We start from the raw sequence: 72,089 nt of genomic DNA on the forward strand, positions 1-72,089 counted from the left end.
TTGACAACCATAACGAAATAATATTTTTCTTATTTCACATGCCCAATTTTGTTAGTCACGATCGATCTTTCTAACATTTCTTGGTAGCAAGATTGTAAATACAGTTATCTGTTTTCAATAATTTAAACCAATATCTATTCATTTTGCAATATATCTGTATGTACAACGGATATCTAACTAATTCACTATATACCATATAATTTACAGTAGTTGTTTTGACTTTCAATATACGTTTTAAAAAACTTAAGTGAACATTCTCAATATTTTCGGCTTTGTGATGTCCCCAGACTTCACAACTATAATTTAATATGCTAGATACATATGTGTCAAAAAGAGTTAACATAGTTTCATGGTTAAAACAATCATCATATATTTTACTATATAAACTAAATGATGATTTTCTACCCTGATTTGCTAACATTTTCTGTGTATGTACAAAGTAGACCAAGATATGTAAATTCATCACATAATTCAATATCAACACCATTCTAGTACCATTTTTCAGTAGCTTTAACAAGGCCTCTATTTCTAAACACAACAATTTTGGTTTTAGACAAGTTAATATGTCTTTTGTAAACCATCAATAGTTTCACTAAAAAGAACTGTATCATCTGCATACATTAGCAAATATAAATTGAGAATCTTTAACTCATATGACTGACAACCTTGACTTAAAAGTTCATTTTCATTGTCATTAATATACAAAGAATATGAAAAAAGGAGATAATGATTCTCCTTGCATCAAACCAATATTATTTTGGAAGAAATTTGAAAAATTTCCTTCCAGTTTAATACAACATTTAATTTTGGCATACATAGATTTAATAACAGTTAATAAGTTTCCACTTATACCACATCTGATTAATCTTAACCACAATTTGAAATGAGACACACTATCACATGCTTTTTTTATAGTCTAGACTATGAAACAGCAATAAAATCGTTTTCCACTACGCAAAGACTTAGAAATTAGAGAATGGAGTGCGAAGATGGCGTATGTTGTTCCATAACCTGGTTTTAATCTAAACTGTGCATCGGTTATTATATTGTGTTTTTCGCTCCATTTGGTAAGCCTGGTGTTAAAAATTGATGTGATACGAGAGAAATACCACGATAGTTGCCAGGGTTGTCTACTGGTCCTTTTTTTTAAACTGTTATTATAATGTTGTTTTCCCAAGAAACGAGAGACGAATAAACTATTTCTCAAATCAATTTTTATTACATCTCCATGCTACTGCACTAGCAGACGACACCTCAACGTAATGATAATAGCTAAAACATATTCCACGTTTTCTGACATAATAGTATAAACTGTATGAGGCAGTCCCGATAACCAGAAGACCCACAATAGGAATATAACAATAGTTTAATTTGTCAAAATAAGCGAAGGAATTAATGATTATGAATTATTCACTTGCAAATGAATAATTCGACCTTTTTGAATCTGTTATCAAGTGAACTGCAATTTAAGCCCTTTGAAAGAGATTAATAACACGTGAAATGTATGTACAAAGTTATTTAAAGGACAAAAATGTCATCATTGAAAGTGAAACAAAGGTATATCATTTGATTGACTGATTCAATCCAAAAAAATCATTCTTAAACAGGTAAAAAGATGATAAACATATATTTTTAATCTACAAGGCTACTTAGCATGTCGATTTATCACAAAGCATAAAATGAAAGAGCATACTATCTAAATAATAAATATAACCTATGTAAATAATTTCATAAAGTCAAATAAAAGTATGTATATTCATTTGCACTGTTGTTGAAATTGCAACAGAAACTGGTTGTGAAATTCAGTTTCATTAAAAGAAATATACTTTGATTGAAGGTAAGATCATACATTTGAAAATTGTTCAATTCACTCAATTAAAATGTTCATGTGATATTAAAGTTTAATGTTGAATTATAGCTGGTACATGACTGTTTCATTTAATAACACCAGTTAGTTGATATATTCATTTGGGAAGTTATTATAAACGTTCAAGTGTTTGAAAATGAAAAAGAAAAAAATCAGAAAAGTACCACTTTATCGCAATTTTACAAAAAAACTGACCAGACACAAAACTGCACCGTGGAAAAAAACTCTACGACAGGGCTAAAATGAAAGCATAACGTTTGCTTTAACTTCTAGTGAATTTTCAGCCATGGGGTATTTTTGTTTTAACACTTTAGATAAGTGACTTTTTTCTTGATTTGTCACTCCACTTAATATATATATGTACCATCACGATTCGGTTTATAATGCGCCGATAGTGATACATTCATTTGTATTCGTTCTCATTTAAAACATTGAACAATATGGATGTTGACGTGGATAACATTTTAACAACTTTGGGTCCATGGAAGAGGTACCAAATTCTCCAACTGTTTTATGTTGGTTTTATTCATATGTTTGGTGGAGCTTATACTGTACTTGTATATGTTTTCATAGGTAAGAGTCGTATTGTGTTATCATACTTATCATACGTCTATTTTGAATACTCAAACGCATTCAGACGATTAATTGGCGCCATCTTGAGATGTTTGGCCGCTATGGATTATCTGTGTCACAGATAACCACGTTTTCCATGTTTTGTATTCATCAACCAGTCGTCCTTTTTGTTTGATTTTGTCATCACCGAACGATTCTTAACATTGAATTTGTACATTCCTATAGCGCCTCGACGGGTGTCACATGTGAAGCAGAATAATTATGCTTACGTATTTTCGGGGTACATGATATCGTTTCCTTGTTTTTGCGGGGTTCGTGTTGCTAAGTCTTTAATTTTTGTGTGATTTTTGTAGACTGTAAATTGTTTGTCGTTTTTCGTTTTTGTTGTGATTTTGTCTTCTTTTTTAAAAGATTTTCGAGTTCTGATTCTAGCTTTGGTATCTGTTTTCTCTATAAAAAAAATCTTTTATACATGTAATGTCGTTATATTGGTACAGTCCTACTTCAGTATGCTCGGACCACATACATTAATATTTACTATCCCGAGGCACATAGTGTCTGGTTTTATATACAAGCAAACATCGCTAAGATTTATGAATTTTGATTATCAAACTTTCAGATTAATCCTTTTTGTTTAGATTATAATGACGTCTTACTCATTTTGCTACGACAAGCACTTCAAAAATGAGTCATAAAAAGGTAGATAGTGATGAAGAAGATGATGACGATTATGATAATGACTGTTATGACAAAAAAAAATGATTTAAAAGTTATTTATAGAATAATTGTTTCAAGATTTCAAATATCGAAAATTATCCCATTTTTCTTTATGAGTTGCTTTTCAAATTATTTCATATTTTGCAATGTCGGGGCCATTTATAGCCTGATTTGTGATATTGGTTTTGTTCATTGTTGAAGGCCGTACGGTAATCAATAGTTGCTATTGTCTACGTTATTTTGGGTTCTGGTGATCATTGCGCGACATTTTTCTATTCAAACCGGTAAATCTAGTTCCTGTCTTTACCAAAAATCAGCAAACAGTTGAGACATGTTTTTGATTTTATCTTTAAAGGGTTTTGTGCATATCTAATTGAGTTATGTTATATATGCCATATTTCAAAATGTCTGAGGGGGAGGGGGTGTGAATTTGCAAGATGGCTCTCATAGTATTGCAAAACTTTTAAAAGGGCCTTCAAATTAAATACTATTCATATGCTTCGTCATACTTTTTCAAACCTACAGCCATGGCAAATTGGTTGTTTTGTTTTAAATTGTTAATATTAAAAATTTCTCTTTCAACCTTTACATTTTGAAGCTTTCAAATGGGAAATCCCTCGCAAATCGTGACTGTTTGCAGGTATGATATATGCATGTGTTTATTTTTTTTATGAAGTGAGCTGTTTATATTTATTTAACTACATAGGTTACCAACCACCTCATCACTGCAGCAACCTTACACAAAGTATTCATACGTATGGTATTCCAAGCTATATAAATGAATCACAGGTCATAGTTCATTATGGTCAATGTGACATCACTGTTTATTCCAATGGAACTAACATGACGTCCGAGAAGTGGACGATACCATGTGTTAACGGATATACTTACGAAAATACTGCAAAAACATTTGTGTCTGAGGTGAGATAGTAATTCTAGTTTGCTTGATTCGAATAAATACTAATTGTGTTACATCAGTTTATTTAAAAAAAAAACACCTTTTGATTCCCAAATTGCTGGAAAGAGCCATACCCCCACCCCCGCTCTCCTTTGAGTTTAATTGTTGCTCCCTAGCTAGTCCCATATCTGTCTAGGCTTTCCTTAACAATTTATACGTTCTTTGCGCTTCTAGTTGCCGGCAACGATGACCTTCTTTGAACACATTTTGGATCGGTAATTTAACTTCTCATTATATTGGTGAATTGTAATTGTGTGATCCTGCATTCGCGCAAAACAATGTGCAGACGGTACATACATTAGTTTAAAATGTCTAAAACATTAATCATTCCCCAAGTGCATGAAACCTTAACACCATTTATCGTAGGCTATTACGGGTGTCATTTCTTGGACTAGCGGAGGGCATACCAAAAGTGTGATGAAAGATTGTTTTTTATGTACATTGCGATCTTCGAATTTTGTATCTAAAATATTTACTATGAAGATCAGTGGAGACCCCAATTGCACATGACATCTGTTCTGATGGAAAGCTCTGTAGCTATATATATAGCACTTTGAAGACCAAATTTGGTTTTGAAAACTATCTTAGATCATCTTAATTATTGTATTGCGATCCCCTGAGCGGAGAAGAAATTTTATTCGCTTAAGACGTATGATACGGTGCCTTTTGTCCGCAATTCGCTAAAAGCAAAACGGACAAAAAGCAACGGACAAAAAGCAAAAGTATCGGACAAAAAGCAAAATTATCGGACAAAAAGCAAAACGGACAAAAAGCAACGGACAAAAAGCAAAAGTATCGGACAAAAAGCAAAATAATCGGACAAAAAGCAAAAGCGGACAAAAAGCAAATTGCGTACAAAAAGCACCGTATCAGACGTATTTCCTCACATAGACTTAGAATTGAACAAGGTAGATACCATGGTATTTCTCGACAAAATAGTATATGTCTCAGGTGAACCTCAAATAAAATTGATGATGAAAAAACTTTTATTTTCATGGTCATCATCTTTTAATAACTAGTAGAAACTGTATGTCCTCCATGATCAACTCACTGTGTCCTAACATTAAGCACTTGATTCCTAGCTCAAAACTGATCTGGCTACGTAGAAAATGTTGATATATTGATATATGTTTCGTGATCTGATTGATGAAGGCAAAGTATAGATCAAGTGTATCTGCATTAGGCACGAGGATGGCATGATTTTTACCTAGACTCACTTATGATAATAGAAAAAAAATCATGTTTTGTTTTATAGGTAAATCAGTTACGAAGACAAATTTTGATATGAACTTGATACTATCCACTTCTCGTTCAGGTTGCGTCTTATCATCATATGTCTATTTTTCAGTGGAATTTAGTTTGTACAAGTGCCGGTTTGGGTGAATTGACACAAACATTTTTAGCAGCCGGACAGTGTGTTGGAGCTATGCTCTTTGCGTCGATGGCAGATAGATTCGGCAGAAAACCAATTTTAATGTCATCGCATTTAGGATTATTTACCATAAACACAGCTTCTTTTTTTATTCCATCTTATACAATATTTGCAATTTCAAGACTTCTTCTCGGCGCTTTGCAACAGGTAAGATAAACCTCATAGCCTCATAACTGTTAGATGTCATTAGTTACTGTTCATATGGTTTGTTAAAATGGTACGATACAATGATTGGCCACGTTTCATATTTTAACATAAAAAGATTAATATTCTGAAACATATGCATCGTATACAATTATGCATAAATATATGTGGAAGCCCTCTTTAGAATCTATATCTCTTTTAAAACAATGGAATTCGTTATTAATTTTCTAATTTGGAGTTAACAAATTTCTTTAGTGCGTTATTTCTGGACTTGAAATTGGCTATACAAAAGATGCGATAGATAGTAAAGGGTAGTTCACACTCATTTATATACATGTATGTTACAGTGAATTTGTATAATCAGTGATTATTTAGAATCCCTGAAATTTTCATGGATTATGTAGAACCATTGGCCAGTTTAGGGTTTATATATAATCACTAAAATTTTCAGGGATTATGCATAATCACTAGAAAAAAGTCAGGGATTATACATGATAACTGAAATAGTTTTATGTATAAAGAAAATGAATAAAAGTCAAATAATATACTATAAAATCATATCAAAACAGCATTAAACTGTAAACATAAATTGTAAAATGTTAAGCACAAAATGTCAAAATGATAACCTTAGCTTATTTTATTAAATATATTAAAATGTTAAACACAATATATTAAAATGTTAAACACAAAATATTAAAATGTTAAACACAATATATTTAAATGTTAAACACAATTTATTTAAATGTTAAACACAATATATTAAAATAATATGCTTCACATCTGTTTTTACCACAAATTCCACATCGTAGAAAACGGTTTCCTTCACATATCGAATCAGATTGTATGACCCACCTAAGAGAAATAAAGTGTTCAGTAAAAATATCTGTAGCCCCCCCAAAGGGAATTAGCAACCTCGAACTGCATGGTTCGAGCAAGATATCCTTTTTTAGGCCAGGCGTAATCCTTTTCATGACTTTTGGTGGACAATTACCATTATGTTTTTTTTTAGGGATCCCTTTCCTTTTTTTAGCCTGTGGAATTGTTATGAGAATATTACACCAAATGCCAGCTTCCTTCAATATTTTGTTCTAATTGTCAATCCTTAGTTTTTCTATACATTTTGATGCGTAAGTTCACAGTTTTTTTTTTTTTTTTTGGTGGTTTTTTTAAGGTATAACAAATTGGGCCATGGGGTTTATTTCACCCTTTATTTTTAACAATTTAAGTTTTAATTCTTTACTAAATGTTTCTATTTCTTTTATTCTTTCTAAACTATATAGAAAGTTCTTGATGTTTCGCACGTCTAACCAGGTGTCAAAACTTCTCTTGATGAAGTTGTACGTTTCTTCTCTCTGATCTTTATAGATAAAGTTATCCAGCTGAAGTGTATCGCTTCTTACTAATAGATATAAGTTCTGGTCAGGAATATCTATATCTAACACGTACATCTGTTGCGGTAGATCTAGACAGATTTTCTTTACTTTTAACCCTCTGGTATAGCTGCAAGCTTCAAGTTGTTTCTTTTTTCTTTCTCTTTTTTTTGTTCGTATCTTTTTCTTGTTCTTTTGTTGATCGACCCTCGGCACCCTCTCGGGTGGGATCTTCTTCCGAAGACTTCCTTATTTCCATTGGAAGTGTCGGTGTGTCAATCAAAGTTTCATCAGCCGAGTCCTGGTTTGCTGATGGATTGCTGTCTATAGACGTGTCTTGTGTACCTGTTTCCATATCAGTGATGATCGGAGGTATTTCCAAGATCTCGTCATTTGGGGGTGGTGCAGTTGTTTCCAGCTCCTCGGTGTTTAAAGTCGGGTCTCCTGACGGTTGTAGTTTTTTGCGAGAGAGAAAAGCTTGTCGTCGACGGTTATTCCTGTCTTGACGTGCTTTTGATGACCTCTTTTTCGTCACAGTTTTGTGTCTTTCAATTTTACGCCATTTAATCTTGATGGAGTAATTGCCATTCCGTTTGGTTAGTATCCAATCGGCGGTTTGACTCTCAACTAGAGAAATGACTGCTGTAATCTCCTCTGGTAGTTGATCGGAAGTTTCCATTCTCAACTCATCAGTTTATGATTTAAGTATTGACATTTTATTCACCTTGGTCTACAGGACATATAGTAAACACGTCCGTCCAGGTGAAAATCTACTCACTACTGTTTTAATTACTAAAAGTGATTCTACATATTCACTGAAAAATCAGGGATTCTACATAATCCCTGATAATACAAACTCACTGTAACGAAAATAAACTGACAACACCATGGCTAAAAAAAGGAAAAGGACCAACAGTAATCAAAACACAAGATAGAACATAAAAGAATGAGCAATAATAAAAAATCAAGGATTACTAAAATCAAAAATGGTAAAAATTTTGATTACAAAATTCTTGACATTGTTATTCCGAATTTTATTATGTAATAACTGATTTAATTTATGATACCAAATCTTAAATTTTTAATAACGAATTGAAGTTCGGAAACACGTATTTCATGATCAGTGCTGTTAATAAATTTTATTTCTTCTGGAATTACTAATTAAATGATCAAATTATGCTTAGAGATGCATACATGTGGCAGCTAGCAACACGTTATCAATATGCAAATTATTTTTTTGTATTCATTGTCCAATTTCATTTTATTCTTAGGGTGTTGCAATAGTTTTATCTACGATCCTTCTAGAAATGTTTCCAAAGCAATCCCGTGGTACAATAGGCGCACTTTTGTCTGTTTTTTGGACGGTGTCTGTGATGTCCATTACAGCATTTGGATACGGATTGCGTAATTACTCATGGAGATACATACAACTAGCGGCTGGTTTAATTTCTGTTCATAGTTTGTTTGGTTACTGGTAAGGAAATATATACATCATTTAAAAAAGAAATACGATACCCCCCGAAAAAAGGTGGGGACAATAAAAATAAACAACTGCGCCATGAACTCGTATATGTTCCCTGCAGTGGTTCCCTGTATTATAAAAAATCAATTTTTGTAATATTTTACACATTATTTCAGAATTCAACAACAGTTATCAAAGGATTATAATTTTTTTAAGATAAATCCCTCTATTGTTTTTGCGCATATACAAGCGCAACAGTACTATGCCGTCAGAGGTTTATGACGTCACGGTTTCCGCGAACCCGAAACGTTAATTAAGAAATAATTCATGGGGGCTCAGTTGAATATATCATGATTTTACCACGAGTTGGCCCTTTATGACAAATATTTTACCCTTAGCGATAGCGTCTGACGTCGTCGTTGTTCTATGACGTCGGGTAGCTCATTCATTAAAATACATATATATGACGTGGGAGTACAATAGGAACAGCCCTAGCAATATATTCACATTTTACCACGGGTGTGTACTCAAAGCGTTTGAAGGACGTCATGTTAGAATTAAGAAATAATTCTTTCATGCCATGCTCTATGCTCATTTTAACATGGGTAGGCATTATATTTGTTAATATCTTAATACCGAGCGATAGCGAGGTATTAAATGCTTACAAATATAATGCCTACCCATGTTAAAATGAGCATAGAGCATGGCATGATAGAATTATTTCGATTCTAATAGGAATATTTTGAACTTTTGTACTTCGACGCGAAATAGTACACGCTCGACATGTCGTCATTTTGTTTCATGAACAAAAACGTTATAGAAAAATCAACAGTTTATCAACAAAAAAAGAACAAAAACATTTAAACTTACTTTTAGAATGTTTTTATTTAATTTACTAGCGAGCAATACCATAAAAAATGTCCATTTTGATCTCTGGTGTTGATCAAAATTCATCTGACGTTGCAATTTCAATTGTGACGTCAATCACGTGCAGCACATGTTCTATTCGAATACACCTTATCGCTAATCCCGGTTGACCCTGCCGCTTGAACTTTTGACGTCAACAACAATCACTTTTCCATTGTGGCGTCAGATATTTTGTTTTATGACGTCAACATTTTACGGGAACCTGTGTGAAATCCAGCAATGGCGGATAAATAGCGAAACATGGCTTTGTACCCAAAGCTAAAGAAGAACGTCATATTAGAATGAGAGTTATTCCTCTTTGACCCGATGGAGAGAGTGACAATCGTTTTGCCAGGTAGATTTCCCGAGAAAGAAAATGAAAATTGTTATTATATAATAAAGTAACATATTCCAGAATTGGATATACACATTAAGTATGTGAATTAAGTGTAGCTGACACACACAACAAAACAGCAAATAATAAAATATATGAATAAAAAGAGAGTCAACTATACAGCAATCTAACAACAAAAAACATACAAAACGACTGTCAAGAAACGAAACAAAATCTGGATACTCGACAAATTTGAGCCAATTAAATTATAATATAATACTAATTTCTATAATTTGCTACGTGTATGATCTTATCTGTTCTTTAGGGTCAATCTTTTTGGTAGGTTTATAATTGTATTTATACTTCCACAAATCATTAAGAAAGTACGAAATGATCAATCATGTCACCAAAATTCAATGTATCTATAGCAATAGGTACATTTCGTACATATATACTTATATATGGATATGGCAAATTGCACATACTTATTTTGAATGTGTACGGCGATTACATTTTTACACGAATATAATTTCTAGATTTCTGATAAACACCAACAAAACAGTAACCATGGGCGCATACGTGTAAAATAAAGTCTATCTAGAGAAGTTAACATATATGCTTCAAGTTCTAACATAATGATTGTAGGTTTTTGTATTTGACGACTCCGAGTCTGATCCGATTTGCCAAGTTGTATATTTATGTACTAGGTGCACAATTATTATATAAAAAAAAAACATAATTGTGCCTGTGTTTAAAAGTTGTCGGAATTAAGAATAATAGAGAAGACTCATAAGTGACACTCAGATCAAAACAGTTATAAATCCAAACAAGTACAAAGCTGAAGAGCATTGAGGACCTACAATTTCAAAAGGTTTTGCCAAATACGGCTATGGTAATCTATGTCTGGGATAAGAAAATACTAAGTTTTGTAAACAGGAAATTTATTTAAAAAAAACCTATATAATTGATATTCATGTCAACACCGAAATATATAAACTTCTTATTTTGATAAAGCTATAGTGTTGCAACTGCAATATCGTTTCATCCGTTCATTTAAAACTGTTACAGGTTAATAGATGAATCCTTTCGTTGGTTAATCGCAAACAAGAAAACAGACGAAGCAATAAAGGTTGCAAAGAAAATCGCAAGGATTAACAAGGTCAATGTCAACCAAGTCCTGTCCGTTATCAGTTCCCAACAACCAATGCGTGAGCTGGCTGTACCTAGGTCCGAGCCCATAAATGAGTTTGACGATGTACCGGAAAATGAACCGTCTGAAGAAATAGAAAGTGCGGACCTAATAGAAAACACCACTGATTCCACACCATCAGTTGTACAGCAGTATACTCTTCTTGATATTCTGAAAAGCAGCATTTTACTTAGGAATTCTATAATTCTTTGGTTTGCATGGTGAGTCGAAAATCAAAGCCTTAAGCATGTAGCTAACATAGTTTTTTTGAAATGTATCCAGCAAAATATCTGACATATTTCCTCTAATAAGGAAATTTAAACCGTGTAGAATCGCAAAAGCCTGGTGAATAAGCTGGCATTTTCTATACTGCAAAAGACTCATCACTGACGCTCGAATCAAAAAGGTTAAAAAGACTAAATAAAGTAGGAAATTAAAGAGCATTGAACACTAATATTCTGAATGGTTTTCAAAATACAGCTAAGGGTAATTATTTCCAATAGAATATAAGTCTAAGGTGTTTCGTTTGTTTTTCTAAGGTGTGTGAACAGTTTGACATATTATGGACTCTTTTTGACGTCATCTTCAATGGCTGGCAGTCGCTATCTTAACTATTTCATCAATGCAACAGTGGAGTTACCTTCCAATATTATGTTTTGGTTAATGGTAAACAGGTATTTATTAAGATATTGGTCACTTAAAGTGTACATGACAGATTATAAGAGTATATTACATTGACCATTTGCCTGCAACATTCTAGTGAGCTATTTCATCTTTGATTTTGATAAGTATGAATTGGAGAGATCCACCTATTCATGTTATCTATGTTTTATGAAGAAAAGACGGTAATAACCTGTATAATATTGGCAGTGGTCCTTTATGTTGCTTCGAAAACATCGTCGAACCTAAAAAAAGGTATTTCAATTGAAAATAGATAACAAGATAAGATGAGATTTGTTAATATAACACATTATGTTTTTTGTAGATTAGCACAAGAGTATGATTTTGTGTTGATTACCCAGCAGAACCTCAACAGCTCCATAATTCTTTTATGGTTACTAAACATGTCTTTTTATGCACATAAGTTTATACTTCAAGTTAATGTATTTAATATTTTTTTATTGTTGTATTTAAGGAATGACTGAACTATTTTTTCTGTCTATAAAGAAATAGCATAAAAATGGGGTGCAGACTGAATTACCCGCGTAGCATCCAGTTATTTTAAAGAGAGCATCATTTTTTTTTTTCATTATTTCGAACAAACAAAAAAAATATTACAGTACTTCCTTATAAATAATTCTTAATTCCAGTTTACGCCTGGGTGAATCATGAAAAATCGTTGGTGACGTCAATTTTACATTACAAAATTACGTCTACGAGCTGATAGACAAAACACTGTCAGCCGATCAAAAGACGCGTTACATTCAAAATTAAATTATTCTGAAATAAAATCTTGATTTCTGAGATTTTATCAATGAAAAATAGTTTATGGTATTCAAAAAAAGTTTATTTGTAAAATGCTTCCATTACAGAACCTCTAGAAAAACACTGGTTGTTTTCTTCCATGCATTAGCTGGTCTTTCACTTATCATTTCTGTAGCACTTCTCACTTTAAAAGGTTAGTTAATTTGTACAATAAATAGGGATATTTTGACATTTAATACAAAAGGATACTAGGTAAAATTTGAGAACAACCCGACCAAAGAGCAAAAAACAACCGAAGTCCATCACGGGAACTACTAACAATATTGAAAGTACAACATACTGCACCAACCAACAACACAAATATTCCTCCATGAAAAAAGACGTACTACCATGAACAACACATCTTCTAGATATCTTGACTTGATTTAGGTACACAATTCAGTGGGTTAAGCCAGTTTTACCGTGAGCTCAAACCTCCTCTTTTTCCTATCGCGACCTATGTCGTAAAAATACAAGCACATCCCAAGGAAATCAAAGTCTGGAAGGAAATGTCAAATGATCTCTCCAATATATGCAGGTTTTTAAAATAAGACAATTGTTACATATACTTTCTTTCAAGAAACAAAGACAATTTGACAAAAAGACTCTTTGTAGGTTTTATGATGACTCGTATAAACATTTCGATTGAAATCGGCAGAATTTTTGACCGGCTAGTAATTTGCACATTTGATTGCATTAGTACATCACCCTTGTATATACGTGTATAATTACATTAGATGTAAGTTTCATTATAATACGTTATTCTGATTGGCTAACCTATTATTCCGTAAACAATTGCATCAGACAATAACATTTATCATGCATGATGACACGAGGTCCCACAAAAAAGTGCACTGGTGAATTAAATAAAACTGGATGAAAATCGTGTTTTCATGATTTTAGCTAAAAAAATGTAATTATAAGAATTGAATACTTCTTTTTGAAACTTTATAGGGTTGTAAAAGCGTTGACCGTGCGTACATTTTTAGAATGAAGCGCTTCCGCGCTTCATACAAAATGTACTTCGGTCAACGCTTTTACCACCCAATAAATTTACAAAAAGAAGCATTCAATTCTTAAAATGAACTTATATGTATACAATTGTCTGCTGCTCTCTTGTTAAAGAAGGTAAATAACAAGCTAAAAGTATCGCCGTAAAAAAACTTTAAAAAAAAATTCTAACTTAACATCTACCGTAAAGTTTACAGGGCGAAACTCAAAAGTGTTGGTTTAATATGGACGTAACAATGTAAATTGTATTACAGATGATGGCGGTAAAGGCGCTGTAGTGTCAACAGCGTTTGGCTTTCTTGGTAAACTTGCGATATCATCTTCTTTTAACTCAGTTTGGTTGTATACTCCTGAACTGTACCCTACCAATTTGAGGTAAGATAATAGAATTTGACATTGTGCTTGTGTAATTCGTTTGCTCTTAACGCAAAAAAACGCATAAAAAAGGCCCAGCAAATGCATATTCTGGTAACTCAGTTTATTACCGTTCTAAATAGCTGTTCAATATTGATTATTTTCTCCGATAGCACTCTAAAGCTGTTCGTCATTACCAGTCACAGTTATTATAAAATAGTATTACGTAACAAAAACAATATCATAGTATACAAGTTATATCTTTTTTTCTTCTAAGTATAAGTCAATAATATGTAACGGTAGGCAAAATAGAGTGCATGCAACAAGTAACTGCAGAATTTCTCACTTTCCATCTCTAAATTGATAAACACAAAACTTTATCTTCTTCTAAAGTCGGCATTGTGATTTATGCTGTATCTTTTGTTATATTTTGTAGATCGGCTGGCTTTGGTGTTGCGTCTACTATGGCAAGAGTTGGTGCGATGATTGCGCCCTTCTCTTCTTTGTTGGTGAGCAAATAAAAATTTAGATGATACATTTGAAATTGCATTTACGTATAACAAAGTAAGATATTACCCAGGAAGTGTGGAAATAACCCTCGGACAAGGAAACAAAATGGGTTACTCAGTTTGTAGTTTTCTTTCAGATTTTGTGTTTTGCTATTTTTTAATCTGTCTTTGTAACTTGTTGATTCATTTTCCCCTTGATATGCAATTATTTGATACTTATAATATTCTGTTGACGTTGTAAAATAGGATCCTAGTAAATTTACAAAGAATATTTCATTTGATAAAATATGCATACATACACGGAAATTGATGCTGTTTGTTTTTGAATAGTTTGGACATCCTTTTCCCTCATTATAACAATTAGACACGTTATAGTTATATTTTTGCTTGTAAAACGATTTCACCGGAATATTTGAAAATTTGTAAAGTGTAAACAATTTCTAGACCTTTACTATATAGCATAGGTATTGGTTTAGTTATATTGTTGAAGGCCGTACTGTGCCCTTCTTCCTAACTACTTTGTCATTGCTCATTGTCAATCATACAACACCATCTCATTTTTTATGTAAACAAAAAAGATGGTGTTTTAGTCAACTAAACATATAATACCACCTTGTGACTATGAAAAAATATTAGAATAGTAGAATCTATGGGGTAAGAGCAAGTTAACATAAAAGGGTTGAGAAATACATGAAAAACTGACAACGACATAGCAAAAAACGTTGAACAGAGCATCGCGAACTTCACCAAAAACCATAATTGATATCGGGTGTTCTAAATGGGTCAGAAAAGGCTTATCCACATGACAAGTCATGAAGTGTGACACCCGTGCTACTCCTATATATAAAATACGTTTCTTTTCTTATCATATCAAGTGAATAAAAGCGGATTGGTAATGAACTTTTCTCTAACTTTAAGACATCCGTGAAATTCGTGAACCATCGGCAATAGAAATTTTCTAACCATAAAACTTGACCAATCCATCGGCCATGGAAATTTTCTACCCTAAAACTGTTCCAAATGTGAAATTCGAAAATAAAACACATTTTTTTAAGACAAAGGGTAGACAAGAATATTATCGGAAAAAACAACACATTATTAAATATTAAAAAAATTTAGTGGCTATTCGTCCGGCTAGCCGGACAAATAGTCAAAAATGTCTCATTCATCCGGCAAGCCGGTCAAATAGCATTTTTATGGTATTTTGCTATTTGTCTGGCCAAAGATATTATGGTGAAGATATAACATCGTAAATTAAGGAGATAAATAAACGCCGAGTATAGTTATGAGAAATATTGTCTAAAATCGTATATCAACATCTATGCAGCAAATACATTCAAGTTTGAATTACTTTAGTAGTTACTTATAGTCAGTGCAAAGAATTGTGCAAATTATATTCATTCATTCACAATAAAACAAATCAAAATGCAAATGAATATTCTACAAAGTACACATTTTATTCATATTTTTTTATTCTAAACCGGGGAGTTTGGTAATCTTTTTATTTGTTCTACCTATGCATTCCATGTAAGATAAAGAGTCTGGGCCCGTATGCATAAAGCTACTTAAGTTAAGATTTTCCTTAGTAAACACTGAAGTTAAGGAAACTCCGCCCTTTTTATCTAAGTGCATGGTATGCATAAAAAATCTTAAACTAAGTATTTCCTAAGTAAAATCTTAGTTGTTTTAGGTCACGCCCACAAAACTTAAGTGGTATGCATAAAACTCCTTACACTAAGAAAACGCCTTAGATAACACTTCAGTCTAAGGTACCTATAGAGCTACCTTAAATTTTAAAAAATAGTTAAGAATCAGTCGGAAGTTTGCGTTTTTGGTAGGACATTAATATGTTACCTACAGTTTGATTGATTAATATATAATATATATATGTAATAAAGTACTAATAATTCGTTTATTTATTGCTAAATAATCATTAAATATGAAAGATCATCGTTATTTTCTTCTAATCACGTAAAATCAATAAATCAAGAGATAACAGTGGGTTTATATATATTATGTTTCCCAATCTCGATGTTATGTATACCGAAAAGTACTCAGTTTTTACACACATGTAAATCATGGTACTATTTTTCTTTTGTTTACTATGTACGTGCACGTTTTTTTTAAATTTTTAAAATACACCGCGCGGTATCAGTTGTAACCGTTAGTTAAAACCGAAAGAAGGAATGAAGAGAGCTTGCAAAACCACAATTTAGATATTTGTGGGGGTGTCTTTTTTTTTTGGGGGGGGGGGGGCGTCATTTGAATTTCCAATTCAGTTTTATTCTAAAGATGTAGGGCATATCATAAAAAAAATCACTTACAGGGACAAAATCGAAAAGTTTTAAGACCTACCCAGAGGTGAATATCTTTCATAAGGGGAGGGGGAGCATGGACTTCCATTTTGTTGAGACAATCATTTTGATTGTTTAGAATCACTGTTACGGCAGTGAGAAGTCCCCATGGAATTCGTCGGTTATATAATAAGGTATTTATGATACCTTACTCGTATTAACTTTTTTTTATTTTACTTTATATATTCAGTGAGATATATTGCGGTTTCGAAAATATTTCTAAGTACGTTAAGATGTGGAAAATATACTTATTGTAATAATTTGTTTTAGTTAAGATTGTAGGACTTTTGAAAAATACTCTAGTTTATATATGGAATTTTGGAAATATTTCCACCCTCCCCCTTTTTTTGTTGTTAAAGGGAAGTGATAAAAATGTTAATTTCACATCAAAATAGATTTGTTTTAAACCACAAGCAAATGTTAGCAAGGGGTCTGGAAAGGGAGAAGGCAGCGCATACTAAGCTGAACGATAAATGAACATTTTATTGAAAACAGTGATTTGTATAATAAAGTGTATGCTACACTCAGTCTTGTTCTACGCCACTGAAACCTTGATTATGTTTTGTTAGAGTTTAAAACATATTGTTGTCTCCAGAAAATATCACAACCATGAAAGATAACTATAGATAAAATAGAGGAAAGTTTTGGATTACCAAAATATTTTTCTTCCAATGCTCATCCGTCAAAACATCAATCATAAAAAGCGTTGTCTTGTATGCGCCAATTGTTCATCATTAAACTATGTTACGTTCTATTGAATTGTTTAACATACCTTTATTAAACAATTCAATAGAATTTTCTACCTTAAATTTCGACCATAAAGTCTTTTGTTTTAGACCCCTCCTCCTTTTATTTTTAAATTTTTTATTTTTTTGTACTGCATAGATAAATAGTTAATTTTTTTTTTCTTAAACACACTGTACTTGTGTTTCAACTAATATCCTGATAGAAAACCTAGTATTCTGTTCCTCAAAAGATTGATACATGTCTGAGAATAAAATTATAAAGTCAAGCAGATACTTCAGAGTAAATAAGAGAGATATTCAGGATAAAACAGCCCAAAGCCAACCCATTATTATATCGGATAGTAAAGGAAACTACATAAAAAGAGCCATAACAACTGAAGATTTCCTAAAGATCAAATTCATCACAAAAAAAGGACAAAAAGTACAGCAAGCTATTGATTGGGCTGAAAAAGAATTACCATCAATCTGCCATCAACACAAAAACATCACTTTTTATATTTGGCTAGGAACTTGTAATTTAACCGAACTTAACAGAACTACCAGATTCATCTCTCTTGTGAACCAAAACGATTCAAACGTCAGATATCTAAGAAGAAAATTCATCGAACTTAAGGAACTCATCACCAAAATAAAACCAAATTCAAAAATCATCTTCTTAGAAATTCCGCCATACTCTATTCAGCGTTGGAACAGATCTCAAGGCCACAAAAACCCGGATATTTTCAGTGACGACGACCAAACACTTCAAAACCAGTTATATCTCTTAAATACCTTCATCCAAGAAATAAATCAATCTACAGAAAAATCACCTAAATTTGATCTTGACATTCGAAAAACATCTAAAAGAAAAGGCGGTACTGACGAATACTACAACTTTAATCTATGCAGAACTGACGGCGTACATCCAAATTCATCACTAGCAAAGCTCTGGATGAGAAGAATAGCAACCAAAATTCTCCATCAATATTATAGATAGAGTAGAATAGAACACTATACATATATAAACTTCATATCAACCATATTTATCCATTCCATATACAATAACATTCATATATAGAAATATAAGCAGCTTTTATATAACACCAGTCTATATTGTTTAACCTGCAAATATAGAGATATATATCTACATACTCATTAAACCCGGATATCGGAAGATATAAAAGTTAACTGGAAAATTCTAATCTAAGCTAGCTTTCAGTGGGGACGCCCCGCTGATTGCACATTAACTTACATAGAACTTCCTTGTTAAAAGAAAACAACAATATATATAAAGTAAAAAATGAGTATCCAGACTAGAACATCAGCAAGAACCAAGAGCAAACCTCAGCCCTATACACCAGCTAAATATGAAAACTTTAGTATCAATAAAACCAGGGCCCTGGACAAAAAACTAGAAGCATGTAATAGAGCAATGGACATAAAAATTGAGCAGAAACATCAAAACTACATCCTAGAGCTATCAGCAGCTGCTTATGAAGTCTTAAAGGGGGAAATAGACATATACTTCGAACAACACTCTACATACAAGCTCTTGCCCAAACACCAGCATGATAATCAAGGGCTATGCATCAGAACTTCACATTCGGTCAGAAATAGAAGTAATAACAGACAAATCAATCTATTCCATACTACATCAAAGGTAGAGGTTAATGGCCAAGGTATGGAACTCTTCTTGACACACATTGAAGATATAAAAGAAAGAATGAAATCAAGAGGGAACTATAAGATTTACAACAAACAGATAGAGGAACAGATAAACATAATCAAGAGAAATGAAGTTGATATAGAAATAAGAGAAACAGTGAATGAATCATTCACAACAAATAACCAACCTAAAACCAACCACATAAATAGAATACTAGTATCCAAAGGGACAGAATGTATACAAAATACAGACACAGAATTATTAAGTAACTGGAATAGAGCCATTGAATGGTCAGAAGATGAAACAACACCCAGTCAGGACACAAGTGCAGTCAACATGTCTACTATACATAACTACTGTGCCATATGCAATCAGACAGCACAACCAGAAACATCCATAGATTGTATTGCATGCAGTCAACTGTTTCACTATGCATGTGAAAACATTGATCCTGCAAGAATAAGCCAAACTGAAGAAGAACAATATTCATGTAGGAGTTGCTCTATCATGGACATGGACGTGGTAAATATATCAACGAGAAGCAATAACTCAATTATAGATACAGAAGAAACAATACCAAAAATACTTATAGATGAACAAAGCGTGACAGAGGATTATAGCGAAATAGGCCATATAGTTAAAAATATGCCAGAATATACATCTAAAGACAGTCCAACTAGAACGCAGATCACGAAGGAAGAAACAAGAAATTCTAACACAGAAGTACCAGACATGGTAGAAATGAACAAAACGGCTTCATACAAACAGCAAAGCCAAATGGTTCAGCACAGCAGGAATGAACAAATAGAAAATGTAGATGAGCCAAAAACATCAAGGCAAAACCGAAAAGGCAATATAAGTGCAAAAATGTAAATGAAACTACCCAACAGCTTGAAGATCAATTAGTCCAATGCAGAGCAAGACTAGTCATAATGGAAGATACCAATAGAGACTATAGAAACACAATCAATCTACTTAGGATGCAATCAGAAGAAAGCACTATTGACAAAAGTAACTTAAAAACCTACCAGCCAAAGTGTGACTGTAGCAACAACTTGCAGGAACAGACTATAAGCAAAGTCGATATGATGCTGAACAACTTCAGGTTAGAAATGGAAAATAGAGACCTAAGAATAAAACATCAAATGGAGATGAACGAATTAAGAAACAAACTGCAAATAATGGAATTACAGAAAGAAGTAGGAATGTGGCAAAGAACAGGAAGTCATGAATATTATCCTTATAATCAGAATATTGACAATACTAGGAACTCAAACCAACATCAAATGAGTGATCAGCATACTGGTGCACAGCTTATAAATCAGCAATCCAGGATTCCTAACCAAGCTAATCCACTATTCATGACACCTATGGCACCTCCACACTATAGCCAAATACCAACAGAGCAGAGCAGAATAAATCCTGGCCATATTCAAGCGCCAATGTACTACAATAACAGAATACAGGCTATACCTGTAAATAGCCAAAGTAGCCACCATTATCCTGGCTATAGAAGTATACATGATCCAAATGGCAGTATCAACACTAACATGATACAAAATGCACATTTATACAGACAGCAATATAGGGTGACTCCACAACCTATACCACAAAATATAAATCAACACCAATGCAAGGATATAGTCAGCAACAGACAAACAGAAAGGAACAAAGTCAAAGAAACATCAATAAAAGAGTTTATGACCAAAGAACAAGCATGCCAGTAATAGCTAAACAAAGTCATGAAGAAGAAATTGAAAGACAAAAACAATTGCAACAGCTAACAAATCAGGATGATAATACTAACCAAATAGACAAAGAACCAACAAAAGAAGCTAGACTGACCATCAATCTGACAAATTCAGCTGCCGCCAAAAACAATGAAGCCAAAGTACATACAGAAGTAAGCCATCAAGTAGATGTCACGCCCAGAACTGGTCTTATAACAACGGCTTCTAGTGGGGACGCCCCGCTGGAAGCGGACTGCCATCAGAAGTTCCCCTCTCAAAGGGGGGCCAATGTTGGTGGTCCTAAGCATCTAAAGGGACTAGTTCAGGCTGACAATCTAGAAGCAAAAGAAGATGGGAATAGAAAGAAACCAAACCATTTTTTAGGCAGTGGCCGATCAAACAAGATAAAAGGGAGGATATCATTATAGGTACACTCAATGTACAAAATGTGAAATCAAATGCCCTCTATATCAAAAACTTGTTAAGGGATGTACATGTGCTATGCATTCAAGAACACTGGCTTTTCAATGCGGAAAAGAAAATCATAGCTGAAATTACTGAAAATAGCGGATACATAGCTAAAAGTGTTGATGATAATGATGACCCTGATTTCAACATATCAATGAAAAGGGGCTATGGTGGAGCAGCCATAATCTGGAAAAAAGAATTTAATGAAAATATAAAGGAACTGATAGACGGTGGAAATAGAATACAATCCATACATATTCAACAAGGAGACAAACCAATATGTCTTATAAATGTATATATGCCATCAGATAGCAAAAATGCAGACATCGAATACAAAGACACATTGGCTCAAATTGATGAAATGATAGAGAAATATAAAGACACACACGAAATTATAGTATGTGGAGACATGAACGGGTCCCTGGATAGAAGCTCGACACCTCATGATAAAATCCTAAAGACTTTCTGCAAGGAAAAATGTATAGGAAATACTGAGAAATGCCCAGTAAAAGAGACATTTTATCACCAGAATGGTATGTCGAAAGGACAAATTGATTACTTCCTCTTCAAAGTAACTCAGAAATCATTAACAAAATCAGACAAATTGATGTCCTTGATACTGACCCAGAGAATACCTCGGACCATGTACCTGTTATCTTGACCCTAAACAGCCAACTGAAAAAAGTCAGGGAAAAAGCAACAACTATCATAGCAAAACCTAAATGGACTGACTGCGACCATCAAATTTATAAGGAAGTCATCAATAAAGAACTACCAAAACTCATGCAAAAATCACAAGGAATTATTGAGAAAGCTATAAAAAATCTAGAAAAACTGCTACATAAAGCCGGAGAAGCAGCAATCCCAAAGTATAGAAGAAAAATCAAAATCAAATCAAAGAGAAAGGCGATATGGAATGAACAAATAGATAAGGCATCAAAGCAATCAAAAAATGCATTTAAAGTTTGGAGGCAACATGGAGCACCTCAAGAAAGAAGTAATGAGCTCAAAATCAAAATGACAGCTGCAAAGAGAATACTTCGAAAAGCACAAAGACAAGCCTATGCCTCGCAGAGAGAATCAACAGCGGGAAAAATTATGAAAGCTTCAAACTCAGATACAAAACTTTTTTACAAGCTTATCAACATGCAAAGAAAAACACCACTTATTAATACCACGATACTGAAACTAAACGAAAAGACTGCAGAAGATGGACCAAGCATAATGAACATCTGGCAAGAACATTTCCAACAACTAGCTACTCCAACAATAGAGGAAAATTTTGACACTAAAAAACTAGAGCTAGTAGAGATACAAAACAATATGATAGAATCCATAGAAAGGGAAAAAGGTCAAGGCATAGATCTTGTTGATGTAAAGGAAGTAAATAAAGCTATAGAATAACTTAAAGCAGGAAAAGCACCCGATGAAGGTGGAATTTCGGCAGAACACTACAAACATGGGATGGAAGAGTTAACTCCCTTTATAGTACATTTGCTAAATTTAATCCTAACATATTTGGATGTACCAATCTTCCTAAAGACAGGGATTCTAACACCAATCTTAAAGAAAGAAAAAGACAAAACATTACCATCTAGCTATAGAGGAATAACTGTAACTAAAACCTTTGCAAAAATATTACAAAGTATATTGAAGGATAGAGTTGACTGTATTTAACAACATACAAAACTCCCTGCAAAGAGGCTTTACAGAAGGAGTATCATCACTATGTGCAGCATTCCTCACATCAGAAGCAATCGAAGAAAGTAAGAAATTAAAGATACTGTTGATCTTAGTAACTCTTGGCGCAGAAAAGGCATTTGATAAGCTAAACCATGAAATACTATTCAACAAACTGTACCATTATGGAATAAAAGGAAAACTCTGGATATTACTGAGAAACTTGTATAAAGGAATGAGCATCAAGGTTAAATGGGAAGGGCAATGTACAGAAGATGTCATGGTGCTACAAGGAATTCAACAAGATGCAAAACTATCTACAACGCTATATAAATGCTACAACAACGTCATACTTGATAGCATATTAAAAAGTGGACTAGGAGCATGTATTGGTGATATACAAGTCCCTGCACCAACATGTGCCGATGACATTGCTGTCCTGGCAAATAGTACTGCAGATGCACAAGGAATATTAGACATCGTACAACACCATACGAGCAGAGATCTAGTCAAAATCAATCCAACTAAATCTGAAGCGGTTCTATACAATGCAAAAGGCTCAAACATATCAACGTTGAAATTTGAAGACAATGACATCAATATAACCAATGAAACCAAACATCTAGGTATCAAAAGAAACGAGCAAAACCGTGCAAATATCTCAGAAAGAATAAGAACCGGAAGGGCAACAATATACAGCCTTCTTTGAGCTGGGTTACATGTCAGAAGGGGATTCTCACCCATGGTCGCATACAAGCTATGGAGAACATATGCAGTACCAAGAAGCATATACGGACTTGAGGTGATGAACTTACTTGCAAAAGAAAAGGATATGCTAGAACTGGCAGAGAGAAAAATCCTCCGACAAATTCAAGGGCTTCCAAATAATACAGCAAATATGGCTGTATATACCCTGGTAGGAGCAGAACCTATTGCCATCACATTAGACAAAAATGTACTTACCTTCTTCATGAATATTGTTCGAAATCCAGGAACCATAGAATGTGAAATTCTGCGCCGACAAATAGTATTCTCAGACCAAAGAGGAAAAGACTTTATCAACAGAGTAGAAAAAACTCTATCGAAATACAATTTGAAATCCAGTAGCTATTACATAGAAAATCCACTGAATAAAATGGAATGGAAAAGACTAGTAGGAATAAAGATCAAGGAATACTGGAAAAATGAATGTCATAATGAAAAAATGGAAAAAACATCACTTAAATACATAGAGATACAGAACAATCCATTAAATGAAGCTCACAATATATGGAAAAGTGTAAAAAACAATAGTAAAGATGTAAAGGCAGGAGAAATAAAAGCAAGAATAAGTACCCAAACGTACATATTCCAAGCCAAAGAGCTAAGTTCGATCCAAAAGTTAACCCTATGTGTACAATTTGCGAACAGGAAAATGAAGATCTAGAACATTTTATTCTACACTGCAAAGAACTAGAGCATTAAGATCTAAATACTGCTCAAAAATCGAACAGACAATGGATGAAATTGATACGTCAACATACAAGAAGATCATACAACAAGGGAATTTACTGCAGCTCATAATAGACTGTACTAGCAAGGACATAAACTGTTACCCAACTGTGTATGAAAACATTGAAACTCTGGCTAGAAATATGTGTTATGAGATGCACTTACTGCGCACAAAAAGGATTAAAAAAAAACCTGATCACAAGTACAGTATAAGTTAACTTTTTAAAATTGTTACTTACAAATAGTATACCATCTAACTATTTTACGGCTTATAAGTTTTTAAAAATAAATCTTCCCTTTAAAATTGTAAGATATCAGTTATAAATTAAAGAGTAATGACAAGGTCTCCATATAGAAATTAAACTGTAAAGAAAATTTTTGTATATATTATAGCTTAAATTTTGTCCAAACCCCAACCGTTCTACATAAGTCTTACAAGAAAAAATTATCATTATTATTCCTGATATATGTATAGCACTCTCAGCTAATGATTATAAGTAATTTTAAACTTTTGACCATTTTAATTCTTGTAAATACATGTAAATGCAGTTGTTCTTTTAACATTTTCCTACAACCTAGCACATATAAATTATTATATATTTTAAAAACCTTATGATGACAATCCTATGAATTAATTATGATATCTATTATTTAGTGATCATTATAACCAATTTCAGTCATCTGTATATAATTAATTGTTTCCCTATGTTTTAAGGTGTAAATAGTTGCTCAAACTATACCCTTTGGGTAGTGCTCCACATTTAATGGAGGAATATACAAGGAACTGAACTGAACTGAACTATTAATTTAACCCCAGCTCTTTAAAATAAAAGCAATAAATTTAAATAATCAAAACAAACTTTTACACGGATGAGTACATGTGATGAGCTAATATCATACGGTAACTAGAGAAAGGTTCCGATTTAATAAGGAAATTCTAAGTGAAATCTAATTTTAAGGAATACTTAAGTTAAGATGTTTTATACATACGGCCCCTGACCACTAATTATTGACTCTAATAGATATATATGATTCCTAAAGAATATTCTGAATTTATTGTTTCCTTGAAGTTTGGTTCAAATCAGGTCGTCAAATGATTTTCAGACACGATATTTTAAAATAAATGTTCGGGGATTTTTAACTCATAGGAAATAGGATAGAACGATAGGCACGTGTTACCTTTTTAAAAGCAAGATTGTGTTTACGATACAAAAATCAATATAGGATAATTTTTTTATTAAGTTAAACAGAAAAAGGGGTTACCCAAACCCTGATACTAGTATGAAGGTATATCAATGCATGTTCATAGATCTCCGTTGTAGTAGAACTTAAAAATAATGCATCCAAGCATATTTAATTTAGTCATTATATCCTCCATGGGGTAAATCAGCAATTTCAGTTTGATGTCGGGCTTTATTCCTCTCAGTTTACATGTATACTATATACCCTGTTCTGGAGTCACTAATATATACAAATTTGTTTTAAAGCAATCACATTCTCTCAGGGTTTTTTATGACATCTTTAAATATAAACAAGGAATTTTAAATATACAATAATGAATTCCTTGTTATAAATCACGATCTCCAATTTTCCAACGTCCATTGCATACGCGCGTTTGTTATCCGACACCTCATCCTGGACACTTTTAGCACCACATGACACTTAAATGATATTAAAGATTTGCGCATCCGCAAACGGAAGGTCCCGGACGAATAGACACTCCGTTAAAAAAAGATACACATTTCTTAGTGTCATATATATATATTTATCTTACCTCCGATACATTTTTAAGTATATGATCGCTCTCATCCCATATGGAATTTACTGAACCCATATATAGAAAAAATTTGAGCTTCGCTCTCACCGCATATGGAATTTACTGACCCCATATATAGCGTCATTAGGTCACTAGCACACTATGTAACTAATACTATATAGAGCACGAACAACCTTGATGCTTATTTTAATAGATTGTTCAATTAAATACAAAATACAAAATTAAAATAAACAAAATAAAGTTAAGCTACATGTTGATCGTCTCTTATAGTGAATTGGATTTCATTTACTGTAGGCTGCTAGAATCATCTGGGGTCCTGGAGTAGTTTTTGGAGTATGCTGTTTTCTTGTTACCATTCTCGTTACTGTACTACCTGAAACGGGACAGCGAGAACTACCTCAAACGCTAGAAGAATTGGTGAACTGGAATAAAGAGCAATCTGGATGGAAACTTGGGAAACTAAGAAAGAAGAAAAAAATTGAGACAGCAAAAACTTGACATTTTATTAATCTATGTTTTGTACCAGAAAATACTAAAGATGAAGCTTTCAAAGCATGTGTTTTTGGACATTGAAATGGAGTTGTATGCATTAATGAAAATAATGATATTTGTATAACTATGTGATCATGTAAATGCTATCATTTGAATCAATGACCACAAACGATGTTTGTATTATATATAAATTTTTAAAAAATATAATGCACAATAAAATATTTCAAGTAAATAAACTTAATATATCACAGATTCATGTAATAGATAATAAGTGTTGCATTGATATACTTCTGGCAATGTATATGTGATACTCTAAACATTGTGTGTGTGTGTGGTTTACTTAGTGATATATATAGACAGAGAACTCAGGACATTTATCATATGACTGTTTTAACAATTGATTTGACAATCAACGATGATTATGTATAAATAAAATAAATAAATAAATAAATAAATAATCTTTATTTCAAGAGGATGATCCCATTAGTTAAAATTAAAGTCCTCAAAATAATAATAACATAGTTATAAGTACACAGAGTATTATAAAGTTATATATTATACACATTATACAATTGTATTGAAATAATAATGAAAAGGCATATTAATTTGCACAATTGATGAAAAATTTGTAACATTTTGATTTCATTTGGTAAACTGTTCCATGTTTGAGAACCTGAATATGTAAATGTTTTCTTAAAAAAAATGTTTTTGGTTTTGGTAGATTTAATAGTTTTCATCAGCTGAACGTAAGTTACAGTTTTGATTATCAGTGAAATGAAAATTTTCTTGTAAATAGTTAGGAACCATACCAGTAATTGTATTGCCTTTTGGTATTGAATTCGTTTTTCCACATTTAACCATATAAGCATTAAAATAGATAATACGTCTATGCATAGGTAAATATTTTCTTATCTTTTGTAATACATTGATTCTATTTGATATAGTAAGTGACATTTTATCTATTTGCTGATTCCAATTTAAGTTTTTGTCAAAACAAGTAGTTTTTCACAATCTACAGTTTTTGTCAATACAAGTAGTTTTTCACAATCTACAGTTTTTATTTGTTCATTTAAAATATTGATATCTAAACTGTTTCCAGTTTAACAAAGTCTTTGTTTTGAACCAATAATCATTGATTTACACTTTTTGGCATTTAATTTCATACAAATTATTGTACTTTAATGTGTTCACCTTATCAGTCCGAAAATGCATTAATTAAAATAAATTTAAAACTTTTTGTGTTGTCTAAAAAAATAATTCGAATATCTATCTATACTATTAAACGAGAAGACCTCATTTTGTGTGTCGCTTCTCTTCCTTCCACAATAAATTAATCGTTATGCCTCTGTGTTCTTTAGGTAACATGCATAGTCGCATTTGTCATCCGTTCTTATGATTATTCAGATTGAGTTATTTTGGGAGAAAAACGACAAAATAGGTGTCCGGATATTGGTTCCGTTATCAGACTGACTTTTAGTTATATATAAGACTTTCGGTTTTAAACACGCACAAGTACAACCAATCGTATGATAGATTACAAAAATGAAAAATAGATAAGCCAATCAGAACGTTCTCAATATCATGGCTTTTAGATCGCAAGAACTACATCTATTATACCTCCTTAGAGACAATTATGTTTTCACGTTTATCCACCTGTAAACTACGATTATACTCTTTATTGCAAAAAACATGAAACCCTGACGGGTTAAAATGCAAACATAGTACATTGTATACACAAGTGACAAGAAACATAACTATACATGATAAATGTTTTTAAAAAGTGAAGTTGATATTAACAGAGACATATAATCAAGGACGTATATTGTTAGTTATACGTCCTTGATATAATACAAGAGATTGGCAACTCGGCGAAATACCGTGATTTCACTCGGCCAGATTTAAATCTCGCGAGATTTCTGTGATTAATAGTCTTTATCAAAGTTTTAAAGGTACTCGAAGAAATGGTGAAGTTGAAGCATGAATTAATTGTTTCAGTGTTAAATTTAACATGATAAGTAATTGAATAATTTTAGTTCATACGTAATTATGTATTTCAATGTCATTTTAATTTTGATTATTTGTATTATTGAAAAAGAGACATTATTTGATATTGTATTAAAAATACGATATTAAATAATTAATACGTAATAAATTGTATGTCTTGTATCAGAGTTAATTTTATTTGATTGTTTCATATTGGGTTTCTATTAAATATACACCTGTCTCGGAGACATAATGTCACAGTGTGACATGTATATTCGGCTTGAATTATCCGATGGTCAGGTAAATCACAACCTGTTAAAATGAGTTTTATTTGACACCGGGTACACACGAAGTAGTTACACCACAGGTGTACACACTCCTTCCGAAAATATTATTTACAAATTATAAAATTAAATAATGTGTAGGAAAAAAAATTAATTTGTTTGAAAAATATCGTTTATCATGATCGACTTTGTCTTATATATTTATAATTTGTATAGATCATTAAAAAATGATTACTTTCTGGGTTCATTATTAATATGGCTTGTATTGGGTTGATTTTTTATGATTGTCTGTAAATTGTTTTCTGATTGTGTTTTTCGAATATTATGAGCTTGCATTCAGTTGTTGTTATGATTGTCGGTAAATTTATGGTTTCTCCTTTTCACGGATTGTGTATTTAGTTGGGACTAATTACATTTAATGATCATTTAATAGAAAATTGCAATATAAGTCTCACTTTTGACCTCGAATATAAAGGGATTAACCATATTGTAAGCGTAATGTACATGTTTCCCTTCTTTTTTTTACTTTTAGACTAGTTAAAATCTCCTTTTAATTTTGAAACAGACATGGACATGTGTGAATAGTTAAACAACATTTTGACTTGATTGTTAGTTAAAACCTTTTTTTTTTACTTTATACAAACTGCACGAAAATGTGTCTTCCTTTGTTGTTGATCAGGCTGATTTAACTGATGTTTGCTTAACGTCCAGTGGCAAATATTTCATTTTTTTGGGTTGTTGATCAGGTTGATTTAATTGATGGTTGCTTAACGTCCAGTGGCAACTATTTCATATTCTTTTTTACATATTGATGTGCGAGTGTATGACATTCATTTTTTTCTGTACAGTATATGCAATATAATGTCTAACTCTCCACAAGAAACCAAATGATACAGACATCAACATTTTAAGGTGACCAAAAGGCTCTAAGCAATGCGTAAAATTCATATTTCACCGTCAACTATACAAGGTCTATTTAAGAAAAAGGTTTAACACATCAAACAAGAAAACTCACTGTCTTATTTATGAACAAAATAATAAGAAAAAAAATCCAAATATGATATATACAGCAACACACCAGTGAATTACAGGCTTCTTACTTTGGGAAGGCACATACATAATACAGGCATGATAATAGATTTAACCATAATCACAAGCCGTACAATTTTATGTTCTTGTTTGTTGTTTTTTCCCCACAGTAATCATATTAATAAAACCTATAAACCAATTAATGTGGTGTAGCGTTTGAATAAACCAAATAACATCTGTAAAAAAACCCACCTACATACATCCCAGTATTCTGAAATGAAAAGGACCAGTCAGACTGAGAATCTGAACATGTACATGTATTTATGTATACAATATATCTAGAATATCACTACACATTATTCCATCCTTTTTCAATAACTAAACCAAAATGTGAGAGAACAAAAACAATTCCAGGTATCAATAATATTTTTATTATCAAACATTTATTCATAATGTTACTGTCAATGATAACTGAGAGTTTTATGATCATTGCCCTGCAACTGATCTGGTACAGTTCAACTATGCAAATTTCGGTATCTGTACAGCTAAGGATATATACATGTATCAGCGATGGTAACTTGTAATAAATTGCATACAGTGAAAGGGAAATAGCAAGATTCTTCATCTTTATTGTGTATCTCATTCACTGCAAATATCTCAATTTCTTGTGCAATCAGTTGCTCTGTGCCTTTCACTGGTGCTAGAAAAAAACCAGCATGACAATCAAATTTAGGCGTTCATATTTCTTCATTCTCTTTCCATCTTCAGTGTGGATTGCAACTGGAACAGATGTCTCCTCCATACTGGTACCAACAGCTGTTCATGGTCGAGGATTACTCTCTTTTTAACTCCATTTGTTAATTTCTACATCTTTTCCTCTTTGGCATTCTAAATTAAAAAAAAAGATAGAGTTGAATAGACTATTTGTCTTACTTGTAAACTTTACTTCCTACATGTATGTCATACAACATTCTGCCGGTTTTTATTATGCTAAATCAGAGACATATATTGTAATATATGTCTCTGGCTAAATCTATTTTAAATTTCATTTTGTCATGTATAGACCTTTCAAGCTTGCTATAGGTACACATTTTTGATCATGTTTGTCAATTGTTAAACGTGGTACCGTGAACATACAATGTAAGTTGCTGACATCAACGTTAACTTTATTTAGTCTCTGCTTCTACATATTTTGTAGGTCTCATGAGGATTTAGAAGGGGTTTACAAAAGCATAACGGACTGAAATTTAAGTTGCAGGACATAAAGTCACAAATTTAGTAGAACAAAAAGTCACAAGACAAAAAAATCCCAAATAATCTTTTGATAATTGTTTGTATATATAAGAGAAATATCTTTAAAACATATATTCATATTAAAGTTACGAAATGTGTTATTATATTTGAAAAATGAAGATTTATTAAATTTTGATAATACAAAAGAAAGACTTATTGGCACCATGAAGCCATTTAAGTGCCAAACCAGTTTGACATTTTGTTTTTGGTAACAAAATTAAGTTCTGAATCAGAGTTTAATAAGGATTCAGTGTAATGTTCTACCCATTCCTGCTTTGATAATGGACTCGGTGCCTGTTGGTGGTTAATTTTTAGATTGTTAATAGATTTCCAAAAGGACTTGGAGTCGTTGTGTTCTAGGCTATTCAATTTACTAATAAATGTCCTATAAAACTCTGCTTTTAAGCTCTTTTTTTTTGTTTATTATAATGTTTTACACAATTAGAATATGTTTGGCGAAGGTTAGCATTATTTTTATCCTTTTGGAGTCTTTTACCAAGAGACCTTACTTCTTTCCTCGCCAGCAGACAATCATTGGACATCCATGCTTATTTTGGTTTAGCTCTTCTTCTCTTATTAGATAAACTAAAGTTTCTGAAGCTGCATTTACATAAATCTAATTAAGTGATGAGACAAGAAAATCGATATCATCACAGTTTTCATCATCAATATTGTTCATTAGATCTATTATATCATTTACAGACTCTTTATGCAATAAAGCATCATGATAATTGTCTGACATGGAGTGTTCCCTTTGAAATTTACCAACATCAGAAAGAGACTCAAGAATTGTGTCTCTTTGAGTACATGATCTAAAGCATACAGATAATAAACAGTGGTATGACAATTCCACTGGAGATCTAAAAAATAAAATGCTGTACACAATAGAATAAATTAGGTGTTGTTAACATATAACCAACTGTGCTTCGGCCAATAGAATTATAAAAAGTAAAAAATCCTAAGGAATCGACTAGAAATCTCCCATTAAGAAGTCTCAACTGCAAAGCTTTGCAAAGGGACACAAGAACAGTGCCAACATGTTTTTTTCCGACGTAGTCGGTATAGTTTCGGTGTGTGCCCTTTGAACTTAAGGACGCTTAACTATAGCAACAGAATACGCATGCTCGAAAATCCTTTCTGTGATTGGACAAAATGCAGTAATGGTTGGTGATTGGGTTGTGTTTGAAAAAACGTCTCGAAAATTATATCGTTATTGAAAGCAAGTGAAAAACTATAAATATTTGTACTAGATCTTACAAAGATTTATATTTTGATTAAAATATTTTTTCTCAAATAGCTCTTTGCATCCATGACAGCTTTTTATTCGGGACAATTATATAATTTTTAATGTAAACTTTGTTGTACGAACGTACATGACTTTTAGAATGCACCTACGCATGTGAGATTTCGGCGGGGTTTTGGTGAATATACTTAAATTTAAATAAGTCGGATATCTTTTTTTAAAGATAGTTCTTGTTTCTCTATCCATTTGACGTTTTACTACGGGAATATCAGGGGAGTAATTAATAGGTTCAGGACAATCAATCAAATTTTCATTTCCATCATCATTTTGGATGTAGTCCTACAGTCCTCCTGTTCGGGCATTAAAGTCACCACAGATTAGAATTTCTCCCTGATGTTTAAACTGCATGATTTCACTTTGAAGCTGTGTAAATATCAATTCTGAATCATCTTTATTCATATATGGTTTTATATAACAAAAACAAAAATAAACTGTATAAGATAGTCCAGGTATTTGCTTATCCAGCTTTAACCAAATTGAAAATTTTGATCTTTTTATCTCTTTTACTCCCTTTCTGATATGCGGTTTGCAGTATACTGCTTTACCACCTGATGCCTTCCCTTTCTTTTGAATTCAAAAGCTTTAAACCATTTGTTCTATGACAACATCGTTTTTCGCCCCCTTTTACTTTCGCACCCTATACATGCTCGCACCCAAAATCCGTTCGCACCCTACATGTTCACGCCCAATTTAAATTGGTCTTGTGTTGAATAACTTTGTAATCAAGGTTTGGCAAGTGTATTCTTATAAGTATAATTGTTGCCATTGTCTCAAAATAAAGTGAGACAGCATTTATTTTTTGTGTAGAATAAATCTTAATCATATTTTGGATAGTGTATTGTTAAAAAAAAATAATAATCCTTCCTAAATAAAGTTAAATTTGTCAATGTTTTATCGTGCGTTGAATAACTCTTAATCATGTTTTGGTGAGTGTATTGCTGATCATTGCTATAACTTTAAAATTGTTTCATTGACTTGTTTCAAAATGAAGTGAGATTGTGACTACGTTTTTTTTCGTGTTGAATAAATTTTATCATGTTTTGGTCATACTAGTGTTACTATATTGCTATATTTCATTGTTTCAATGTTTCAGATCAAAGGGACCATGCAAGCTGTTAAAACAATTACCTTTTGTGTTTTTCATTTAAAATCTTCAATATTTCACTCATACAAAGCTATAAATACATTCAGTATTTACACCAAAGCAATTTAAAACAACAATCATGATTTTCAAACTATTCAACTGAAATTTGAATTAGAATTGGTCGCGAACGTGTAGAGTGCGAATGTGTAGGGTGCGAACGTGCGAGGTGCGAACGTGTAAGGTGCGAAAGTGTATTGGGCGCGAACGGACCTGATACCATATATTAGTTTCATTCCCATATACAAATTCATCCCCAGCACAGGATGTGGAACCTGGAGTGTGTGTCGTGTACTACTACACGTGCTATGTAATTATATTTGACCTATTTAAGTTTACACCTCAAACAGCACTTCAAACTTTTTTGGGTAGGGGTGAGCAGCTGAGACATCAAGTACCCCACCCTTTTCATATTTTTCGTTTATCAAAAATATATACCTTGTCATTAAGGTTCATCATAACCTTTTGGCAAAAATGGCCGTATTTACACCCCAAATTTTACTCTGAGTACAGACTAACCTATACACCTGCAACAGTTTTAAGGGATGGCAGGAACTAGATATATAAATTTTAAATGCATTTTATGTTTCAGAAAATTATAAACTTTTCTAGATTTTGCTATCCATTTTTTTCGTTCCTGCAGAATGTGCAAAAATCAACTAAGTAGTGAAAACGATTGAGAAGCTCCCCTCATATAATCGGCATAATGTATTGTATGGAGTGGAGTGTTGGAGTGGAGTATTGGAGTGGAGTGTTGGAGTGAACTTTTGGAGTGAGATTTTGGAGTGAAATTTTTGGAGTGAGATTTTGGAGTAAAATTTTCGGAGTGAGATTTTGGAGTGAAATTTGATGAAAAATTTTGTAGTGAATAATTTAAAAACAAACTATACTGAAATAATAGAAATAAATCTCTTAAGAATCTGGCAGCATCCTCATTAGGAGAATTTTACATGCTCGTGTATTAGGTTTAGTCCCCATTTCCATTCTTTATTATATTATATTATTTTGTGAAATGAACAAAAAATCTTCACATTATCATGTTTAAAAGTATCATATTTATTGGTTTTTGCACTGTTGTTTTTAGTTTTTTTAAATGATTTACAAATTAATTGACTTGAGCTTCTGTAACAACTGTTTAAATAAAAAAGATTTTTTAAATGTTTTCAACAATGATGAGAGTATTTTCATTTTCTGAATTTAATTTAGATGAAATTTGAATTTATGAAAAAATAAGTTATTAATTGGTATTACCTAGCTATCATTTCGGTATCAATAAAACACAATAATAAAAGATAAACTGCAATTACAGTGTTATTTCCTGGATTTACATTGAGAAAATATTGTTACACCTGGGGTGTGTGGTTAAAACTTCGTAACAGGCTGAGCTATAAATATAAATATAAAACATAGGTAATATGGTAATTTTTAATACAGGCACTGGTATAGATACATCAATAGTAATATATTATCATATATATATATGATAAATCTCCAATATGTGGATACATATTAACAAGAGAGATTGGTCAAATTTCAATATTTACAAAGTTGTATTTAGTTGTTGTTATATTTAGTTGTATTTAGTTGTAGTTATAAGGCATATGATAATTATGGTCTCAATAAAATATATAAGTCTTGAGATCTGATTCATTACGTATGTTGGTTGAAGGAACCGCATTTAATAAAAGTTGAAAAAAAATGAACCAACTCCTAACGTTGTTGTCAAATCTATAAAAGATATTGTTGAAAATCTATATCGGAAAAAAGAAAAAGATTCACAAACTTATAATTTCTTGAGGAGTAATAATGAATCAAAACACGAACACATGTACCTTCTTCCAAAAGTTCATAAAATTAATCTAAAAATGATTAATGAGGCATTCCGAACTGGTCAAATAGTTGGAAACATAAACATTCCTTACCGACCAATCATCAATAAGTGTAACTCTCCCACGAGACGCATTGAAAGATTACTGGGTCTAATCTTAAAACCATTATTGAAGAGGCATAACTTTTACATTCAAGATACAAAAGACTTCATTAATAAAATAGAGTCACACGAGGTCACAAAAGAATGCATCCTTATTGCCTATGATGTAACGTCGATGTACACAACTATGAACATTGATAACTTAGATGAAACAGTTATCAATTCATTAGAATCAATTGGCAACACAAGAATATAGTTTCAGCAGATTTTACTATAATGTTCTTTAAACGGTTGCAGTATTTCTTTGCGTGTGAACTGGGTTATCACAGGTTTCAGGTAATAATATATTATGCAAATCATTTGCAGGTTGTACCAATATATAAAATGATTTAAAAATATGTGATATTGAAAATTTTTCTTTATAAAAGAAAAAAAGAAAATGAATATACAGATAAAAGAAATTATGCAAGAAAATTGTAAAATACTGTTTAAAAAAAAATTGAATTCGTTAACAGAAAATAATAAATTATTTATCTATAGTAAAGTTAAAAAGAAATATGAAATTGAGGCTTATTTAATAAAAAATAACTCTGAAATCAGGAAATGATTTACAAAATTAAGGGTAAGTGACCATATTTTGGAAATCAAAAGGGGCAGATACAGAAATATAAAAAAAGAGGAACGTTTATGTCAACATTGTTTTTAAATAAAATAGACGATGAAGAACACTTTCTGTTTGAATGTAAAAAAAAATGAAAAATTGAGACTTGAATTTTTACAGAAAGTTAAAAATACTTATTCTTATATAGATAATATGAATTTTAGTAAATTGATTTTAAGGTGGCTCGTGGGTACAAAAATTTTAGCAAAAAATTAAACCTTTATTTTTTTTTACTACAAATTTTATTTGTTACACTATTAGTTGTTACTTTATGAAATGGTACAAAAAACAACCCAAAAAAATGATTTGGTTTGGCCCCAGATGACTTTGAAAATTGAAAAAGCTCCAAATTATCTACCTTTGGTGCAAAAATGCCATTTTTTTGCCTTAAATTTGAAATATCTTTTTTAACTCATCGGTGACCTATATTTTTTATTATTGTTTTCAAATAAGCTGTACATAAACTAAATAATTGTAAAATTTAAGCGATTTCTTATATTAGGTTATTTTTTTATTTCGATATTTCCTCTTTTTCTCCTATTAGTTCAACAGAAAAAAAGGACATTAACAACAATGTATGCTTCTTCCAGATGCAGATTTTAGCTTAAATGAACGGTGACCCCATTTTTGTATTTCATTTTTCTTTTAAGTATATGACAAAGTTCATTTATGAAAAAATATAGCGAAATCCTATATTAGAAAAAAAAAATCATTTATACCCAGGAGCCCCCTTAATATGTCTTTCGTGTCCTTTAATTATGCAGTATGCTGCTCCATTTGTTTTCCCAGATTTTTGCCCATTAGGACTTCGAAATTTTGTGCATTTCAATGTGCACTTTGTCACCACAAGTCAAATGACACTCCCACAAGGTGAGTTAATGAGAGGAGCATATTTCACGTTTTTAAATGAACATGACCAAATAATTATTCTGTGATCAAAATTTAAATCAATATTTAACACTGTAATTTTTCTTTATCTATTTTTAATGAATACTTGTTCAAAATTAAACAAAACATTTAACTCCCTGACATTCTACTACTTCTAGAATAATATACTATATACTCTAAAATTACACCAAAAAAAATCACTCCAAAACCTCACTCCAAATATTTCACTCCAAAATCTCACTCCAAAACTTTCACTCCAAAATCTCACTCCAAAATCTCACTCCAAAATCTCACTCCAACACTCCACTCCAATACTCCACTCCATAAAATACATTATGCCCATATAATCAATGTTGTGAGTTAAGTATTGATTTAAATGGACAATAGATGGACAATATACACCTGTAAACAATAGGTGATTTAACAGGTTTAAACTGTGCAACTAAGTGGACCCTATCAAATGAAACTCGGGTGTTTGTTTATTTTTCTATCTTCTGCAGACTGGAAAAAAATGCACATCAAAATGCAGGTAAGTTTTTAATTTTCTGAAACGTAGACTTCATATAACTTTTATATATCTAGTTCCTGCCATGCCTTAAAACTTTCCTGGATGTACCAGTTTGTCTGTACTCATAGTAATTTTTGAGGGGTGTAAACACGGCCATATATTTTTCAATTCCTTATGATGAACCTTAATGAACAAAAAACAGACCTATAGATATATTAGGATATTTTTCATCTTCTTGTACATTAAAGTTTACAAACATTTTACGTTTTTTGTTTAGATGCAAAGCAGTCGCAATAATCACACCTTGCTTCTCCAATAAATTCTAATTCACTCCTCCCCTTTTATAACTGAGGTTTAATCGCATCCAAAATAAATACGAACATTTAATTAGTTTCAGATACTTAAAATATAAATCCAGCAAGTGATAATATCAACCTATTGACATGATTGATATATTTAATCTGAATTTCTCACCCTTTTCATATATCATGAAGCATGAAATAGTGACCTATTCCAGCAGCTCATCCCTACCAGTCATTACGTAGGAAGTGCCCCCCCCCCCCCCGAGAGTTCACAAAGGGGAGTTGTACAAATGAGTGTTAGGCAGCAACCATTTGATTTTCAACAAGTCGAAAGCATTTTATTTCTTCCAATTTCAGCATTACATATAGCATGTATAGCAACAACTGAGGGTGAAACAAATTTTTTTTTTTTTCAGATCCTAAACAAATTATTTTTTTTCTCCAAAAACTGGAAACAAATTTTTTTCCAAAAAACTCGATGTTAACTACTGGAAGTGTTTAATGACATTAAGGTTACAAAACAGAATATTTTGAAGGAATTCAATTTTTTTGGGTGTGTGTGTGTCTAGAACAGTGGCGGATTCAGAAATTTTCATAAAGGAGGGGGGTTGATTGACCTAAAGGGAAGCCCGCTCCAGTAATGCTTCAGTGATTCCCTAAATTATCCAGTTCTGCCAACTTTTAATGAAGCAAATGCATGAGATTTGGCCAAAATTGATATTTAGATCAAAGAGAGAAAAAAATGCCAAACAAGCATGAACATGCATGAGTCTAAATGCAAGAGTCTAAATGCGTGAGACTTGGCATCCCTGTATAATCATAATTAATCAAGTTTAACCCACAAAGGGGGGGGGGGTCCCTGGACCCACCTATGTAGAAAACAATGGTCAGAACATTGAATTTACATACATACATGTACAATGTATATGCTATAATTGTATTACTGACAAGGAAAAGAGAATTAAAAAGAATCGATCACATTGATGATCAGAAAACAATTTAAAACCTGATTGACATTGCACTTTTTTCCATTCATGCTTCTAAAATCAAGAGAAAGATTCAGCTTTTATTCCCATATATTAATAATTTGATATTCATTCAAATCAATTTTGAAAATTACAACACGGAGTGACTGATGTATGTATCATACATATGCATGTATCAGGAAAGATGAAGTAACAAAAGGCATAAGAAAAAATCTTTTTAGTGTATTATAAACCACACGAATAAAAACAGTGGCAGATTCAGGGGGAGGGGTGCTGCGGGAATCGAGTCCCCTTTTAGTTTGACGATCAATGCAATTTAAAGGGGACATGTAGTTAGACCCCTTTATCATGTTTGTTCTAGGTTAGGAACCACTCCCCCTCAATGGACTAAACCTGAGCTAAAAAAAATCTCTAATAAATTAAAGCATGGCCAGAGATTATAAAGATTTGTAAAATAACTAAGCGTGGAACAACAAATTGGCTGGACATGATATTATAAAGGAACAAATCACAAAAAAAGATAATTAAAAAAATTAAATAAAGAACATTAATTTTAATTGAATTGCTTGTCTGAAATATTGGTTTGAAGACTTGGTGTGACTTTGTAATGCATGAACTAACATAGGGCCCCAACTTTTTTGTTGCAAAAAGAATGGGACATCACCTTTTAAGTTTACCTGGCCCAAAGGACCATGTGAGCTTTTCTCGTCACTTGACGTCCGTTGTCCATTGTTGTTAACTTTTACAAAAATCATCTCCTCTGAAACTACTGGGCCAAACTTAGCCATAATCATTTTTGGGGTATCTAGTTTAAAAAGATGGCAAAGCATTTAGAGCAGGAATTCTGACTGTGTAACATTTGTTAACCATGTCAAGATCTATCTGCCCTGAAATTTTCAGATGAAACACTGACAACTGGTTGTTGGGTTTGCTTCTGCGGAATTGGTAATCATGGAAATTTTATGGAAATTTTGCTGTTTTTGGTTATTATCTTGAAAATTATTATAGATAGAGATAAACTGTAAACTGCAATACTGTACAGCAAAAAATAAGTCAACATGACCAAAATGGTTTATTGACCCCATAAGGAGTTACTGCACTTTAAAGCCATTTTTTAACAATTTTCACAAATTTGGTATCTTTTTACAAAATATTTTCCACTGTTGCTACTTAGCCAAGTTCATTACAGATAGAGATAATTATAAGCAGGAAGACTGTTCAATAAAGTAAGATCTACAAACACATCAGCATCACTAAAACACATTTTTGCCATAAATCCATCTGTGTCCTTTGTTTAAAATGCACATAGACCAAGGTGAGCAACACAGACTTGAGCCTCTAGTCTTCATTCGCTGCTGCATTACCATGGAACTTTTATTTTTTTAGGTAAAGATTTGCAATCAAAACCTTATGGGACTGGCTTGCTAACCTCTTGATCTTTATTAAAATTAGAGTTATCTTCCTTTGTCTAGAATCTATAATACTAAAATAATGAGGTCCAATTTGTCAGCCGTCATGGGGAAAAAACGACAAATCAAAGAATTCAACTTTATATATAGCTAATATAGATAAACTCATCATAGATACCTGTGAGGACTAAAATTTGTATATACGCCAGATGCACGTTTCGTCTACAAAAGACTCATCAGTGACTCTCAAATCCAAAAAAGTTAAAAAGGCCAAATAAAGTACGAAGTTGAAGAGCTTTGAAGACCAAAATTTCTAAAAGTGTTGCCAAATACAGCTAAGGTAATCTATGCCTTAGGTAGATCAAAATTTTGTAAACAGTAAATTTATAAATATGACCATATCAATGACAATTCATGTCAGCACAAAAAGTGCTGACTACTGGGCTTGTGATACCCTCAGGGAAATAAATTTCCATCAGCAGTGGCATCGACCCAGTGGTTGTAAATAAACTAATAGATACCAGGACTAAAATTTGTATATACGCCACGAAGGTTTAACATTTGTTTAATGTCCTACTTTATAAAATGGCCTGAAATTGCCATTATAATTACAATTAATTGGTAGTCTTAAAAACACTGTTAACAATAAGTCCTAAGTATTGGTAACTTGAAACATACTCAACATTTTTATCCATAGTTTGATAGTTTGATATTTTACATTTATTAATTCATGCATAAGTTGTCCCACTAAATTTGTTTGGATCTCTGTAGAATCTCTCCTCATCAGAGGCGAATTAAGGGGGGAAGGAGGGGCCATCAAAATGGATTGCCCCTTCCTCAATTTGTAAAATTGTCAATTGTGAATTAAAATAGATTTAAAGGGAATTGGCCGTTTCTAAATTGGTAAAGTATGCATGCAATGATTTGAATAAAGTAAAAGGGAACTGACCTTACGCCATATTATTTATGTATGTGCCTCTGTCCCAAGTCAGGAGCCTGTTATTCAGTGGTTGTCGTTTGGTTATGTATTTGTTTTTCGTTCATTTTTTTATATATAAATAAGGCCGTTAGTTTTCTCATTTGAATTGTTTTAATCATTGTCTTATCAGGGCCTTTTATAGCTGACTATGCGGTATGGACTTAAATGCTCATTGTTGAAGGACGTATGGTGACCTATAGTTGTTAATGACTGTCATTTTGGTCTCTTGTGGACAGTTGTCTCATTGGCATTATCATACCACATCTTCTTTTTTATATTACCTAATTGGTAAAGTTGGCAAAAGTGTATTTGCCCTACCTAAATTGCTTAGATTTGCAATGGTGGTTTAAAATAAATTCAAAAGGATTATTAATTGGTACTTAACCTCTTTTCTGTTGCAGTTGGTATGAATTTTTTTTGGATTGATTGTGTATATATTATGTGGTTAAAAACAGGTAATTTTTTATATTTATATTTTTGTATTAAATTTTTACATAATTTATTATATATATACCATGTATATATATATCTGATGAGTTTGACATATTTAATTCTTTATATTTATTGAGTAGTTTTAAGTTATGCATCAGTGGTTATATTTATTGTAAGACTTTGTCATGGCTCAGTGAGTTCTGATATATTGGTTATACATGTACATGTAACTCTCTAGGTTTTACTAATTTGTGTTATGAAAACTCTGTTCTGTATGATAATTTGTTAATTAAGTCATATGTCCATTTTTTGGAGGGAAATTCTATTGTTTGGTTAGAATAGGATTTATTTTGAACTGAGAGAAAGTGTTATGCTGTTATAGTATTCATAATTTGGTGGACACCTTAATTTAATTTTGATAAAAACATGAGGTCAGTTTTCTCAACTTATTTATAGGGATTTCTAAAAACATGAAAATGTAAAAAAAAGTTGTATAAATAACATATATATACAAACAGCAGCTACATTTGAAATATTTTTATTGCTATATTCTGGACAGTAATTCCTATTTAACATGTTTAAGATATATATATTCCAGTTACTAATTATTAGCTCACCTGGCCTAAAAGGCCATGTGAGCTTTTCTTATCACTTGGCGTCCGTCGTCGTCGTCGTCTGTCGTCGTTAACAATTTTTCAAACATCTTCTCCTCTGAAACTACTGAATGGATTTGAATGAAACTTAGCATGATTGTTCCTTAGAGTATCCTGCACAAAGTGTATGTTTCGATTTTTGATCCGTCAAAAAACATGGCCGCCGTTACTTAAAATAGAACATAGGGGTCAAATGCAGTTTTTGGCTTATATCTCAAAAACGAAAGCATTTAGAGCAAATCTGACATGGGGGTTAAAATGTTCATTAGGTCAAGATCTATCAGCCCTGAAATTTTCAGATGAATCAAACAAACCATTGTTGGGTTGCTGCCACTTAATTAGTAATTTTAAGGAAATTTTGCAGTTTTTGGTCATTATCTTGAATATTATTATAGATAAAGATAAACTGTAAACAGCAAAAATGATCAGCAAAGTAAGATCTACAAATAAGTTAATATGACCAAAATTGTCAATTGACCCCTTAAGGGGTTATTGTCCTTTAATGACAATTTTTCACAATTTGTTCATCATATTTGTTAACTTTAAAAAAATCTTCTCCTCTGAAACTGCTGAATTGATTTGGAAGAAAATTAGCATGATTGTTCCTTAGATTATCCTGCTCAAAACGTGTGCTTAGATTTTTGATCCGTCAAAAAGCATGGCCGCCGTTACTTAAAATAGAACATAGGGGTCAAATGCAGTTTTTGGCTTATATCTCAAAAACGAAAGCATTTAGAGCAAATCTGTCATGGGGTTAAAATGTTCATTAGGTCAAGATCTATCAGCCCTGAAATTTTCAGATGAATCAAACAAACCATTGTTGGGTTGCTGCCACTTAATTGGTAATTTTAAGGAAATTTTGCAGTTTTTGGTCATTATCTTGAATATTATTATAGATAAAGATAAACTGTAAACAGCAAAAATGATCAGCAAAGTAAGATCTACAAATAAGTCAATTTGACCAAAATTGTCAATTGACCTCTTAAGGAGTTATTGCCCTTTAAAGACTTTTTTCACAATTTGTTCATCATGTTGACTTACCTTAAAAAATCTTCTCCTCTGAAACTGCTGTATCAATTTCAGCCAAACTTAGGCTGAATGAGTTTCAGAGTATCTAGTATAAATTTTATATTTCATTTCCTTGTATGTCAAGAAACAAAGCTCCTATGGCTAAAATAGAACATAGGAGAAAATGATTTTTTTTTTGGCTTTTGAAGAGAATAGGACGATTTAAAGAACATTTAAATAAATTGAAAAGCCAAAATAATCATTGATGAGAGATTAAACAAAAAAAATTCAGGTGAGCGATTCAGGCTCTTGAGAGCCTCTTGTTTGAATTGAAGTCCTAAATATTTGCACACATTTCCTATAGTTGTGTTACAATAGTGTCATGTTTGAATTAGACTGTTATAGAGAGAAAATGTATTTTTTTGAAGTCCCAATGAATGTGCATGAATTATATGATAGCTAGTATCAATGGCGGATCCAGAAATTTTCATAAGTCAGGGGCCCCGCTCTGAGAATGCTTCAATGGTTCCCTGTATTCAACCAAATTTCTAAATTTGCTGTAAGTAAATGCTATATTATTTTAAAATAGTATTTCTATGAACTCGGAGAAATAATATATCATGGATATTAAATGATACATGTATTTTTACATGCAGCTACAAAAGGTCCAAAATAATGTCTTTGAATAATAATATACTTAATGTAATGTACTGTGAAAGTACTTTAATTCGTGGGGTACCAATTTTCGTGGTTTTCGTGGATGACTTTATTCACGAATTTAAGGGTCCAACGAAATAAAACAACCATTGTCCAAATCAAGACATTGAAAGATCCCCATCGGTATGTTTGACTACTGATATGATCTAGAAAATGAAATATTGAATAACGTCAAAACTGAGAATACCTTAATAGCGGTCACAGAACTACAACTGCATGCAGGATTTACCCATTTAATCTTTAATAACCTAAACTGTACAACTTTTGATCTTTTAATAAAAAATAGTTTTGATCGATGAAAGGCATCTTTCCAATATTGATATGCTAGTATGATAAAGTGTCCATTTTATATCCTCATAGTCCTCACACTTATGGGAAATAATAATTTCATGCTGGGCTTTAATAAGAATTCTTGGACAATATAAGATACGTTTATAGCATTTGTTTATATTACTGTTTTCTTTAGGTGACATGTTTATGGCCTAATTAACACCTTTGATGGTCTTTAATCTGGTGATCACTTTATCATGGGTTAATTGATGTTATCACTACGATTTACACGGGTCAATGTTTACTTTGCAATTTCCTTCTTGATCCAGACTATTTGTTACCTTCGTTTCTAAAGGCATTTTTTTTTTTTATAGATTTCTAAAATCCACGAATTTAAAAACCCACGAACATGTAAATATTGTTCAAACCACGAAAATTGATACCCGCGTTTTAAAGTACTTTCACAGTAACTGCAGTTATAATTTAGTTCATTAGACTTATGTAGACCTGTTATTTTATATTTTGTACAGGATTAGAAAGCTGATGTTTTAATGATCTGGTGATCTGGTGTCGGTGATGTTACCAAATAATCTGATAATAGGAGATGGACATTTGTATAAATATACATGGTAGAAGATCAGTGTTTTCATTTTTGTCGAGCCTATCACTTTTGTTGCAGAAAGCTCGACATAGGGATAGTGGCGACAGTGAAGATTGTGTGATATTAGGTGAGACGTCATTTCAGTATGTGCATTCTTGTTTTAGATACTGTGGGTTTATTGATATTCATTGGATACCAATTTTCAGGGATTTTTTGGAATAAGGGAACCACAAATTTGAATATTCAACAAATAACAAATTTTCAAAAGGAATGAATGGAGACTTTGCCTTTATACCATGAAATTTAATATCCACCAATATGCAAGTTTTCCTTAAACTGCGAAAATAAATGAATCCACAGTAGTCTGTGTTTGTCTAAAGAATATACAACCATTTCTTGTTTCAATGCTAAGGCAGCAACCATTTGATTTTCTGGGGGGGGGGCTATGGGTTTTTTTTCTGTGCAAACTTTTTTTTCGCCTTCGGCGAAGAACAATCTATTTTTTTAGCGACAAACAGAAAACATTTTTTTTTTCTTTCAATTTTAACATTACATATCGTGGCAGCTGAGGGTGAAACAAACAATTTTTTTTTCTCAGGGTCCAAAACAAATTATTTTTTTCACTAAAACCTGGAAACAAACATTTTTTTAAAAAAAAACCATAGCCCCCCCCCTGAAAATCAAATGGTTGCTGCCTAAGCATATGAAAATTTTAAAGAAACTTTATAGTAATAGATATACCTCATTTATAAATCAATGAGTGATTACCATTGTACATGGGACAAAATTACCACCATATTGGGTGTTTACTCCCAACCTATTGTAGTAGATACTAAGAATGTAGTAATTTAGTAGATCTACATCTACATCGTATGACGATCCATCAGCACATTGATGACTATACATGTATGTCAGCGCATAGCAAACAGTCACACTTAATAAAATATAATAACGAATGAGTGCAATAATTCAAAAATATTTTTGTGCAAAAACAAAACAAATAAATTAACACATTTACATATTAAATTGTACACACAGGTTGGATATCTAAATATACTGACTCTGGATCAGTATTTTAAACTGATCCAGGGAGTTACCCACGGAGAGGGGGGGGGTAACTTCCTATTATTGGGTATACAGGGATGTGCCAAACATATGGGTCATTATAATTTTGCAAGATTTTATATAAGGATGACCCTCCTTTTTAATGACATCCTATATTAAAATGCATTTATGTTTAATAACTGTATATTGATTTGGGGTGTGATCTACATATCATATATAAATATGCTATTTAGAATCTTACATTATAAAATATTTGTGCATCAAACGATGTCAATTCATATATAAAAACTTAAGGGTAGCTGGAATATTTATGAATTATGAGTGATGACATGGATGATGAGTTAGTGCTTATATAAGCATGGGTCATATTTTGAATATTGTATTATATATAAGTAGGGGTCATTCTCTCTTAAATATTTATATAACTATAGGTACTGAATTTCAGTGAATGTTATATTAATATGGGTACGTTTTTTGAGGCAAAAATGGCACACCCCTACCAAACAAATATCGAAGTAACAGATCAAGTTTGATTTTTAGCTCACCTGGCCCAAAGGGCCAATTGAGCTTTTCCCATCACTTGGCAACGTCATCGTCCAGCTTTTTTTTTACAAAAATCTTCTCCTCTGCAACTACTGAGCCAAATTACACCAAACTTGGCCACAATCATCATTGGGGTATCTAGTTAAAAAAAAAAGTCTGGTGACCCGGCCAACCATTCAAGATGGCTGCCATGGCTAAAAATAGAACATAGTGGTAAAATGCAGTTTTTGGCTTAAAACATAAAAACCAAAGCATTTAGACCAAATCTGGAGTAAAGTTGTTTATCAGGTCAAGATTTATCTGCTCTTGAAATTTTTGGATGAATCACAACCCGTTGTTGGGTTGCTGATCCTGAATTGTTAGTTTTAAGGAAATTTGCTGTTTTCGATTATTATCTTGAATATTATTATAGATATTATATTTATATACAGATGAACTGTAAACAGCAATAATGTTCAACAAAGTAAGATTTACAAATGAGTCAAGTGACTGAAATGTTTAATTGACCCCCTAAGGAGTTATTGTCCTTTATTGTAAATTTTTAACAATTTTCATAAAATTTGTAAATTTTTTCTAACATTTTCCACTGAAACTACTGGGCCAAGTTCATTATAAATAGAGATAATTTTAAGCAGCAAGAATGATCAGTAAAGTAAGATGTACAAACACATCACCATCACCAAAACACAATACCACAATTTTGTCATGAATCCATCCTCTTCCTTTGTTTAATATTCACATAGACCAAGGTGAGCGACACAGGCTCTTTAGAGCCTCTAGTTTTTCTGTTCTAATAAATTTGTGCAAAGTTTTGGTTTTTGGACACAAAAAAATCACTTAAATAATCAGTTTTCAACAACTTCTTTACATTGAAGACCTGGTGGTGACCTTCTGCTGTTGTTTTGTTCCATGGTCGGGTTATTGTCCCTGATACATTCCCCATTTCCATTCTCAATTTTAGTCATCTGACCTTGACCTCATTTTCATAGTTCATTGGTCAATGTTTAAGTTTCCTGGTAAATGTAAAGATTATGTGACAAAGCTTTATATTTAGGACTATCAATACAATATCAATGATAAATAAAGACATTTCAGCATGTGCTGTCTTGTTCTGGTATCACCTGTAGGTTGAACAAAGGTATATATGTACAGAAAAAAAAATATTAATTAACATTACATTGCATTGTACATTTGTGCATAAAAATATGAGTTATATTACAATGGTATATGATCAGTTTAGCTGACAGGTTAACATCAGAGAGAATCCAGTTTGTCATTTATAATTCTAATAAATTGGCACAATTTTTGAAGTTTAGATTTCTGTTTTTGGTTCAGTATAGCATTGTATTTTAACAGCTTATCAATAAGTAGTGCTATAGTTTGTTCTTATGTTGTACTGTTATACCACTGTCCCAGGTTAGGGGGAGGGTTGAGATCCCGCTAACATATTTATCCCCGTCACATTATTTATGTATGTGCCTGTCCCAAGTCAGGAGCCTGTAATTCAGTGGTTGTCGTTTATGTGTTACATATTTATTTTTTGTTCATTTTTTTTACATAAATTAGGCCGTTAGTTTTTTCGTTCGAATTGTTTTACATTTTCTTATTGGGGCCTTTTATAGCTGACTATGCTGTATGGGCTTTGCTCATTGTTGAAGGCTGTACGGTGACCTATAGTTGTTAATGTTTGTGTCATTTTGGTCTTTTGTGGATAGTTTTCTCATTGGCAATCATACCACATCTTCTTTTTATACCCCACGCAATGGGTTGCAGAGGGTATAAAGATTTTGACCCGTCAGTCCTGTTTCTTGTCATCGCAACTCCTCTGAAACCACACAACAGAATTTTAGGAAACTTTGTAGATAATAAGGACATACTACGAAGATGTGCATATCGACAGGAAATTATGATTCATTTATATACCCCCTCTTTCAAAAAGTTGAAATTTTTCATCACATTTTTCTCAGGAACTACAATACAAGGATTTCTGAAATTTGGTTTCAGGATTTATATAAGTCAGCTATACCGTGTGAAGCGTTTTCAGATTAATCACTTGACAACTTCCTGTTTCCCGAACACTTTCATATTTTTACACTATTAATATTATCCACATGCGTCGGGGGTATCATCAGTGAGCAATAGCTCGCAGTTTCACTTATTTTTTCTAGGAGTTATGCCCCTTTGAACTTATTTGCTTCAATGTGCTTCTGCAACAGTTTGTCATCTCAACTCCTCTGAAACCACACAACAGAAATTCATGAAATTTTGAAGATAATAAGGACACACTATGCATGTAGATGTGCATATTTACAGGAAATTATTATTCAATATTTTTTCTTATACAATTTTTTTTCCTTACACTTATTTAATTTCTCCAATGACAATGTGGGGACGTGGGGTATGTGAGCGTGCTCACTAAGGTTCTTTAATTTATGCTTTATTGTTGTCAGTAGACTTGCATTCCATTACATAGTGGTGTTCGTCACCTATTGCAACTCTGCACAAAGGACTGTTCTTAGGCAATGTTTTTCCATCTTATAGATGTTTAATTTTGCTGCAATCAATTTGATTATTAATGTAGAATACGACAGGATAAATGAAATGTTGATTTGAAAATGCCTGATAGTTAAAGGTAAACCCCGATGCAAAAAAGGACTGTAAAACGTAACATTTAGTTTTTGATTACCTACATTGATGGTAGAAAACAGAGAAAATGTTGTATTTAACATTAAGAGACCTTTCCAGTCTTGTAGTAAACAGGGATTCCTACTTTAGACAAAATATCCGTTGGTTAAACTATTAATAGAGGTCTGAAGCAAGGTTGAATCTAAATCATTTAAGGAGGCTCGTGGGTATAAGATTTTCAGAAAAAAATTAAACATTTATTTTTCATTACAAATTTATTAATTACCTTTAGAAGTTGTTACTTTATCATATGGTACAAATATCATCCCAAAAAATCATTTTTTGCTGGCCCCAGGTTACTTTTAAAATGGAGATATCATTGAAAAAGCTCCAAATTATCTCCCTTTGGTGAAAAATGCCATTTTTTGCCTTATTTAAAAATTGAAATATCTTTTTCAACTCATCGGTGACCGATATTTTTTATTGTTGTTTTCAAATAAGCTGTACATAAACTAAGTAATTGTAAAGTTTAAGCGATTTTTCTGTAATTTACTTCTTTTTTATTTCCATATTACCGCTTTTTCTCCCATTAGTTCAACAGAAAAAAAGGACATTATCAAAAATGTATGCTTCTTTCGAATGAAGATTGTGAGCGTAAATGAACGGTGACCCCATTTTTTATTTCATTTTTCTATATAGTATAAAATAAAATTCATTTATAGAAAAATATAGCGAAATCCTATATTAAATTAAAAAAAATATTTAGACCCGCGAGTCCCCTTAACCAAGGATTAAATAAAGGAGTTAAATTTATCCACAGGATGAACAGAAAATACCATACTAAAAAAATTAAAATGGCAAACATGAACCAACCACAATCATGTTCATTAGCAAATTTAAAAATGTTTGCATATGCATGTTTAGTTTTAGGATGATTTTATTCCAACCAGTAGCATAATCATGATAATGTAGCTAGGATAATGTAGCTAGGATAATGAATACTGTTTTTTGTTTATTTTTCAGTATGTAGAGAGAAGTTCAGAACAAGATATTGTTTGAAGAGGAATCACAGTGGAAAAGAGCTCAACTTTTAATGAATCTTCTTAGTACAGCACTGAATCATGAGACAATAATTCATATTTGATTGTTATTACAAAGAGTGGATGTATCTGACTAGCATTTGTATAACATGTATCATGAAGACTTACAAGGCAAAGAATCAGATGTTACAAACAAATGTGTGTGCATTTAAAGACATGAATATATGTAAATGTTACTTTCTTCTTGTGATTTGAAGAGAATTTGTTTTAGATACTAACTGTATATGAATTGATGGTTGTTTTAATACTATTTATAAATACATGATTGTAACCCTTAATCAATTAAAGAAGAAAACAGAAATGTTAGAAAAGTTGGGTTTTTTTTTCATGCCACTTATTACATAATTCTTATAAACTGATTCTTGATTGATATGCTTAGTGTAGAGACATACCACACAAATAGACCTTTGGAACATGTATGTATCCTTCCATTATCTTTATTTCATAGATTCTATAAGATGTTATTGTATGACACATTGTATATGTGTTCATAGATTCTATAAGATGTTTGTGTATGACACATTGTATATGTGTTCATAGATTGATTTACTGGAGCTAATGCCACACTTGTTTCATTTGTAAGCAACACAAAATACTACAGTTGTACTCTCAGCCAATGATGACACGGGAGAAGTGAAATGATTGCCAATGAGACATTCACATACTCCATTTATTAATCATGTATCAAAGATAATGAATCAATGATAAATTATCATGGAATTAAATACATAAGAAAAGTCACCAAATTGAATACTATTAATGCTGTATAAAGTTATGATAGTTTACTGTTAAAAACTGTTTTGACATCTTCGTGTATTTCTGGTTGAGCTGTATTGTTCAGTTTCTGTCACACAGTGTTTACCCTATGACCACAACTTTACCTATACTTTCAACTAAAATTGAAGAATGAAATTGAGAATGGAAATGGGGAATGTGTCAGAGAGACAACAACCCAACTAAAGAGCAGAAAACAAGACAAAGGCCACCTAATGGGTCTTCAATACATCGAGAAAATCAGACGCTCAGCTTGCTTCAGCTGGCCGCTAAACAAAAATATGTACTAATTCAATGATAATGGACTGGTTATTAGAACTTGACAATTATAACACCAAGAAAAAAACTTGTAATTTTTTATACCGATATTATTGAATTGCATTAGGTTCTTCAGTTGTTATAATTTTTCAGTGACTGACATGAAAAACAAAACATTATGTATAAGTTGGATACTTGTGTAAACATATGGGAAGTTAAGTCGCCATCTGTGTTTAGGGTTCACAGATACTATACCTCCCATTTAGGTATAGTAACGTCCCCTACCATATGTTACACAACGTATCCACAAACTGAGGCAGCTCAGTTTGACCGAGAAAAAAAAATATTCTTCAGCACACCATATGTACCTAGTAACCATTATTACTGGTACTAACTGAGAGTGAGGAGGCTCAATTTGACTGATTCAGGTCACTCGGTATCTACCAAGTATGCTCTATTACTTGTACTAACTGAGAGTGAGGAGGCTCAATTTGACTGATTTAGGTCACTCGGTATCTACCAAGTATGCTCTATTACTGGTACTAACTGAGAGTGAGGAGGCTCAATTTGACTGATTTAGGTCACTCGGTATCTACCAAGTATGCCCTATTACTGGCACTAACTGAGAGTGAGGAGGCTCAATTTGACTGATTTAGGTCACTCGGTATCTACCAAGTATTCTCTATTACTGGTACTAACTGAGAGTGAGGAGGCTCAATTTGACTGATTTAGGTCACCCGGTATCTACCAAGTATGCTCTATTACTGGTACTAACTGAGAGTGAGGAGGCTCAATTTGACTGATTTAGGTCACTCTGTATCTACCAAGTATGCCCTATTACTGGTACTAACTGAGAGTGAGGAGGCTCAATTTGACCGATTTAGGTCACCCGGTATCTACCAAGTATGCTCTATTACTGGTACTAACTGAGAGTAAGGAGGCTCAATTTGACTGATTTAGGTCATTCGGTATCTACCAAGTATGCTCTATTACTGGTACTAACTGAGAGTGAGGAGGCTCAATTTGACTGATTTAGGTCACTCGGTATCTACCAAGTATGCCCTATTACTGGTACTAACTGAGAGTGAGGAGGCTCAATTTGACTGATTTAGGTCACCCGGTATCTACCAAGTATGCTCTATTACTGGTACTAACTGAGAGTGAGGAGGCTCAATTTGACTGATTTAGGTCACTCGGTATCTACCAAGTATGCTCTATTATTGGTACTAACTGAGAGTGAGGAGGCTCAATTTGACCGATTAAGGTCACTCGGTATCTACCAAGTATGCTCTATTACTGGTACTAACTGAGAGTGAGGAGGCTCAATTTGACCGATTTAGGTCACTCGGTATCTACCAAGTATGCTCTATTACTGGTACTAACTGAGAGTGAGGAGGCTCAATTTGACTGATTTAGGTCACTCGGTATCTACCAAGTATGCTCTATTACTGGTACTAACTGAGAGTGAGGAGGCTCAATTTGACTGATTTAGGTCACCCGGTATCTACCAAGTATGCTCTATTACTGGTACTAACTGAGATTGAGGAGGCTCAATTTGACTGATTTAGGTCACCCGGTATCTACCAAGTATGCTCTATTACTGGTACTAACTGAGAGTGAGGAGGCTCAATTTGACTGATTTAGGTCACTCGGTATCTACCAAGTATGCTCTATTACTGGTACTAACTGAGAGTGAGGAGGCTCAATTTGACCGATTAAGGTCACTCGGTATCTACCAAGTATGTCCTAGTACTGGTACTAACTGAGAGTGAGGAGGCTCAATTTGACCGATTTAGGTCACTCGGTATCTACCCAGTATGTCCTAGTACTGGGACTAACTGAGAGTGAGGAGGCTCATTTTGACTGATTTAGGTCACCCGGTATCTACCAAGTATGCCCTATTACTGGTACTAACTGAGAGTGAGGAGGCTCAAGTTGACTGATTTAGGTCACTCGGTATCTACCAAGTATGCCCTATTACTGGTACTAACTGAGAGTGAGGAGGCTCAATTTGACTGATTTAGGTCACTCGGTATCTACCAAGTATGCCCTATTACTGGTACTAACTGAGAGTGAGGAGGCTCAATTTGACTGATTTAGGTCACTCTGTATCTACCAAGTATGCCCTATTACTGGTACTAACTGAGAGTTGGATGGCTCAATTTGACCGATTTAGGTCACTCCGTAACTACCATATGTACCAAGTAATTGCTATTACTGGTTTAAATTTGGATGTTCAACTGTTTCTGTAAAGTTTTTAGATTTGAATGTTAAACTGTTTTTGTAAAGTTTTTAAATTCAGATGTTTACCTGTTTTTGTAAAGCTTTCAAAGGGGAATATTTAACTGTTTTTGTAAAGTTTTTAAATTCGAATGTTTAACTGTTTTTGTAAAGCTTTCAAATGGGGATGTTGAACATGGTGAAACTGTTTTTGTAAACTTGTTAAATGGGGATGTTAATCTGGTTTAGGAAAAAAATAACTTGGATTTTAACTGATTTTTGTAAAAAAATAAATAATTGGGGATGTTAGTTTTTGTTTTTGTAAAGTTTTTAAATGGGGAAGTTTAACTGTTTTTAGTAAAGCTTTTAAATCGGAATGTGTAACTGTTTTTGTATAGTTTTTAAATTGGAATGATTTAATATTTTTGTAAAGTTTTTAAATGGGGATGATTTAATGACTCAATGTTTGTGAATTACAAAATAGTAAATCGGATATTTTACTTTCATCAACATTTTAGTTGCCTTTTTTTATTTAAAAAAAATAACAACTTGGCTGAATACCTTATGCCAAAGTCATAACAGAGAATTGAAACTGGTATATCGAAAGGAAGAGGCAGGTGTTTTGCAGTTGGCATTTACCTTTGTCTACATGCACTTTTAAGTCCAGATAGGCCACAGCTGAGCTGGCGAGCACAAGCAAACAGGTTAGTTTATAACATTTGACCTTTTTAGCACTTTCTTTCACGTTTAGAATTTTGCCTTTTTTTGTCGGAGCCTGTGACAAAAAAGCAAGACAAATCAATCCTACTTTCTGTCATTGTTGTCGTTGTAAAAGGTGGCGGCATCCACCAATATTTACTCTGTGGTTAGTCTTTGAAAATTTGATAACTCTCTTAAAATATCCTGCTTTTCTACCAAACTTGGACAGAAGATTGTTTATGATAAGATTGTATCCAGAAATACATTTTTATTACCATAACCTCATGGTACTTTGGTCAATACTATATATTATATTTTTTTTCGTTTTTTCAATTATAATAAGCAATAGGTCAATTATAATTTGTGTTTTGAAATATTGGAAGATGTATATGTCTGTCTGACAGCATTGAGTTGTATACCGATAATACTGATGAAAAACTGTTTTTACTTCTTTAGATTGCTCTTCCGAATCCTGAAGCCAGTATCAGGATGTCCTTCCAAAGAAAAGGTAACCTGTAGATAAAATATATTCTCCAAGGTCAAAAATGGTTAAATTCATACAAGTTTTTGGGATTATTGTTGGTACAATACTAATTTACAATCACCACAAGGTATAATACTTATAACTTAAATCTTCTACTGTATTCTTAATATGGTCCTAAAAAATAGTACTGTCAGTATGAGGACCACCATCTTTGTTTGTAGGATGACTTTATTTTGGTCAGGCATTTTTTTTTATTGTACATCAAAATTATAGATATAGTGCTGAATTTCCGGTAGGACATGTGCTTTGTGATGGTAAGCATTCATCTGTGCAAAAGACATTGGATGTTACCGATCTAGAAAACTTGCTCAAATTGGAGAATTCACTTCTGCTATAGCCATATGAGTTAACCCTACCTTTTTTACAAAAGCTTTCTATAGACAGATCCTATTTTTATAGACGAATCCAATAGAACTGAAATTCTAACTATTGTTGAGGAAAATCGACCAAACTACCTTTTGATATTTGTTTGTAGAACCGTAGCTAATTTGCTTCTCCCCTTCACTACTTCACCTCTCTTAACTAGAAGATTGTCTAGGGTCATTTATACGGAAAGTTGGACTGATAGTGTGAGATATAACCTTCCTAACACTATCGGTATCCAGGACTCTCCTCTTGACTAGAAGATTGTCTAGGATCCTTCATATGGAAGGCATTAGACTTATAGTGTGAGATAAAACCGTCCTCACACCATCAGTGTCTTAGACATCAATCTTCACAGACTGGCATGCTTTACACCCTTCCACTTCACCACTTTGGTTTTCTGCCATGTGACGAAGCAGAAGATTTGAGTTTAACAGTCCTCATGACTAGAAGATTGTCTAGGATCCTTCATATGGAAGGCATTAGACTGATAGTGTGAGATAAAACCGTCCTCACACCATCAGTGTCTTAGACATCAATCTTCACAGACTTGGGTGCTTTACTCCCTTACACTTCATCACTTTGGTTTCTGCCATGAGATGAAGCTGAAGATTTGGGTTCAGAAGTCCTCTTGACTTGAAGATTGTCTATGATCCTCCATATGGAAGGCATTAGACTGATAGTGTGAGATATAATCATCCTCACACCATCAATGTCTTAGACATCAATCTTCACAGACTGGGATGCTTTACTCCCTTCCACTTCGCCACTTTAGTTTTCTGCCACGTGATGAAGCAGAAGATTTTGGTTCAGCAGTCCTCATGACTAGAAGATTGTCTATGATCCTCTATATGGAAGGCATTAGACTGATTGTGTGAGATATAACCATCCTGACACCATCAGTGTCTTAGACATCAATCTTCACAGACTGGGATGCTTTACACCCTTCCACTTCATCAATTTGGTTTTCTGCCATGTGATGAAGCAGAAGATTAAGGTTCAGCAGTCCTCATGACTTGAAGATTGTCTAGGATCCTCCATATGGAAGGCATTAGACTGATAGTGTGAGATATAATCATCCTTACACCATCAATGTCTTAGACATCAATCTTCACAGACTGGTATGCTCTACTCCCTTCCACTTCATCACTTTGGTTTTCTGCCATGTGATGAAGCAGAAGATTTGAGTTCAGCAGTCCTCATGACTTGAAGATTGTCTCGGATGCTCCATATGGAAGGCATTAGACTGATAGTGTGAGATATAATCATCCTCACACCATCAATGTCTTAGACATCAATCTTCACAGACTGGAAATGCTTTACTCCCTTCCACTTCGCCACTTTGGTTTTCTGCCACGTGATGAAGGCGAAGATTTGGGTTCAGCATTCCTCATGACTAGAAGATTGTCTATGATCCTCTATATTGAAGGCATTAGACTGATAGTGTGAGATATAACCATCCTCACACCATCAGTGTCTTAGACATCAATCTTCACAGACTGGGATGCTTTACACCCTTCCACTTCATCACTTTGGTTTCTGCCATGTGATGAAGCCGAGGATTTAGGTTCAGAAGTCCTCTTGACTTGAAGATTGTCTAGGATCCCCCATATGGAAGGCATTAGACTGATAGTGCGAGATATAACCATCCTGACACCATTAGTGTCTTAGACATCAATCTTCACAGACTGGGATGCTTTACATCCTTTCACTTCATCACTTTGGTTTCCTGCCATGTGATGAAGCAGAAGATTTGGGTTCAGCAGTCCTCATGACTAGAAGATTGTCTAGGATCCCCCATATGGAAGGCATTAGACTGATAGTGTGAGATATAACCATCCTCACATCATCAGTGTCTTAGACATCAATCTTCACAGACTGGGATGCTTTACACCCTTCCACTTCATCACTTTGGTTTCTGCCATGAGATGAAGCTGAAGATTTGGGTTCAGAAGTCCTCTTGACTTGAAGATTGTCTATGATCCTCCATATGGAAGGCATTAGACTGATAGTGTGAGATATAATCATCCTCACACCATCAATGTCTTAGACATCAATCTTCACAGACTGGGATGCTTTACTCCCTTCCACTTCGCCACTTTGGTTTTCTGTCATGTGAGGAAGCTGTCTCTTGACTAGAAGATTGTCAAGGATCCTCCATATTGAAGGCCTTAGAATGATAGTGTGAGATATAACTATCCTCACACCATCAGTATGTTGGACTTCAATCTTCACAATCTATCCATCACCACTATGGTTTTCTTTAATGGGTTGAAGCAGAAAATCTAAGGTCAGCTATCCTCTTGACGAGAATATTTTTTTAGAAACTTTCTTTTGGAAGGTATAAGACTTATAGTATGAGATATTATACACCTTCTTCCCATTCGCAATGTTGGTTCAGCTGAGCCAATTTGGCCTAGAAATTCAATTCCATTGGATATGTCTATCAGAATTAATCTAGCAAGAAAAGTTTTGTTAAGAGAGTAGGTTGACTTTCTCGTATGGGCATTAGCAGAAGTGAATCCTCCAATTTAAGCTGGTTTTTATCCCACTGTTTTCTGGTTTGTAATTTTCGAATTTTTGAGAACCATTTTTCAGGAATAAAATTTTTATTAGAAAAAGTAATCTGAGATAGGATTTTCTTTCAAATGGAAGTTTAATTCAATGGAAGATAACTGAAAGAGCAAATAGTAAAACAAAATTAAGGTTGAAATTAATATAAAAAAAAATGTTAGAAAACTAAATTTTAGGCTGCTGATTTCATAGATTTGTAAAATATATATTTGTGTTCATTTTTATTCTTTTGTATGTTATTTCAGCGACAATGTTTTCATGAATGTGGACTTGGACAAATACCACATATATATTAGTAGGTATGTAATTCTTCTAGTGAAACACATTTTATTTTCGGAATAAAATAATTTAAAGGAAGTGTTCTAGTTTTTAAAGCTGAAAGAGGTGAGAAAACCTTTTTTCTTCATATTTTTATGACTTTGAAGTTTTTAAAGATTTGAAATAGATAGTTAAAGCTGCAAGGAATATAATTTAGTACACCAGACGTGCGTTTCGTTTACATAAGACTCATCAGTGAAGCTCATATCAAAATAGTTATAATGCCAAACAAGAATTAAGTTGGAGAGCATTTAGGATCTAAAATTCAGAAAAGTTGTGCCAAATATGTCTAAGGTATTCTATTCCTGGCTGGGATACGAAAATCCTTAGTTTTTCAAAAATTCAATGTTTTTGTAAACAGGAAATATATGAAAATAACAAATACAATTGACGTTCGTGTCAAAGTCTAGTAGATGTCATATTTTTTGTGTTTTTGGGATGATGTCAAACTGTGTTCCCTTCATCTCCTAGCAAATTTTCTATGGCTTGTATGCCGACTTTGGCAAAAAAATGAATCAAATTCCTACAAAAATACAATTCTTCCTTAATCCATGGGAATCTTTACCCACAAAAATCCTGAATAAATTGAAAATGTTACCCACAAAAATATAATTGTCCATCAATCCATGATAATAGTTAACAACAATAAATACAAATGTTCCTCAATCCAAAGTTAAAGGAATCTAATAATATTTGAACACTGATTTTTTTTAACAAATTTCATTTTACTTTTTAGGCCAGCATTTATTATAATTTGTCAGTATGGATTGATGTTTTAAATAGTCATTGGAGTTGACTTTTAAGGTAAGAAAGAGTTTTGTAATAGTATCACCTTGTAATTGCAACACATGGAAACATTTGATAGACAGCTCTCATACTTGTTACGATGGTTTGCCATGGTGTGAGGTTGATTTCCATTTTGATCCAACCCTTTTTACAGGAATTTAACCATAAATGTCTATTGTACCACAATTACACATTCTCTTGACTGTTTAGTTTAAACTGGTTTATTTATAGTGGGTTGGGAAACAATTAGTTATTACAACTTATATGAATTCCTTTCCACTTTACGAGTGCAAGTGTTGTCTTGTACCAGCATACTAGCCTGCTCTTTTTTGAAATCTATAAGGGTTTTACGTGCAAGAGATAGTGCTCTCTTTTAACACAGGTCAGCCATTTATCGTCCTTTTCCGACGGACTATCATTGTTTCTCAAAACCATACTTACTAAACGTGTGACTGTTAAGGGAGAGCCGAAAATTCAGTCACTGAAGTTTTCTACCCGGAACTGTTATCGAAGCACCAACCTCATGCCTCGGCAAAATTTATAGGTCATAAGTGAGAAACATATATTGACACAGAGATAATGAATAATGATACAAATAATAAACTAAGCTATTGCTTGAACCAGTCTGGTATTTCTATCTTTCATTAAGAAACAAATTAAACCTAAACTGTTTTTTTGGCCGTGCCATGATGAAATATCCAAACCATCCCCGAGCAGGGCGCTTTCACCTAATTCGTGGGAAAGTGAGTTATGGATGTTTTGGAACTTCGATTATCAAAGAAGTTGTTTATAAAAACCACAACTACAATGTAACAATTGTTTTACTTTAACAGCTAACCAGCCTATAGGATATTTTTCATCAAATGCTGCTGTAGTGCGTTTGACACCTTCCTTTTAAGTATATTATATTTATAGAACTTAAACAAACCTATGTTAAGTAATCATGTTTGTTGTGATAAACTTACTTTTTAAATTTTCGTCCTCTCAACAAATACTTTTTTTATTTCTGAGGACACCCATGCTTTGCAAATTTTAAGGGGGCGCTATCCTGCCACAATCCCGCCTAAATCTGCGAAAAAAAACTATTTGATATCAACTGCCATATTCCTGACTGGGAACAGAACATTTTAAAAAATAGACAATCATTCCACTTGCTTTATATGCCAGAAAAATTGAAAGTGTCTTAATTCTTTTTCAGCCTACCATTACCATGATAACTGTGACTGCATATAAGAATTGGAATTAATTTTGTCTTATCTTAATGTTAACATACAGTTAGCCTACCGTGCATGTTTTCATTCAAAGGACACAGCTTTCAATAAAGTTCATCACATTGAGCTAGCACTTGATAACAACTGTTGTGCTATTCTTGGTATGTGAGACTTACCTGCTGCATTTGAAGTTATTGACCAGCTGATTCTGATTGAACATCTTGAATACTTCTACAGAATATCTGTTATGCCATTTCATTGACAAGATTTTACTGAAGCAACTGAACATAAACTATCACAAAACTCTCTATTAAGATTACCACAAGGTTCTCTATTAGGATAACCACAAGGCTCTCAATTAGGATTACCACAAGGCTCTCAATTAGGATTACCACAAGGCTCTCAATTAGGATTACCACAAGGCTCTCAATTAGGATTACCTGACAAGGCTCTCATTAGAATTACAACAAGGCTCTGTATAAGGATAACCACAAGGCTCTCTATTAAGATTACCACAAGGCTTTCAATTAGGATTACCACAAGGCTCTCAATTAGGATTACCACAAGGCTCTCAATTAGGTTTAACACAAGGCTCTCAATTAGGATTACCACAAGGCTCTCTATTAGGATTACCATTAGCCTCTCAATTAGGATTACCACAAGGCTCTCTATTAGGATTACCACAAGGCTCTCTATTAAGATTACAACAAGGCTCTGTATGAGGATTACCACAAGGCTGGTTTGACATATATAATTGCATAGATGAGTTCAAATTAGATATGCTTACAGTAAATCAAGACAATACTGAACATATTGTTTTTGCTCTTAAGCAACTAAAAATGGACATATTAGATTTCTGGCTTGCTTTCGTTGAATCTTCAGTGTGTAATGCTTAATTTGTTAATAGGTATATTATATTTATACAGTTGTAATGATTATTCATTCTGTAATTTTATGTAGTTTTATTGTATCAACCTTTTTATTTTATCTGATGTGACATATTTTAGTTTGTTAATTGACAAGATTATTCAACATTTCATGACATATATAAGTGTGATTTGAAAATAGCCCCGTCCCCTCAGACAACCATTTCAATTTTTTAAATGATATTTTGAAATCTAGTATAAATATTAGTTAAGGTGGTATGGGTGTCTTTCGCCATCTTGGATTGTGAAAAACAGAGAATCTAAGGTCCATATTTTCTATCAAGTTAGCAAAATTTGATGCAGGAATGCAATATTTAATGTGAATTTTCATTTAAAAGAACCAATTTATAAGAATATAACTTAGAAATATTAAATTTTTACAAGTGTAGATTATTTTTGGTTGTTTTTTGAATATTTTCAAATTGGCATTTTAAGGGGAGGTAACTCTAAAACAGTGCATTTTCTGAAGGACTCTACATGAAATTTTCCTATTTTGTCTTTTAGCCAGAAAAAACGTACGGTGACCCTATCTTTTCTTTTGATATTCTAAAAGCATTGTCTGAAAGCTATCTTTTTCTAATTTATTATACGATTCTATCATTTTGTTTAGTTTCTATTCACAAAATGGTGCTTTTTCCTGTATAATCCATACAAAATATGTCATTTTGTCACAACCTGTAGCTTGAGAAAATGCGCGGTGACCTATCATTTTTATAACATTTTTGAACATGTATCAATAGAAACTACATTTTGACAAAGTATGAACAAATTCTATCATTTTTATTTTAGACTCCCATACCACCTTAAAGGAACCTGCAAGATAAGATTTTTCTTTGTTTAATTTGTAATGATCAGTTAAAGAGGATAACTTTTGTGTATTTGTCCATCTTCAAAACTTCCTCCTGAACATGCATGCAATATATGACACTGGACGTAAAGCAACCAACAATCACTCAATCCAAAGTCCAATACGATATAATCTGAAAGTGATTCATGTATGAAGGGTTGGGTTTTGATAAATCACAGAATAAGATGATTTAAAAGAACAAGAGTTTAGGGATTGCTGCAGTGATTGGTAAGATAGACATAATTTGGTTTCTATGGCACCTTCATCAGAATTAAAACTACAGAGGTATACTAAAGCCTGAAGAAAAAATTAGTATTTTACAATGTCACCATCAGGAGAAATTATAAATAGGTAGTGAAAGTAGATGTGAAAGATAACTTGATCAAGAATGTTTAATAAAATATGTTTTTTTATAAATTTGGACGACATTTTACTTGCAATTATGTATCATTTCCTACAAAGGAAATAGTACAGACTTGCAGTCCTGTACCAATTCAACACTTGAAGAAGTATGTACGGTTGTCTGAGCGAAGCCAATTGGAAGCATGTACCTCTTAGTGAAGCTAATTGGGAGTGTACCCTCTGTCCTTGCGAAGCCAATTGGAAGCAGTGCATATATATCTCTGTCTGCTAACACTAATTGGAAGTAATGTACCACTGGCAGAGCGGTCCCAATTAGAGGCATGTAACTCTGAGCGAAGCCAATTGGAAGCATGTACCTCTGCAAAATTAATTAAACACTTTTAAACAAATTTTATTTAACATTCTTTTTAAAGTTTACTTTCATACCTACTTTCATTTTCTATTTATGATTATTCCCCCTGTTGACACTTTGAAGTGCAAATTATTACTTCACCATTTTGTACTCATCTGTAGTTCTTATTCTGATGAAGGTGTCCTAGAAATTAAAACATGCAAACATCGTTAAATACTCCAACAATCCCTGACATTTATTAATTCATATGAACAAATTGTGCAATGATATCAGTTTGTTTATTAACATTTGTAACAATGAATAATCATAATATCCTTGACATAAAAGTAATTATAAGTCACCTAATAGAATTTACTAGAAACAAAGTACTTTTAAAATGTTGCACAAAATAGATTTAAACAGTAGCCTAAAGTACTTAATATGACAACAGATAGATTTTACTATTTATAAGTACTTAAAATAACACCATATAGATTTGAATAGAAACATTAAGTACTGTATATGGCACCAAATAGTATGAAATAATTCATTTATCACAACCAACATAATGTAAAATAATCTGTTTCATTGATACATGACCTCTGTATCTGTCAAAAAAAAACTTATTGCATGTCTTCATTGTATTTAGTTAATTAATCTGTATGCAAATTACAACATCATAATTTGTGAACAAAAATATCTATTTTCCCTTGTTTCAACACAATGTAATCTTTTTTTTTATCTATTTTCCATTTTGTTATTGTTAAAGCTTATGATACTTAGTGATAAGTAAGGATACAAAAGGGAAATAATCCATTACAGTAAACACATAGTTTTTGTTAAAAAAAAATCAAAACATGCTGAGATTGTAATCAAAATGCATATAGATACAATATGCTACTACAAATAGATTTTAGTGTCAAATTTGATGAATTAAACTTAGTATTTGTTAGAAATATTCTTTTTGTGCTAGGATTGTTATGAAAATTTATATATAGATTTGAGCTGTTATTCCAAATTGATTTGCTATGTCAAAAATGTTGTGAAACTTTATATTTACTAAGATCAAATCTTATGAATTTTTATTTCTAGTGTTAAAATTCATGAAATTTGAAAACCTTTTACAGTCATGTCAGGTTTAGGAAATTTTGTCAGATTATTATTTTTGAACTCCTATGCTTTCTTTCTATGATTCAGTGAAAAATATTTTGCACTATATCACCCACTTTTCTTTTCATTTTTAAGACTTTAAAAAGTTCATAAAAGGTCATTTACCAAAATTTACGCAGATTCTCTATTTCTTTTCTTAAGATTTTAGACCCCAAAAATGCCAATGCTTATTTGATGGTAAAAGTCTGTGTCAGCCATTTCCCATCATTTTTAAAATACATGTATTAGATATCAAATATCTTTAAAAGGAGTTCAACAACCATCAATATTTAGCTTATTTTGATTCTTATCTTATGCTCCTCCCTGATTCATAGTACCAATTTTAAATATCACTGGACTACTGCTTATTTTGATCCTTAACTTATGCTCCCCTCTGATTCATAGTACCAATTTTAAATTTCACCGGACTACTGCTTATTTTGTTTGTATCCAATTAAATGTGTATGTATATGCATCACACAAAAATGTGCAAGCTGGACAATAGCTTTCTTGGTCTGTTTTATAAAAACATGTGCACTGGTAAATGTTTATAAAAACATTAGGTTGTGTCATTTATGCATTTTGAATTATGAGGCAAAAGTTTCCCTCATTTCAGGGAATAGCAAGAAAACTTGTTAAGAAGTGTTAAGTTTTTGTTTAATTATTATTTAAAATATGAAATATTTTGTTTTTTAGCTCACCTGGCCCAAAGGGCCAGGTAAGCTTTTCTCATCACCTTGCATCCGGCGTCCGTCATCTGGCGTTAGCTTTTACAAAAATCTTCTCCTCCAAAACTACTGGGCCAAAATCAAAGCAAACTTGGCCACAATCATCATTGGGGTATCTAGTTTAAAAAATGTGTGTCTTGACCCGCCAAACCAACCAAGATGGCCGCCATGGCTAAAAATAGAACATAGGGGTAAAATGCAGTTTTTGGCTTATAACTCAAAAACCAAAGCATTTAGTGTGTAATGCTCAATTTGTTAATAGGTATATAGGTATTTTTATACAGTTGTAATGATTATTCATTCTGTAATTTTATGTAGTTTTATTGTATCAACCTTTTTATTTTATCTGATGTGACATATTTAAGTTTATTAATTGACAAGATTATTCAACATGTCATGAAATATTTAAGTGTGATTTGAAAATAACCCTCGGACAACAATTTCAATTTTTAAATGATATTTTGAAATCTAGCATAAATATTAGTTAAAGAACCTGCAAGATAAGATTTTTCTTTGTTTAATTTGTAATGATCAGTTAAAAAGGATAACTTTTGTTTACTTGTCCAGCTTCATCTTCTATCCAAAACTTCGTCCTGAACATGCATGCAATATATGACACTGGATGTAAAGCAACCAACAATCAATCAATCCAAAGTCCAATACGATATAATCTGAAAGTGATTCATGTATGAAGGGTTGGGTTTTGATAAATCACAGAATAAAATGATTTATAAGAACAAGAGTTTAGGGATTGCTGCAGTGATTTGATAAGATAGACATAATTTGGTTTCTATGGTACCTTCATCAGAATTAAAACTACAGAGGTATACTAAAGCCTGAAGGAAAAATTAGTATTTTACAATGTCACCATCAGGAGAAATTATAAATAGGTAGTGAAAGTAGATGTGAAAGATAACTTGATCAAGAATGTTTAATAAAATATGTTTTTTTAATCATTTGGACGACATTTTACTTGCAATTATGTATCATTTCCTACAAAGGAAATAGTACAGACTTGCAGTCCTGTACCAATTCAACACTTGAAGAAGTATGTACGGTTGTCTGAGCGAAGCCAATTGGAAGCATGTACCTCTAAGTGAAGCTAATTGGGAGTGTACCCTCTGTCCTTGCGAAGCCAATTGGAAGCAGTGCATATATATCTCTGTCTGCTAACACTAATTGGAAGTAATGTACCACTGGCAGAGCGGTCCCAATTAGAGGCATGTAACTCTGAGCGAAGCCAATTGGAAGCATGTACCTCTGCAAAATTGATTAAACACTTTTAAACAAATTTTATTTAACATTCTTTTTAAAGTTTACTTTCATACCTACTTTCATTTTCTATTTATGATTATTCCCCCTGTTGACACTTTGAAGTGCAAATTATTACTTCATCATTTTGTACTCATCTGTAGTTCTTACTCTGATGAAGGTGTCCTAGAAATTAAAACATGCAAACATCGTTAAATACTCCAACAATCCCTGACATTTATTAATTCATATGAACAAATTGTGCAACGATATCAGCTTGTTTATTAACATTTGTAATAATAATTAATCATAATATCCTTGAAATAAAAGTAATTATAAGTCACCTAATAGAATTTACTAGAAACTAAGTACTTTTAAAATGTTGCACAAAATAGATTTAAACAGTAGCCTAAAGTACTTAATATGACAACAGATAGATTTTACTATTTATAAGTACTTAAAATAACACCATATAGATTTGAATAGAAACATTAAGTACTGTATATGGCACCAAATAGTATGAAATAATTCATCTATCACAACCAACATAATGTAAAATAATCTGTTTCATTGATACATGACCTCTGTATCTGTCAAAAAAAACCTTATTGCATGTTTTCATTGTATTTAGTTAATTAATCTGTATGCAAATTACAACATCATAATTTGTGAACAAAAATATCTATTTTCCTTTGTTTTAACACAATGTAATCTTTTTTTTATTATCTATTTTCTATTTTGTTATTGTTAAAGCTTATGATACTTAGTGATAAGTAAGGATAAAAAGGGAAGTAATCCATTACAGTAAACACATAGTTTTTGTTAAAAAAAATCAAAACATGCCGAGATTGTAATCAAAATGCATATATATACATATATAGATACAATATGCTACTACAAATAGATTTTAGTGTCAAATTTGATGAATTAAACTTAGTATTTGTTAGAAATATTCGTTTTGTGCTAGGACTGTTATGACAATTTATATATAGATTTGAGCTGTTATTCCAAATTGATTTGCTTTGTCAAAAATGTTGTGAAACTTTATATTTATTAAGATCAAATCTTATGAATTTTTATTTCTAGTGTTAAAATTCATGAAATTTGAAACCCTTTTACAGTCATGTCAGGTTTAGGAAATTTTGTCAGATTATTATTTTTGAACTCCTATGCTTTCTTTCTATGATTCAGTGAAAAATATTTTCACTATATCACCCACTTTTCTTTTCATTTTTAAGACTTTAAAAGTTCATAAAAGGTCATTTACCAAAATTTACGCAGATTCTCTATTTCTTTTTTTAAAGATTTTAGACCCCAAATATGCCAATGCTAATTTGATGGTAAAAGTATGTGTCAGCCATTTCCCATCATTTTTAAAATACATGTATTATATATCAAATATCTCTTAAAGGAGTTCAACAACCATCAATATTTAGCTTATTTTGATTCTTAACTTATGCTCCTCCCTGATTCATAGTACCAATTTTAAATATCACTGGACTACTGCTTATTTTGATCCTTAACTTATGCTCCTCTCTGATTCATAGTACCAATTTTAAATTTCACCGGACTACTGCTTATTTTGTTTGTATCCAATTAAAAGTGTATGTATATGCACCACACACAAATGTGCAAGCTGGACAATAGCTTTCTTGAATTGTTTTATAACAACCAGACTGCATGAACATGTGCACTGGTAAATGTTTATTAAACATTAGGTTGTGTCATTTATGCATTTTGAATTATGAGGCAAAAGTTTCCCTCATTTCAAGGAATAGCAAGAAAACTTGTTAAGAAGTGTTAAGTTTTTTGTTTAATTATTATTTAAAATATGAAATATTTTGTTTTTTAGCTCACCTGGCCCATAGGGCCAAGTGAGCTTTTCTCGTCACTTTGCGTCCAGCGTCCCGCGTCGTCGTCCGGGGTTACCTTTTACAAAAATCTTCTCCTCTAAAACTACTGAGCCAAATCAAACCAAACTTGGCCACAATCATCATTGGGGTAACTAGTTTAAAAAATGTGTGTCTTGACCTGCCAAACCAACCAAGATGGCCGCCATGGCTAAAAATAGAACATAGGGGTAAAATGCAGTTTTTGGCTTATAACTCAAAAACCAAAGCATTTAGGGCAAATCTGACACGAGGTAAACTTGTTTATCAGGTCAAGATCTATCTGCCCTGAAATTTTCAGATGAATCGAACAAGCTGTTATTGGGTTGCTGCCCCTGAATTGTTAATTTTAGAGAAATTTGGCTGTTTTATAACCCTGGTACTTTTGATAACTATTTGGTTATTATCTTGAATGTTATTATAGATAGAGATAAACTGTAAACAGCAATAATGTTCAGCAAAGTAAGATTTACAAAGAAGTCAACATGACCAAAATTGTCTTTTACAAAAATCTTCTCCTCTGAAACTGCTAGGCCAAATTAATCCAAACTTGGCAACAATCATTTTGGGGGTATCTTGTTTAAAAAATTTGTGGCGTGACCCCCCAAACGAACCAAGATGGCCGCCATGGCTAAAAATAGAACATAGGGGTAAAATGCAGTTTTTGGCTTATAACTCAAAAACCAAAGCATTTATAGCAAATCTGACGGGGGGGGGGGGGGTGAAATTGTTAATCAGGTCAAGATTTATCTGCCCTGAAATTTTCAGATGAATCAGAGAACCTGTTGTTGGGTTGCTGCCCCTGAATTGACCCCTTTAGGAGTAATTGCCCTCTACAGTAAATTTTTAACCATTTTTCGTAAATTTTATATATCTTTTACAAAAATCTTCTCCTCTGAATCTGCTAGGCCAAATTAATCCAAACTTTGCCAAAATCATCTCTGGGGTATCTAGTTTATGAAATGTGTGGCGTGACCCGCCAAACGAACCAAGATGGCCGCCATGGCTAAAAATAGAACATAGGGGTGAAATGCAGCTTTTGGCTAATAACTCAAAAACCAAAGCATTAAGAGCAAATCCAACACGGGATAAAATTATTAATCAGGTCAAGATCTATCTACCCTGAAATTTTTAGATGTAATCGGACAACCCGTTGTTGGGTTGCTGCCCCTGAATTGTTAATTTTAGGGAAATTTGGCTGTTTTTGGTTATTATCTTGAATGTTATTATAGATAGAGATAAACTGTAAACAGCAATAATGTTCAGCAAAGTAAGATTTACAAACAAGTCAACATGACCAAAATGGGCAGTCGACCCCTTTAGGAGTTATTGCCCTTTAAGTCAATTTTTAACCATTTTTCGTAAATTTTATATATCTTTTACAAAAATCTTCTCCTCTGAAACTGCTAGGCCAAATTAATCCAAACTTAGCCACAATCATCTCTGGGGTATCTAGTTTATGAAATGTGTGGCGTGACCTGCCAAACGAACCATGATGGTCGCCATGGCTAAAAATAGAACATAGGGGTGAAATGCAGCTTTTGGCTAATAACTCAAAAACCAAAGCATTTAGGGCAAATCTGACACGAGGTAAACTTGTTTATCAGGTCAAGATCTATCTGCCCTGAAATTTTCAGATGAATCGAACAAGCTGTTATTGGGTTGCTGCCCCTGAATTGTTAATTTTAGAGAAATTTGGCTGTTTTATAACCCTGGTACTTTTGATAACTATTTGGTTATTATCTTGAATGTTATTATAGATAGAGATAAACTGTAAACAGCAATAATGTTCAGCAAAGTAAGATTTACAAAGAAGTCAACATGACCAAAATTGTCTTTTACAAAAATCTTCTCCTCTGAAACTGCTAGGCCAAATTAATCCAAACTTGGCAACAATCATTTTGGGGGTATCTTGTTTAAAAAATGTGTGGCGTGACCCCCCAAACGAACCAAGATGGCCGCCATGGCTTATAACTCAAAAACCAAAGCATTTAGGGCAAATCTGACACGAGGTAAACTTGTTTATCAGGTCAAGATCTATCTGCCCTGAAATTTTCAGATGAATCGAACAAGCTGTTATTGGGTTGCTGCCCCTGAATTGTTAATTTTAGAGAAATTTGGCTGTTTTATAACCCTGGTACTTTTGATAACTATTTGGTTATTATCTTGAATGTTATTATAGATAGAGCTAAACTGTAAACAGCAATAATGTTCAGCAAAGTAAGATTTACAAAGAAGTCAACATGACCAAAATTGTCTTTTACAAAAATCTTCTCCTCTGAAACTGCTAGGCCAAATTAATCCAAACTTGGCAACAATCATTTTGGGGGTATCTTGTTTAAAAAATTTGTGGCGTGACCCCCAAACGAACCAAGATGGCCGCCATGGCTAAAAATAGAACATAAGGGTAAAATGCAGTTTTTGGCTTATAACTCAAAAACCAAAGCATTTATAGCAAATCTGACGGGGGGGGGGGGGGGGGTTGAAATTGTTAATCAGGTCAAGATTTATCTGCCCTGCAATTTTCAGATGAATCAGAGAACCTGTTGTTGGGTTGCTGCCCCTGAATTGACCCCTTTAGGAGTAATTGCCCTCTACAGTAAATTTTTAACCATTTTTCGTAAATTTTATATATCTTTTACAAAAATCTTCTCCTCTGAATCTGCTAGGCCAAATTAATCCAAACTTTGCCAAAATCATCTCTGGGGTATCTAGTTTATGAAATGTGTGGCGTGACCCGCCAAACGAACCAAGATGGCCGCCATGGCTAAAAATAGAACATAGGGGTGAAATGCAGCTTTTGGCTAATAACTCAAAAACCAAAGCATTAAGAGCAAATCCAACACGGGATAAAATTATTAATCAGGTCAAGATCTATCTGCCCTGAAATTTTTAGATGTAATCGGACAACCCGTTGTTGGGTTGCTGCCCCTGAATTGTTAATTTTAGGGAAATTTGGCTGTTTTTGGTTATTATCTTGAATGTTATTATAGATAGAGATAAACTGTAAACAGCAATAATGTTCAGCAAAGTAAGATTTACAAACAAGTCAACATGACCAAAATGGGCAGTTGACCCCTTTAGGAGTTATTGCCCTTTAAGTCAATTTTTAACCATTTTTCGTAAATTTTATATATCTTTTACAAAAATCTTCTCCTCTGAAACTGCTAGGCCAAATTAATCCAAACTTAGCCACAATCATCTCTGGGGTATCTAGTTTATGAAATGTGTGGCGTGACCTGCCAAACGAACCATGATGGCCGCCATGGCTAAAAATAGAACATAGGGGTGAAATGCAGCTTTTGGCTAATAACTCAAAAACCAAAGCATTTAGGGCAAATCTAACATGGGATAAAATTATTAATCAGGTCAAGATCTATCTGCCCTGAAATTTTCAGATGAATCAGAGAACCCATTGTTTGGTTGCTGTCCCTGAATTGGTAATTTTAAGGAAATTTTGCTGTTTTTGGTTATTATCTTGAATATTATATCAAAGTATTTATAAGGTTAAGACGCAGGTTTCCAACTTTTTTTCACGAGTTTGTTCGTTTTAGTTGGTTTTTCCTGACCAGGGGGATTGTCGATGACAACAATTTTGCCATTTCTTTCTCTTTCAAATACATTTTCTTATTAATAATTGTTATGATTTTATTGATACTTATGCTTATGAGTTGTATTAATGTATATTGTTTTAATAAATATTAAAATCTATTGCCCTACTAGCTGTCTGGGTTATTGGCAATATATATTTGTAGTTTGCGAAAAGATGTTGCTGGTGAGTTGGGTCATAACATATATAATGTAATGGTAAAATTATTCTTGATTTGGTGATATAAACACTTATGTTGTGTCTGTTTCAACCCAGTTTAGTTCATGTCACCAAATCTTAATTTCTGCATTCGACACTCAGGTGTTACAATTAGAAGAGAACCTTCTGAACCTTCCGTTGGCACTTGAGATAACCCCTGGTTTTCAGTAAGGTTCGTGTTGATCTTTAGATTCCTATGTAGTGTTTTGTAGAATTTTGTTTGTCATACATCGCTCTTCAACTTTTGCCATAATGTTTTGATATTATTGCTGATTATTGGTACTAAATAGATAGCATTATTCAGATATGAGGAAATTGACAATTGGAAAGTTAAAATCATCCTTTTAAAAGATTTTGGTTTGAAGGCGTCAATCTGTGTCAATATCAAAGTAAAGGTTGAGATATGAAGCAAAAATCTTGGTTTCTGTAGTATCCTTTATCACAAGCTCACTGGGGTATATGATATGTAAGTACTGATTGACTGACAATTGGGTTTTAAAAAGAGAAACATGATATCTTTAATATATCGAACTTTGAAATCAAAGAACTAAGCAAAATGTATTTGTAGAGGTGTACAGGTCCAACTGGCAGGTGTCATCTGACCTTGTCCTCATTTTCATGGTTCAGTGTTTACATTTAGGTTTTTGCGTTTGGGTTGTTTTTCTAT

At 32.7% G+C, this 72,089-nt stretch overlaps 1 protein-coding gene and 2 long non-coding RNA genes across 4 annotated transcripts; all 3 read left to right on the forward strand.

Moving 5' to 3' along the window:
* The first annotated feature begins 2,309 nt into the window (after positions 1-2,309).
* Positions 2,310-27,050, forward strand: LOC134715496 (organic cation transporter protein-like). The gene is made up of 10 exons (XM_063577702.1): positions 2,310-2,440; positions 3,864-4,078; positions 5,464-5,694; positions 8,333-8,535; positions 10,832-11,173; positions 11,492-11,626; positions 12,485-12,570; positions 13,682-13,802; positions 14,218-14,290; positions 26,476-27,050. The coding sequence occupies exons 1-10, from the start codon at positions 2,398-2,400 to the stop codon at positions 26,677-26,679; spliced, it is 1,653 nt and encodes a 550-aa protein (XP_063433772.1). The 5' UTR covers positions 2,310-2,397; the 3' UTR covers positions 26,680-27,050.
* Positions 27,051-33,931: 6,881 nt separating this feature from the next.
* Positions 33,932-50,694, forward strand: LOC134715497 (uncharacterized). 2 transcript variants are annotated; one of them, XR_010106733.1, is made up of 3 exons: positions 33,932-34,016; positions 44,980-45,177; positions 50,307-50,694. It is a non-coding gene; the product is annotated as an uncharacterized LOC134715497 (long non-coding RNA). The 2 variants fall into 2 exon arrangements; XR_010106732.1 differs by lacking the exon at positions 33,932-34,016 and adding an exon at positions 42,023-42,232.
* Positions 50,695-58,060: 7,366 nt separating this feature from the next.
* Positions 58,061-61,258, forward strand: LOC134715499 (uncharacterized). Its single transcript, XR_010106734.1, has 3 exons — positions 58,061-58,114; positions 58,870-58,937; positions 60,118-61,258. It is a non-coding gene; the product is annotated as an uncharacterized LOC134715499 (long non-coding RNA).
* Positions 61,259-72,089: the final 10,831 nt, after the last annotated feature.

The sequence above is a fragment of the Mytilus trossulus genome, chromosome 4 (assembly GCF_036588685.1).
Source record: "Mytilus trossulus isolate FHL-02 chromosome 4, PNRI_Mtr1.1.1.hap1, whole genome shotgun sequence".
Lineage (NCBI taxonomy): Eukaryota > Metazoa > Mollusca > Bivalvia > Mytilida > Mytilidae > Mytilus > Mytilus trossulus.

Coding starts and splice junctions, on each gene's coding strand:
- LOC134715496 (XM_063577702.1), top strand. CDS start 2,398: ATGTTTGGTGGAGCTTATACTGTACTTGTATATGTTTTCATAG. Junction 5,695..8,332: donor TTCTCGGCGCTTTGCAACAG/GTAAGATAAACC, acceptor TTTTATTCTTAG/GGTGTTGCAATAGTTTTATC. Junction 11,627..12,484: donor TTTTGGTTAATGGTAAACAG/GTATTTATTAAG, acceptor CTTCCATTACAG/AACCTCTAGAAAAACACTGG.